The sequence below is a fragment of the Anoplophora glabripennis genome, unplaced genomic scaffold (assembly GCF_000390285.2).
Source record: "Anoplophora glabripennis isolate ALB-LARVAE unplaced genomic scaffold, Agla_2.0 scaffold215, whole genome shotgun sequence".
Taxonomy (NCBI): Eukaryota; Metazoa; Arthropoda; class Insecta; order Coleoptera; family Cerambycidae; genus Anoplophora; species Anoplophora glabripennis.
The window spans coordinates 321,420-380,475 of NW_019416309.1; the positions used below are offsets into that span (position 1 = coordinate 321,420).

Sequence of the window (59,056 nt, forward strand, 5' to 3'; positions counted from 1 at the left end):
TGTTAGCGATATATACGAAGCAAAACGTATCTGAAAGATGTAAGTAATGCAACAGGCTGGAAAATTTACCCCAGTTTAGGATTTCTTTTGCATACGTTACACGTCTTTTAAAAAATGACACACAAACGTCTCGACTGGTAGGTACACTTTGAAATTATTGCATTTTACCTTTATTTAGTTTGATAAAAAATGTTGTCAATAAAAAATGTAACTGACTAACTAAAACAACTTCACCGTTTAGTAGATATTTCTACATATTAGACATGGTGTATCTGGCAATACTAATAATAAGAAACATATAACTAATATGATATAATTGGTTGATATTTTACGTTTCTCTACAGAATTGAAGCGAGGGTTTCCTAGCGCAGCGATTCTTTTATTTAGGAAAGAGGTTCAAACAAAACAAATGGTTTATGTAAACTTAACATCATATTTAGACTTTCCGCAACGAAAAACTCCACAATTTTAGGTTTTAGTCATTGAAATAGTATTTTCTAAAACAATTTTCTACGTTCCTACATTACTTTAGTGAAGTTTACTGATATCCACAATTTCATAAATAAAATTTCGTAGCGAATCTCTTCTATACAAAAGTAAATACGTATAAACAACTTTTTTACGAAAACAAAGCACTTTGTTCTATTTTACGATTATATTACGTTCTCCATTTCGTATTACATGTCCTTGCGAGATATTTCTGTGCGTACCTACTCCTATAATAATTATAAACAATGCACGTCAGATTACTTGTAATCCTTTTTTTTTATAAAGATGTGATAATGGAATTAAAACTACCGCAAATAAAATTCCCCAGCTTTCCGTTTTGGGCATTATTCCAGTGGAGATATTTTTAACCATAAAACCTACAGTATTTTATTTCACTAAAAACGTATCCAGTCTTCTGTGAAACAGTTTTAAAGTTGCTTTAGAACTGAGCGGCAAAATTTTCATTTTTCCGCCTTCTGTTTGTGATAAAGTTAACTGCATCCGACTGGCCAGTTCAAACTTTCATCAATTATTCAGCAATCTCGTCGGATAGTCGCCTACATCCTTCCTTTCGTTTCCCGTGGGTTCTTATAGTTAGCAATATTTAGATTTCAAATTTTAGCTTGTATATCCCGCAGAATGTAATAACCTTTTTCAATGCAGTATCTTTATAACATTATTAACTCATTTTAAAAAAGAACCTTTTAAGATGTATATTTCTCCTATTGCACGTCTCCAAAATATTCTCTTACAATTTTGTAAAAAAAATCAAAAAGGGCAGTTCCAAAATGATCTAAAAGAAATAAATAAAATTTTATAACACCCATTTATTCAACTGCTTTTGCCGCTATTGTTATTATTAATTAATAAAATTAATTTGTGTTGTCTTGCTTCACCATAAATTAAAACAATATCCATCAATTGCGAGTTGCTATACACGTAAGCCATTCCTAACACTTGAAAAACTAATGTAAACACTATCGTAAAAACATTAATACTAAGATCGGATTTCAGTATTCGGAATCGTCGCCTGGTGCCACGTGGAAAAAGGGTGTGTTGCGTACAGCGCATTTTTTTGGAAGTTAATGTGCTTATACAAATCCCAATACATACAAAATTTACATTGTAAAAGTTTAATGCAATATCCCCGTAAGCCTCTTAAAATACAATAATGGATTAGCGTCAGGTAAACGTGAAAAGTAAGCGAAAATTAATTTTTCTAAAAGTTTGTTTTGTAACACGCAACGATTAGTGAGACCCGACCTCTTTTCTTCTTTGCAGCATTGTTTAATCTCTCGAGTTAAGCGCGATAAATTTCTGGTCTGACCGCTGCTCTTTTATTTGGCAGAGCGAAATTGATGCTTCCTCAGTAAACTATACTCATTTTCAATTAATACGCCCATAGTCTGTATTTTTAAATTGGTTTCTAAAATAGGTTCAAGTAAATCAAATTCATTCGAACCATGAGTTATACATAAGTTTATTATGGCTTGCCTATTGCCATCGCATCAGGACTTAAGTGAAATTTGCCGAAATATTTCGAAAAGTGGTAGAGATAATTTACCTAGAAATAATTGTATTTAAGGTAGGACTATTTACCAGTATAAACTGAATTCCCCTACGTCGCATCAGGCGCTGAATAATATTCAATTTAATACAGCCAGATTAAATTTTGGGTTTAACTTAATAAAGCAGAACCTGAACATGAGAAAATATTGATTAAGGATGTGGCTAAACTTATCGGTTATCCCACCTGAACATCTAAATTAAAATTTGTTTTCCCCTTATACTTAACCTGTAGAAAATTATTCCAGGATTATTATACATTAACATTACATTATTAATCAGCAGCAGGAAAATTCTAAACAAGAAACTCAATTACAAATTTATCGTGATGTAACATACTTTTGAGAAAAACTCATAAGACGAACAGTATTTTTCATTGTACTGCACAAAATTTATTCAAAAGTAGTAGTTAAATCGGAGAATACCGAAAGCTTTTAACGCTAATATCGGACATAAATTGAAGTTGATAACCCTAAGATATTAATAACGAGCGATTTATTCCGTATTATGCTTATCCCTGTCGGTTAACGCAGCCGAACAAGTTTCTGTGAAATGCAAATATAATATCATTACCGTTACATATCAAACACAAAAAAAATGTAGTGCAGTAGTTCGAATCAAATTAATAAAAATGGAAACTTAAACCTTTCTCTGTGAGATTACTAAAATTGTCAGCTTTGATGACAATTTCTATTTGCTGGACGGGGCTATAGTCCGCAGAGTAGTGGTTTCCCACAATATCAATAGTTTCATATTTTTTTTTATTTCGATCACTTGAAACAATTGTACACGAAGTTGCGAAAGTGATAGAAACCAATCAGTGCAATGTATATTACAGTGGCGTAAGATTAACAGTTTTCAAAATACAGCGAGTATTAATATTGGGGACTTTCATCACAACGTGACAACAGCGCTTAACATAAACGCCACACAGCTGGTGCATACCACGTGTGCACGCGGCAATCTTGTCCTATGGAAAAAATGTAAACAACTATTATTGTAAAACATTTAGTAAATTCTCGCAAATGGTTTAGGACCCATGTCATATAAGTTTTTTTTTTATTTTAATGTATTCTATGGTCTGTTAAAATTAAGGCAGTCAAACTTCTAACATCCTGTATAGTATTTCGTATGGTATTTCGTGTATTTTCTGCATTTTATATTTCAAGACAATTTGAATACGACTCAAGTATTTATAATGAGCGACAGCATTGTCGGCAAAACTTATACATCATTTTTCTTAATACCCGTCCAGTAGCCGCCATTATAGAGAGCAATCGAGTGCGACAGGGGCCCCAGAAAAAAAATCGTGATCAATGCTGACACGCTGTCATGTAATTTCGGCCCTGATGAAGTCGATTTACCACACATTGGACGGTGTTAAAGCGCGTCGGACTGTTTTTGGCACGGAGGGGTTATTGTCTTCTATTAATTCATTTTTCACTCCCTCGACATGAAAGCCTAGTCGTTCTATTTATCTAATCGGTCTTTTTATTTCGATAATCATAGAAATAGAACATTACGACGGGTAAGTGTATGTGATAAGTATGGATAAAAAAACTCGTTCACTTCGACAACACATTATAACAATCATTAAATGATTTTTGCTTTATTGTAAAAGTTTATTAAGATAAGTCATTTTTTGATCCTTAAAATTAATAAAATATAACTCTTTACGATGAAAATAAACCGTTACTGTAGGACGATCCGCTGAGAAGCCAATTTTCGAGAGCACCTTTTTTCAGATATACTCGAAAAATAATTAATATTTTTAAATTTTTCAAAAATGTACTCTTTTGGTTTACCGCGGACTATGCTTACAGTAAATAGCAAGTATGAGAACGTAAATGTAAATGAGTTATAGAAGACGAGGAAAGAAGATTTTTAACGTTTTTTTCGATATATCTCGAAAAGTAACAAAGCAATCGATACTTACAAAAAATCAGTCTATAAATCTTTTTAAAACCTACAACTTTCTCATTTAAAAATTTTCGATGGGAGGTATCTATACAGGGTGTCTCACGTTGACGGCCCATTAGAATTATTTCAGAAACTACTACAGTAGTAATAATTCTAGTGGGCCGTCACCGTGAAACACCCTGTAGTTTTTTAGTTATTTTAGAAAACCCGTTTTTTGCAACTTTGAGAATTTTTTTGGCCATGTTCGCCATTTTGGATCAAGTTTAAAGAACAAGGAACTCAATTTAAAATTTAATTTCCTATACGGTCATATGTTTTTTCCAGGTAATAATTTCTGTAAGTTACTTCTCTATAATGCTTTGACTAATAGGTCCATCCATATGAGTAACTAAATAAGAGGGTTTTATTCTGTGTATTCTGTCGGCAGCAGCGGCAGAGTACCGCCATCTGTAGCTGGTGCAGCAGACGACACACTCGGAAACCACAGACCATAAAATAATTAAGGAAACTACATTGGAAAACACAATTAGAGTAACCATTAATTCTACTATCTAATAGATGTCGCTGCACCATAATGGCGGTAAATTTAAATGCAACAAAATACACAAAGAATAAAAAGTGTTTCATAAGTAATAGATCACAAAACAGCTATTAATAATTTAAGTTAATAATTGAAATTAACGTGAACCATCTATACCTGTTCCATGACCCATTACTTATGAAATACTTTAATTATCACTTGGTTAAATGAAAAAGTTAAAGCAGTGATACTTAAATGTGTGACAAAATTCATTTTGTTATGAATTCGAAAATATTTAAATATCAAAAAAATTTACAGGGAGACTCTTGTAATTATTATTTTTTAAAGAAACCATTAAAAACTGCAAATTTTAAAGAATTTGAAATAATTATTTACCTGACTATGTAAAATGCATTGCACAGTGACTTGACAAAAATTATAGTTAGATACATTTGTTTCGAAGTAATTGGTTTTCATCAGTACGATGTAATATACTACACTTATAGCAAATAACAATTTTAAACATATACATTTCGGTTTTTTAAAAGGTGGAGGTGAAAAATCATCCTAAATTGATGTTTGGCAGCTCGTACTATGAAAATTCTGTAATGTTACGTTAACAAATTGTTTGGTGAATGTTGGATACTATCTGAGGATTCCGAGGTGATATTATTACAATTAATAGGTGAACTTGTAGTTGAACCTAAAAATAATGTTGGCACATCACTTCCTATTACTGTTTTTTAAACATTTTTTACTCAAAATGGTCTTCACAAAAATAATGATCTGTTTGTGGAAGTAAATTGCGATTTACATAATTTTCGAACTGATTCTATCCACAGTAATTGTCTGTCTTTTGTAATTCTGAAAAAACTTTTATTTCTATAGAACATATTACAGATATTCATATAGTAAGAAATGTTTTTGCAATTTGGAGCACAACATTGACGTTTAGTTTCACCAGGTAAACTCATTTTAGATTAAAAAACGAATAAAAAACAGTAAGGCAAATCAGACGATTGATTTGATAAATCCCTTAATATGTTAATCTAAATCATAACAAAATTAATGTATAAAACGCGGCAACCTACCTGAAGTCCCGAAGATAAAATATAACCTCAAACATTATATTCTACTCTACCTACATTGATTGAAATATTTCAGTCAACGCATTATATTTCTGTTGATTGAAAGCTTGGAAATACAGATTCGATGTGGTTGCAGATTTCTGTTTAAAAATTTCCATAAAGGACAATGTTTTGCTGCAACAACGTGAGATGGCCTCAGTGAATGCATGTTCGATCCACCCTATCCAATAAAAGCCTCTTATTTAGTTATTAGTTAGTCTTATGGGTCTATCTAAATGTGCGCACTTATATGGCATTCAACATAAACTCCAAAGTCTCCCATACTCCCAGATTCTCCGGCGCTTTAAAGTAATTCCGGGTACCTGCAACGCCGTCCACATTTTAAATTTTTCTCCCACATCTCTATGTCTAATCTAATCGGATTATTATTCTGGGCGCGTCCCGGAAGAATCGCACCTAATGAACTTTAATTTTATTTCGTCCCGAGGCTTCCGAGGCCAGGAGAGAAAAATTGTGTACCAAATATGAAGTCATTGGGAATTCAATGCTAACCATTAAATATTTTATTATATCACCGGCTCGGCTCGCATTCCTCAGATATTTGCTCCGGCGGATCGGAAGCCGTTCCTCGCGTTCGCAGATGGGGGCGCGACACAAAACTGGGACAGAAGTTCGCACTTAGTTCGCTAAATAATTCCCCTCGAATTTCAGCGAGGACAATTAAGGAGCATGTGGGATGGGGCATTGATGAAGGTGGATGTCGTCAAGAACGTTCAATATAACTCCGAAGAGTTTGGCGCAAAGAACTCTCTCTCAAAAACAAAAGTAAAATCAAATAAATTAAATCCTAAATGTATTATGTACGAAATGTAATAGACATGACACCGGATCTGACTGACATCAATTTTCCATGTTGCACGTCTTCTCCGATATTCAAAGCTCCCAATAACACGATCCAGATAAATAGGAATAAGTTGCAACAAGAATTTTAATGCAAAGTTGCAAAACATATTCGATCAATGCGAATCCATGCATATTTTCGCTTATAGCTGGATTGGAAAAGTTGGAATGTGATTATTTGTTGACATAATCATTCGTGTTTGTTTTCTGATGCGCTTGTACACATACGTTGGTGTATATCTCTGAAAATATGCCGTTATTGTTGAAGTAAAATATTTTTAATCGAAATATAACCCATTTTTAATAATACCATCACTAACTTATGCTAGGGGGCTTGTAAGAATTCAACCGATGCGTAAATTTACATGCTACTTGATTAGAGTACATCCGTGTAAAGTACATTCATAGATTTAAGAGAACCTGTGTCGACCTAACTTCATCATAAAATTCAATTTTCAAACAAGCTTGCTGACCGGGTAGATTAGATTATAGCGTACCAATTTACAAGTAAAAAAGGTTTCTAATGGGATAATAAATAAATGAAATTCTTACAAAAACAGTTATTTCAATAGTTAATATGAACCAAGAACATAGTTTTAGGCACGATGCATAAAGTATATCGTGGTCTATTCAAAACGTCCACTCAGTGTATTTTATGGCCTAAGTAATACAACAAATCCAGATGTATACAATACATCCATGGATTACTACATTTTTAATATTCACTCATGTCATAAACAAAAATCAATAACCCATTTAGTATTTTCATAAACTATAATATCAGTTTCGTCTAAAAATGGAATGATAAAACAAATAACTGATTAAACTTTTATTAATATATATCGATACCTACTCTTTTATATGGAAAACGTTTTCATTTTTTTAATTACATCATAGTCAACACACCGAATTTCATGTTGTTTTTATTTGATTTTCACTAACAGAAATTATATAGCAATATATAGTTAAAAAGTTTAACCAGCGTTCCAAACAATTATTTTTTAATTGTTTTCCCCCAGTTTGCAATATTGAATTTTTAGTCAGTTACTCGTAAAATATAATACCTAAATTTTAAAATCATGATCCTTCCAAAGCAGCAAATTGTAAAAACGCATACTAGGTATAGCATATTGAAATTTGAAAATAGCAGACAAGGCTTCGTCGTCAAAAGAATGGAGGTTGTGTTTAAAAAAAAGTATATAACGTTATCAGTGTATTTCTTTCGCTCTAATTATGTTATATTGAAGTAAGATTTGTTAACAGGATGACTAGTTTTTCGATGGCTTAAAAAAGATAGGTATACTTTTTTGTCTGTTTATAATTACAACTAAAAATGCCCAGAACTAATGCGTCGTGTTTTTACACTAGTTCTATTGAACTAAATAAATGAATCAATCAAATAGCAACAAAAAATTACTTTTTACTTAATCTGGCGATTCTAAGTATACCCTAAATATCCCAAAAGGCAAGTTCGGTATTGACATCTAGATGCTCTAGATGTATCTCTTTGTCTTTTCATCTCATACATTTAGGAAAGAACAAAAAACATCTGGAGCGTCTACACGTTAATACCGAACTTGCCTTAAAATAATTTTAAGAGAATATCAATTTTTGTTTGAACCCGTTTAGAGACTCCATCATTTTTGAAAATGCTTGGAAAATGTGTGGATAGTATATAGAGTGGTCTATGCTGTGGAATATACCTATATGTACTTTTGCTAACGTTGGGCCTAGTAATAGGTATTTCTTAATCCTTGTAATTGTATTTAAACATGAAATATTAACTACGTACTCTAAAATATTTTAACAAAACACTTACCACAAACAATGACTTGATCAAAAAGTTCAGTTTATAGAAAAGTAAAAACTTTTGAGTTTTATTTGGTGTTTTCTTCACATTGCACTTATGATGAATTTTATATTTAGTTTGTTCACTTTAACACATAACACAATAATTAATAACACTTAAGTACTCATTTTATAACGCCACCGCACGCAACACTATCGCGAGTAGTACTGGAACTTATACCTAACCTATAATAATTTAGAATACGCCTTAAAACAACGGAATAACTAAAAAAAATCTGTCACATATCGCATAGATCGTCAAGATAAAATATTGAGAAAACGTACTTCGTACTTGATTCAGAATTATAAAATTGAATTATTATATTTATTAATTTTGTTTGAGAGATTTTCAAAGAGAATTCCCGTCATAAATACCTCATTCCATTGTCAATGAACGTTTTCTTTCGCTCTGTTTTGAATCATGATCACTGAACCTGGATCAGACAAACACGAACTAGATCCTTGAACCCAATTTCGAAGGGAACAGGAATTTGTTTACTGTTGACATTTGATTTGATTTTAAATGTCGTTTAGGTATACCCATTCTTCTGTGCACAATTAAAATAAAAATAGTAACTGCCTTCTTAGAGAAAAAAGAAACCACCACAATTTTAAGGTTATATTAAATATGTGATCCTGATCAAAAGTTCGAATCACAGAAAAAGTTTGAATCATAGGGGAAAGTGGATTACCGATCCTGGATCATATAATCTGGCATGATCCGGAAACAAGAAAACAACTACGAACATAATTTTGGGATCATCACCTTTGGTGTTAGTTGTCTATGTCTATGCTATTAGTAGTGCGTTAATTCTGACTAGAGGTGCTTTCGTTTTGGCAACAATGGTACCCAATAGCAACTAATATCAGTTCAGAGTAACTCTAAGTCTCTATTAGCTGCTGATAGCTACTATTCTTGCCAAATCGAAAGACCCTATGAAGTGCATTCATCAGATTTTTTAAATTTTGGGCAATTCCATTTTAAAATTTAATCATCACTATTTCACAAACTTCGTCCATGTTAAAAAAAGTATTTTTGAGAAGATGTACGGTGTCCTGAGTTAAATACAACATATGAAAATCTAAATCATATCATCACTACAGAGAAAATCTTTTGGTTTATCGTGTTTACTGTTTGTTCAAGAAAAACAGTGTATGTTAGAAATATATTTATTTTCGGAAAAAATGTATATCAAATTATTAAAAAATTAACAGTTTTTTCATAACAAATACACTACCAAATGCACATTCTACCTGAAATTCGAGATTCTTTTTTTTAAATCGACAGATAAAACAGACACAAAACATTTCTAAACTAATATCACTAAAACAGAGAGCACCATGTAAAAAAGGCTTATATCAACTGAAAATTCAAATATCCAACCAGGTGCCTATTAACTGTTCTATTTGGACTCTGGCGGCTTTAAGCTGAGGTAAATCCTGATCCGATTTAGGATACATATTCGCACAATGTGCAGTTCCTAAAAATAACAATTAACTGTACACACTACCGCTTAAATTTGAGAAAGAAGTCTATAAACTGAACAACCTAATAAGCTAACATTGCGCCCACAGAAAACCAAAAATTACCTTTAATATAGATCGCTGGTGCTCCTTGCTCGATAGTTTTAACGATCCCCAAGGCATGCCAGGGGTCAACAGAGCCATGAACGAATACGACGTTCGATACTTCAATGTCCAAAGCACCGTACAAGGTGTTCGTCCTTTCTACAGCTCTGTTTAAAAACGACATGTTATATTTCGGACCAAAAATATCCATACATTGCTGGACGAAAAAGTCAATAGGAAACTTATCGCCGAACACTTGGGGTTTATAGTTGGACGTTTGGTAGAAACCGAATTCTGTGCACGTTTGGTAGGTCCATTGCCTGCCTAAAGCAAAAGAAATACCTTGCGAATCAATGTACAGATCCCAGTAAATATATCAGGTCAAAATTTTCAACCCAACAACGCAGTATAATTTCGCAAACTTATCGTAAATGAACTATAACAACTTTTATTAAATGGGTAAAATATAGAAATTATGGATGAAACACCCGAGTTGTCTCCGGAATTAACGGAAAAAAAAATGTTTACTATTGTTAACTTGTGTGAATTAAGTGTTTAAAATAAAAATAGTCCGACTTACCCCCCTCCGCTATTTCACTATCCCAGCTAACGTTTTTCATTTCAGTAATCATCGTGTCGTACTTGTAATCCAAACATTTCTGCTCGTAAGTATTTAACAACAAATCATTAACAGCTGCAAGCCGTTTGATTTGGGCTCCAATAGTCTGATTCGTCATTATATCGCACAGCGTATCGATGGTTATATTCGCCCCTCTTGAACTTTTTCCAATTCTATTGTCCTTATTGTACTGGGCAATGCCGGCAAAATTGCCTGCCAATGTTTCAAATAGATTGGAAATATCCAATTTGTTTTCTATGCTGTTTTCAATAGGGTCGCACAATCTGAAGATCTTATCAAGATTCCTCTGACCCACCATGTGACTCAATAAAATTTCGATTTGCGCCGTACCTTGCTTAACGGCTTGCAGACATTCATCACTGTGCGAACGGAGATCGTCGTTTACAATTTTGAAATATTCTAAAATCAAAAATCTGCTTTAGACGTTTTCATATGCCTAATGTAGAATTAAAAACTACTTGCCATCAAAATCTAGTTTTGCCAATAAAGGTCCACTGGCCGACATTGAACCGTGAACTAAATGAGGATATTTTTGTCTTAACCAAGCAGCTAGTGATCCAGGATATGATCCTCCAAATGCGATCCATTTTACATCTGGTGATAACTCATAGAGGGAATTCATAGCTTCGATAAAAGTAGCTAAGTCGGCTAAAGCCTGCTGACTGCTGAGGTATTGTAAATTAGGGGTACTTAAATCACTAAAATTAATATTTTTTAAAACTTTAGCATATTAGCTAGTCATCTATTGTTTGAAAATTATTTATATTGACAACGTTACATCTCATATTTCATAATAATTTTACTTACTCAGTGGGGTGACTTTTGCCATAATATCTATGCTCCAATTGAAAGCAAATAGCTTCATACTTTTTGGCATAGTCAATCCAAGCACCTTGAGTCATCCATTTATCGGTGGCCTCTCCTTCACCCCCGATCATTAAGAAGGCTACATTTCTGGCTTCTTTGTTAAAAAATTCTTCGTTTACATAATACCGCTACAAATTACACTGAATTAAATAATCATAGCTATTTTAGCAATTTTTACCTGTTGCCATGTTCTCTCATCACCAGGATTGAAATGGTCCAAACTTTGTACAAACCATTTCTCATAATTGTTCAAATCCGCCTTTAAAAGCTCTCCTCGTGGTTTACCCAAATTTCCTCCAACTATTCGTCCATTATGAAAGATTCTCCAATTATAAACCTCTTGTATAAAACACAGACATACAATTATAAAAAATTTCATTTCTATTTCCTTGTTTGCAACTAAGGAAGTAAACAGTGAACACTATTTACTAAAGTATTTGAAACTGTTCAACGATACAACGATAAATGTTTTCCAAATACAGATAATCTCTTTAACCTTTCAACTCAACTTATCAGACTTATCTTCGAAATGCAAACAATCAAATAAACAAAAGGTTCCCACACAAAACATATAATGTTCCCCAAATCTTCAAAATACTAAATAAAAAATAAACCATCCCAACAAATTACGATACAAAAAAAAAATAGTGTTCTGTTTTCTGTTATTCGTGGCATCATCTTTGTTTACATGCCCAAGCTGTGCTGATTTATGCTATTCAGCAGTAGATGGCAGCATATAGGAAAAGTTGGTAAAGAAGAAAACAATTTTAATTTTGTAAGAACTAAGAAATGTATGCAAAAAATACAAATCTATAAATTCAAGTCGACACAAAATTCTGGAAACGATCACTGCCATAGAAATTGTTAATTTATTTGAAAAAATAAAATGAAAAACCCTATAAAGAAAGATCACACACTATACTATATTTATTATTCTCTATATTACATTTTTCAAAAAGAGCAGGTAAAAAAGTACTTTGAAATAAAAAAAATTATAAAATGCAAATTCATAATGGTTTATTTATTATTTTGATACCTCCAAAAACTTTTGACTCGCATCATAGTGTTACATTACTAAAATAGATAAGCACTTAGCCACCTGTTTTGCTCAGAAAAATTAACATAAATAATGCACATGTATATAAAAAAAGTTTACTTGTAAAATTTAACATTTTTTATCCTCCATGTAATGTAGATATAAAAGTAATTCTATCATTTGACTGTATGACATAATTAACGGTATCCTAAAAAAAAAGAAAATTAGTGATAATTAAATGTTAATTAAGTAGTTACCATTAATTCCCAATCGGTATCATTTACAAGAACCAATATACCTGGACGCCTAAAAATATACACAGAAACAAATAAAAATTATAATTTATTCGTAGATAGGTCATATCGTAAATGTATGTAGCTTCTTAAGAATACTTACACAGAATTGTCCTGTAAAAACAATTCTGGCCTTTGTTTTAACATGTTATTTTTCATCCATGTAAGTAGGTCGCCCAAAATCCCTGCAAATAAATTTAAAGTACATATTATATACCCGTAAACTAATCTTACCAATAGGATTTTAAATTTAAACGTACATTCTTTTTCTTTCGCAGGAAGTGTCACATTGTGAGCCTTTTTATTATCGAATAAGAGTTCAGCACCACCTCTAAAACGACACAAATATATAATATATATGAAAACATGGTCAATACTTACTTACCCAAATTCGATAAGTACTGGTGTATTATGCATAACCAAAATTAATTTTAAAAGTATATTAATTTTGTTTTACAAAAGCCGATAATGTTCTGCACTGTGTTAATATAGCTGCACATACATTTAAAATTATGAATATATAAATTAAATATTAACAATTATTATAAAATTAATAGGTCAAACAAAAAATAACCTCAATCGCTCATCATAACATAAGGTACATAACCTCATAAACCACAAACCCTTAGAGGATATATTATATAGAGGAAGCACCGAGTGTTAAAAAGTGTAGGCGCTACAGAGAGAAAGGGCGATAGTTTGCCAGTCGTAGCTAATGAACACCGGAACGCAGTCTACTGAATGCGTTTGTGTCAGAGACATAGAAATTCGGTGCACTTCTGGTCTGGTCCATTTTAGGCGTTTTCGATAATTCACTTCGAGTGCTCAGATCACTTTCTTCATCTTTGTCATTCTTATGGTTTTAGACAGAGAGAGCGATGTATCTACATCACTCCGAGTTAATTTTCGTAAACCCCTTTTGTGTCTGGTTCTGTGTTGTTGTTGTTCCGTGGTAGTTTCCATAACCATACGTCAGAAATGGCTTGTTAAGTTGTTAATAATTTTTACTTTGCTGTTTTTATATTGTGCCGGCTTTGTATGGGATAAATTTTATTAGAATTTCGTACCTCTACATAACTCATTAAATATGTTGGTTCTGTTTGAAACCCCAGCGGGGTATGCTATATTTAAGGTAATAAAATTTGGGAATTTACATGATGAATGCCATAACTTAACCTTATTTTTTCCATGCTTTCAGCTCTTGGACGATAAGAAACTGAGGGAAACTGACAATTTGTACCATTCATTTGAAACTCCTGAGTCTGCAGGAAAAATGTAAGTTTTTTTAACACTTTTCTTTTTTAATAATACGTTTTTATTTATAATTCGTTGCTATATTGTTATAGTTATTAGTACTGTTTGTGTTTATTACGCGGACATAACTTCTATAATTGTTAGAATACATGATTCCCATTTAATTGAAAATGTTTATATGATGTATAAAATTTACTTTTCAGAGTAAAATTGAAACACTTTGAAAAGTTTACCGATACTACTGAGGCTCTAGCTGCTACAACAGCTGTTGTAGAGGGTAAAATATCCAAAAGTTTAAAGAAAGTATTAAAGAAGTACGTGGACAAGGATTTACAAGAGCAGCTTCTGGTAGCCGATGCCAAATTGGGGTCTGCCATTAAGGAAAAATTTAATTTGCCATGTGTGTCAAATACGGCTGTTCAGGAATTGATGAGATGCATCCGTTCACAACTGGACAGTCTATTATCGGGACTGCCAAAAAAAGAAATGACTGCGATGGCATTAGGTTTGGCACATTCTTTATCGAGATATAAGTTAAAATTTTCCCCTGACAAGGTGGACACGATGATAGTGCAAGCCGTTTCCTTACTAGACGATCTGGATAAAGAATTAAACAACTACATCATGAGATGTAGGGAGTGGTACGGCTGGCATTTTCCTGAATTGGGAAAGATAATAACAGACAACGTAGCATTCGCAAAAACTGTTAAAATCATTGGTACACGAGAAAACGCAGCTGTGTCAGACTTATCAGACATATTACCTGAAGAAATAGAAGAAAAAGTTAAAGAAGCTGCTGAAATCTCAATGGGTACGGAAATCTCCGAAGAAGACATTATGAACATTCAGAATTTGTGCGACCAAGTTATAGAAATTACGAATTACCGTAGTCAACTCTACGATTATCTTAAGGCAAGAATGATGGCGATGGCTCCCAATTTAACGGTACTAGTTGGGGACTTGGTAGGAGCCAGACTGATTTCCCATGCCGGTTCGTTGATAAATCTAGCAAAACACCCCGCTTCCACAGTTCAAATTCTCGGGGCCGAAAAGGCCCTATTTAGGGCTTTGAAAACTAAAAAAGATACACCCAAATATGGTCTTATTTACCACTCTCAGTTAGTAGGCCAAAGCAGCACTAAAAACAAAGGAAAGATGTCTAGGATGCTCGCGGCCAAGGCCTCTTTAGCGACACGCGTCGACGCTTTAGGTGAAGACGGGAACTTCACTTTAGGCGCTGAACACAGAGCCAAGTTAGAAGCGCGCCTTCGAGTACTAGAAGAAGGCAACATAAAAAGGATAAGCGGTACAGGCAAGGCCAAGGCTAAGTTCGAAAAGTACCAGGGAAAAAGTGAAATTAAACAGTATGCGGATGCTGCGGATTCTACCCTACCGTCAGTAAGTAAAAGAAAGAGGACAGAATCCGGAATGGTCAAGGAAGAAAGTGGGGATCAAGTTGGTGAGACGCCGAAGCAAAAGAAGAAGAAGGTGAAGAACGAATTAGAGGAATCCGTAGAAGTCAATATTGCAGGTAAACGATTGTAACTTGTGTGCTGTCCCCTGATTATTATTCCTTTTTCGTTTCAGAAACAGAAGAAACCCCTAAAAAGAAAAAGAAGAAAGTAAAACAAGAGCAGTTAGACGAATCGGAAATTAAAGAGGAAGTAATTGAGGACGAATCTGAAACTCCAACTGTTACGAAGAAAAAGAAGAAGAAGAGCAAACAAAATTTGGAACAACAAACTGAGTTTGAAGAAGTTAAGGAAGAACCGGAGGAGCCAACTTCGGAAAAGAAAAAGAAGAAGAAAAAGAAGCAAGTAGAAAACGAATAAATCAATACTTTGCAGTTTATAAGGTACATCTAGTACAGTACAGTTTTAAAAGTTTATACTGTTAAAAGAACTATCGAATGTCGGTAATTTTAGAAAGTGTGAAATATTTTTTACTATTTTGGAGCTAACATTTTTGGAAATACGTATTTTAATTCTACCAAAAACAAATCTTTTTTAAAGTGAAATAATTAAAAAAAAAACAGCGGCATTTGTGAAAATTGTGTTTTATCATTCAGGGAAAAAAGAAGTAATTGATTTAATCATTTCTCTGTGCTCTTAAATAATAATTTCATAATTCAATTAGGTTTTTTTTTAGGGAAAATTAAAAACCCTTAGTAATTGTTACTTATTTTTTCATATTTCATATATATTACAATAAATGTATAACCTTAACTGTTAGCGTTTCCTTCATATCACTGTTGTGTAGTTAGCCTTACAGTGAACTAAAACAAAACCGATTGATCAACTAATATATTAATACAATAAAATTAAAAATACAGTAGAACCTGGATTATCCGTGCCTCACAGAACGAGACCGTTCTGGAATAAGTACTAATTTATTTTAAATACTTCTAACACAAATGTTGTCTTGCTTCACCATAAATTAAAACGATATCCATGAACTTCGAGTTTCGACACCAACTACTAAAAAACTATTGTAAATGCTATAGCATTGACGAGCATAAAATCCGATTTCAGTATTCGGAGTCGCTGAGGCCACGTGGCTCTCACGTATTGCGAATGATGCTAGAGACTACAGTTGTCCAGCTACGTAATAGTTGAAAGTACTACAACTTCAATAATTTTTTTCTCGGAAGCTGTAAGGATTTTACAATTTTTTTTACGATAGAGGCTCCTTTCTCATGCCGCATCTATTCCCAAATTTTTTTTGGATAAGTGAATCACCCTGTATGAGTAATAACTAGTTCTACTTTAGTTTTCATTACAAAAACGTGAAACGTGAATAAATGTTTCAATAAAATCGATTTTCTAGGTTCTTTCTTTTAGCCAGTGACGGTTTCTATATAAAATTATTTAAATTAAAATTAATGGGCAAAAAAACAAAAATAAATTACATCTCTACATGTAATACACGTAAAATAAAGTTATAAAAACACCTGAGAATTCTTAGCCACCACACAAATAATTCACATATCGAAGGTTCTACTGTACTTTATGGAAAAAATAAATTTAATTTTTCAAGATAAATAGCAATTGTCACGTAAACAATTCCTATACGCACGTCTGGAATGTTTTCGAGGTACAGAGTGTCCAGAGTTGAAGAAAATATACAATTAATTCCAACTAAGCAAAAAATAACTGAGGAAAGCAAATTTAATGTTTTGAAGATTATAGCAATAACTACCTCGATAATGATGCGTTCTAGTAGTACACGATTAAGAACACATTATAAAGCGTTTAAAATAGTCAAACTTGAAATAGCTTGGACAAAAAAAAATTCAGCGCAAAATTACGTCTAACACTGAAATTACGCCTTAGTGTATAACAAAACAGATGAAAATGATTTTTAATTTTTTCTGTTGAAAGTGAAACATTTCCGAACACGTGTATAGGAACTTTTTATGTAATTTGTGACGTAAAATAACCTATTATAGACTTGACGTTTTGGTACTTACCGATAAATTCCGATACAGGATCATTTTCCCCGTCTCCTCTCATGGTGCCGGTGATTTCATCATTCTCTACCATCGGCATAAACAAATGTACAAATTCCGAACTATACGGAGGTCCTATAGTTTCCAACACCTAAAAAATTCACAATAATGACAATTCGCAATCTAAAAATCCAAATCAGCGTCTAGTACTCACCTCTGTGACGAAATATCTAATTAGCGAAATATCCGTATCGCCCCGTTGCCAACACTGCTTAATATACTTAACTACCGGCACCACACATCCGGAACACAACAAGTTAACCATCCTGTCCAGCACCATTTTCCTCATTTCCAGCTGCAAAATACATCCTTGTAATACTGCTTCAAGTAAAATTCGTGCCGTATTTTTACCTGCACTAAAATCTCCAGCTCGTCTTGTTTCGACTCGAACAACCTAATTAGAAGATCTAGTACTTGATTATGCAACAGTGGATGTAACGTAACGACTTCATCGAGTAAAGCCAAGTGTATGGGTGTATGCTCCGTGCACAACTTGAAATAACTCGGTTCCGTGACGGTACATTCCACCCACCTGATAATGCCCACAGATACAACGGGGAATCTAAAAAAATTATTATTTATGAAAATTATATCGAGATCTCCGACAAGAGCATGAAATTTCTATAGTTTCACAGTGTAGAAGTGGCGTTAATAGAAAAAATTACTGAAATTGTTAACAAGTATCTGAATATATCAAAAAGTTTACTTACTTTAAAGATTGATAAATCGTGGACAATTCCGCGATCAACTCCGAGGATCCTTTGTTTCCGTTACAAATATTATGGACCGTTTCAATAGCGCGAACAGTAGGCTGCAGTTCGTCTTTATTAGAAACCCTCTTTTGTCCCTTTTTCGGTTGAATTTCCGAAACACTTGCCGCGTAAGCTAGCAGGTGTATATATTTCGGTTTATAATCCGGATTCAACTTCACACCTGGCTTGAATAAGGAATCCACGAGTAATTCTTAAAAAAAAAAGATAAACAGATTGAAACATCCCTTTCTCTCGGTGTAAGAACTAAACAAAAAAAATTTTCAGATTGAAACATCCCTTTCTCTCAGTGTAAGAACTAAGCAAAAAAAATTTTCAGAAACAAAACACTGATCTTTTATAGAATACTCGAAATTCTATAGACAGGGTGTTTTAACAGTTAAGGCTGCTGATAAATATGATTTTCCAGAAATGATACAAGAGGTTAAGGAAAAGTCAAGTATAATTACTCTTACCCAAGAATTGAGGAGTTCTGATAAGATCGATAGGTGGAGGATCTGGTGCGTTAAAATTTCTGTACAGAACGGTAATATCTGCAGGGTTTAACGTATTCTTCGACAACATAGCAGTTAACGCTTGACAAGCAGTTGGATATGCAGAAGCACCGTTTAATGCCATCGTTATGGGAGTGACATCATTCCCGCTAAAAATAAAAGATTTTGTACTGAAGATTTTTGATTTTTTAGAAATTCAATAAATCATAAAATTCTGATAGTTTAATTTATTGCTGAAATTTAAACACTTACTTTTTCTGTGCACATTTCGTTATCTCCTGAGATAATCTTTTCATGCTACTGCCTCCTTTAGATTCCCTTGCCAAAATGTGTATTATAACCTGACTATAAACATATGTATGTTGTCCGTGACACACCATTTTCTACAAATCTCACTTGAAGAGAAATAAAAACTGGGTATTTATTCTACTTACGGCACACTCTTTGCTGGTATTCTGCCACTCCTCGGGGTTAGTAAGGAAACTGGAGATAGACGTTTTCAACACTCTAGAAAATACTTCAAGTTGTTGAGCTGCTGTTGAAATACTAGTGATTTCTCCTTGAAAGCCGGCATCGGATATAAGCTAAAAGACGTAAGCTTAGAAGTAACAATTTCGATACAAAATCGAATACCTACCTTAATGGTAAAATTTAACATGAGACAGTCAGGGTACTCTTCAGCTAATCTATAAATTAAGGATCTCCAAGTAGGATGTTCGATAAGTTGCGTTAACCAAGCCGGAGTTTCTCCTTCCTCAGTAAAAATAGTATCGGCTTTTTTTGGATCAAATGTTTTTAAAATCATTTCCTTCAAATGATTTTCAACCATAGCTTGCACATCTGTGACTTTAACTCCTAGATAAATTTTAGAGGTCATATAATGGAAAAAAAATTCATTTAAATACAATCTAAAAATCACATCCACGAAACTGGTTTAGATTATTTACATAATACAGTAGGTATTTGTAACGACAATTTCTAAGGAATTATATAAAAATTAAACTAAATGAATAAAACGTACCGCCAATTATAAGCCATTCAGCTATTAAATTTGCCATCTGTGCCACAGCTGTATAGTTTTGGGACAACTCTTCAATGACTTGTAGAGGATTTCCTCCAGATTGAAAATAACGCTTAAGTTGTGAAAATATGCCAGGTTCCATAATATAATCTGATGTGGAAAATTTCTCGGCACATTCTGCCAGTACCTGCTCTGGATTTTCAGCGTCCTCTCCACCTTCAGACTGAAACTTATATTTCTTAAAAATATAAAAATCAAAAGTACTATTAGATGTACCTCGTTATCCAGTCTATCGCCACCATCCCACGGCCTTTCATCAAAATCTTCATCCATTATTTCTTATTTTAATTATATTAAAAATGTAACAAAACTTTACTTAAGCATTTTTTTATTTTGTTGCATGATAATAAATACTCCTGTTTTTGCGATAACAACAAATAATAAAGTTTATTTATCTCTTTTTGATTATCATTTCTGGACTAATACTGGTTGTGAAGAAAATTACAGATTAATGATTTTCAAGAAGATTGTAAATCTTTGTCATGACCACACAGAACCATAAATAAAAATAAACAATAATCTGAGAGTTGTGAAGTGAGCTTCAGTTAGACATTGAACACCGATTTGTGTTTTGTGATGTATATTAGTGTACACTGTAAACACTATGGAGTATAAAGTGTAGACAGAAGTGTATAGAATTGATGGGAATGAAATCCCCTGATTCTATGTTAAATGATGTGTTTTGTGGCTGGGAGGTGTGGTTGGAAATGAAAATTGACATAAGTAAATTTGTCAATTTTTATCAGTTATCAGTTACTTTAGGTGCGGTCTTTTAAATTGTAATTTAATCATACACTTTAAAATTACTGTATTGTAAAAACTGATTTTTGTAAATAGTAGCAGAATGGATGGAAAATTGCCAGCTTGTGTTATAGATGTTGGAACAGGGTGAGTAATGGCTCTAACCAAACTTCCTGGTTATGTTGACTAATATATTATTATCTTTATAGCTATACAAAATTGGGTTTTGCTGCAAATAAAGAACCTCAATTTATAATACCTTCTGCTATTGCAATAAAGGAAACAGCTAAAGTAGGGGATACAACATCTCGCAGATTAAATAAAGGTGTTGAGGACTTGGATTTTTTTATTGGAGACGAGGCATTCGAGGCAACTGGTTATGCTGTGAAGGTAACACAAAAATTGTACTATGTGAATATTATCAGTAAATTTTAACATTACATTTTTTTATATGTACAGTTAAAATATTGACAGTGTTTTCTTTATTTAGTATCCTGTGAGGCATGGACTTGTCGAAGATTGGGATTTAATGGAGAAGTTCTTAGAACAGTGCATATTTAAATATCTTCGAGCTGAGCCAGAAGATCACTATTTTCTTCTTACAGAACCTCCATTAAATACCCCTGAGAATCGAGAGTATATAGCAGAAATTATGTTTGAATCATTTAACGTACCTGGGTTGTACATAGCTGTTCAAGCCGTGTTGGCTCTTGCTGCCAGTTGGGCAAGTCGAAATATAGAAGAAAGGACACTAACAGGGATAGTCATAGATAGCGGTGACGGAGTAACGCACGTAATTCCAGTAGTAAGTAACCTATTTCTTGAAATCAAATTACTGAAAAGGATAAATTTTATTTAATGTAAGTGTTTATTTGTGCACTCAATAATTTTAGGCAGAAGGCTATGTTATTGGAAGCTGTATAAAGCACATTCCAATTGCCGGTCGCAACATAACTTATTTTATCCAGTCCCTTTTGAGGGAGAGAGAAATAGGCATTCCTCCTGAACAGTCATTAGAAACGGCTAAAGCAATAAAGGAAAAATACTGTTACATCTGCCCGGACATAGCAAAGGAATTTGCAAAATACGACTCTGATCCTGGGAAATGGATGAAAAAATATGAAGGAATTAATTCTGTCACGAAACATCCGTTCATGGTCGACGTCGGCTACGAGAGATTCCTGGGACCCGAAATATTTTTCCACCCGGAGTTTTCTAACCCCGACTTTACAATTCCTTTATCGCAAATCGTGGATGATGTGATACAGAACTGTCCTATTGACGTTAGGAGGCCTCTGTATGATAATATAGTTTTGTCCGGAGGATCGACTATGTTTAAGGATTTCAGCAGAAGGTTGCAGAGAGACATCAAGAGGACCGTAGATGCGAGACTGAAACTTAGCGAAACACTCGGAGGGGGACGGTTAATAGTAAGAATTGTTTTCTTATAAATTTTTGTCGGCTGTATTAATTTCTTCAATTTTTCAGCCTAAACCGATAGACGTTCAAGTGGTCTCACATCACATGCAACGATATGCTGTATGGTTCGGTGGAAGCATGCTAGCTTCAACGGTAATACTATTTGTAATAATTATGACGTTTCATAAAATAGTAAAAACGTAAATAAAATTGAACACATTTTTGAAGATCTAGTGCATTAATAAATTAAAACATTTCAGCCTGAATTTTACACTGTCTGCCATACAAAAGAGGATTATGAAGAATATGGACCCAGTATTTGTAGGCACAACCCTGTGTTTGGAACAATGACATAATGATAAATACCTAATAAATTACAATTTTTTAATTGTGCAGTTTATATCTTTTTACAATAATTTCGTATTTCAATAATTCTTTTTTTTTTATTTTATATTGTGATAGTTACTTAAATACCTACCTTAGAATAAAATTCACCAATTGAAATGCATTCTTGCAGTGTTTTAATATCAAGTTTTCCCCAGCATTTCATTATATAAATATCTTTCCCACGATTTGGCAGAGATCTAGTGCATGTTTTGTAGAATTTTCAGTACCAGTGATTGAACGTCAACCCTAGTCAAGTGCCGTCAATAGAGATGAGACATCCGGCTCATTTTACTGGCCCGGATCCTCGTAGGGAGTCGGCTCAATTGAGTCTAATTTGTTATAACACCCTTCCTTTCTTATTAGTAGCCTTAGTGACTCGTGCACCAGCCGAGTGTAAGTATTGCATAACTCACTTAATAAAATGTATTTAGAAGACACATGTCTTCATAAATAATAAGTCAAATCTAAACTTTAGTGGTTTTTTAATGAACCTGAATGTAACTTTCAGTTCAGATCATTTTGAACCTAGGAACAAAACACAGCTGATGATAACTGAACCGAAATTATTTTATGACAAGTTGTTGACATCAGACATCAGAGAGAGAAAGATTATGTTTTGTGGAAAGAACTGTTTCTTACATTTTCCCGTTTAGTATTTTATATGTACGATTATTTACAAAAGAGAAATTTGGATAAACCGATTTGACGTTATTATGGCCGGATCAGCACTTAGGAGACTTATGGCAGAATACAAACGTAAGTTGCAGATTTTCGTTCATCTAGTCGTTAATTTCGTTTCTCTTTTAGAATTAACTTTGAATCCCCCAGAAGGTATTATAGCAGGTCCTATAAACGAAGAAAATTTTTTTGAATGGGAAGCACTAATAACGTAAATAGGCCATTTAAGGCAAACGTGTGTAACACCTAATTATAATAAATTTTTAGGGGACCAGAGGGTACATGTTTCGAAGGTGGCGTTTTTCCTGCTAAACTAATTTTCCCTCCGGATTATCCGCTTAGCCCCCCAAAAATGCAATTTACCTGCGAGATGTTCCACCCAAATAGTGAGTATTTTATGTTACCATACCGAATGCTGTTCTAGCAACAACTATGTCGTAAATTTTAGTTTATTCAGATGGTAGAGTATGTATATCAATTCTTCACGCTCCTGGAGACGATCCGATGGGTTATGAATCTAGTGCTGAGAGATGGTCTCCTGTGCAGAGCGTTGAGAAAATATTATTGTCCGTTGTCAGCATGCTCGCCGGTAAATAATATCGAGAGATAATATTTCAGTGACTTTTAATTTCCCATTCTTTTAACAATGTAATTTTTCCAGAACCAAACGATGAAAGTGGTGCTAATGTCGACGCAGCAAAGATGTGGAGAGAAAATAGAGATGAATTTAATAAAATTGCAGAGCGAATAGTAAGGAGAACTTTAGGCATTCCTACGTAATTTCATACATTTTTTTTATTTTGATATGTACTGATTTCCACGGTATAAATTTGGGATCGTTTTATAATTTGTTTATAAATTTGCAAGGGCAATTGCATTACATATTTTTAAGTATATGTGTTATCAGAAACTGTTATTTGTTAAATATATTTATTTATTAGAAGTTATTTTTATCTTGTTTGGTACATGCTAAAAAGGAAAAACAGCCTTTAACCATTGTAATTTATTTCCAATATAATCGACAGGAACATAATGAATTAATCAATGGAAACAAGTACATGCAAGAAAGGCTAAACCAGAAAAATAATAAATTATATTAGGGTCTAACTATTTACTGCAAATAAACCCATAATTCATCCTCTAATATACGCTGTTCACAACCTATGAAATATTTCCATTTTTTTTTACTACTACAAACTATTGTGCGTTTTTTTACATTATACAAAACCTTAGGACTACCTTAAAAACCTACCGCTACATTAAAAAGCATAAACTCACTAAAATCACATTACAACTTTGGTCTGAAAGGTAATTGCACAAAAAAAATCGTTCCAGATCAATGATAATTGTTACTACAAAACCCACAATAATATAACATGACTGGATAAATGCAGCATTATTAGGCAGGGCCTATCGTGAGGCAAGGGGCTATAGAGGCCCTTTTTCTGAAATAAAACAAAAAAAAACTTAAAATTTAAAAGCCTAAACACGTTTTGGTCTGTTCCTAAAAAAAAGGTCACACAATCAGCGACTTGCCGATAACACTTTTTGGTTTGATTCTAAAAAAAAAGCAAAATCTAAACACTGGTTTAATTTCGACAGATCTTGCCGAGGCCCCCTGATCTCTTGAAGCCCAGGGCTATAGCCTCCGTAGCCCTCTCCTAATGCCGGGTCTGTTATTAGGGTTGCCAGATCGTTACTACAGCAAAAAAATTATACGAGTCACAAGTACAACAGTTTATTTAAAAAAAAAAACACCCTCCAATCTATGTTTTATAAAAGTTCCTTACTTGCACTCTCGGCCGGAGAACGGACATTTTCTCTAAAAACTAGAGACTCCGGCTGAAAACTGGGGATCTGACAACACTAAGTGTTACTAAATAACTATTTAAAAATATATTTGATTCAAATAAAACATGTAAATGTAACTGGCATGGAGGAATAAGCCAACTGAAAAGTAGCATTAAGGAAAATTTGGAGCCGTTAAACTCATTCATCCTTATTCGAATGTAAAGCATCTAAAATTCGTGTGACAAAGCTAAGAATTAACTGCAACGGGATGAGTTTCGTAGCACATAAATTGTTAGTACATCACTGGAAAAGAATTCACAAAACGTTTTCTTGAAATGCATCCATATTCACCTTATCTGATTAGAGAACTCAAAAAGATACACCACAGACATGAAATATTATACAGTGCCACCGCAAGAATGTTAGATTAAACCGTAACATTGTTGTCTTTAAGGATATCGAAAAAATATCGAGTGTCGAAAAAAATTACAGCGATACAGATCCTCACTATGTTTTTGTTAATTTTTAAACATTGTTACAATGATTTCTTCAGATATAGGGTTTGGTGGGTCTATACGTAACAGAATGGGCGATATATAGAATATAACATAAATGTAACATTTATTTACTTTCTACGTTACAGGCAAATTTAACATTTTTGCGTTTTGACGCCAAACACATAGTCATGTTTTAAATTTATTTTCCAAATCGATTACTAAGATATACCATTTCAGAGGTGTAGTTTGTTGAGGCTTTCACAGATTAGAATAAAAATATAGAATTGTTAAAGAGTAGACATTTTACTGCATTGGCGACTGGTGAAAATTAAAGTGGTATATTTTGTAAACAAATCGTGGCATCCGCACCATTTTTATACGATGATTTCCAACCCCACATAGAGAACTTTCATGATAAAATTTTTTGTTTTCGATAAAGTTGTCAACACCGCATTCAAGGCCAAGGTCCGTAAGTTGAGAACTGTTGTTGTAGGGGCGTGTTGAGTGATGCTATTCCCAATCCCGCCAGCCACGAGATGAGAAAGATAATCCGATTTCATCTTGCAAAGGGAAAGGCACCGTTCCAGATTTTTAACAAAATTGACTTTAGACGAGATGAGTGCAGTGTTTCCACAAATCTCCAGAACTTTTCTCTGCACGAAATCATTACTGAAACGCTTGGTTATCACAAAATTGTGTGCGATGGGTACCAAAACAGCTCGCGGATCAACACAAAGCCCAACAGAATCGTATCTTCACGGGCTCTTTGAACGAAAGTGAACAATTCCCCGACTGTATGGTGACTGGCGACAAAAAATGAATGGCCCACTACACCTCTGAGACGAAAAGTCAATCAATGCAGCAGCAACATCTGCTTCACCATCAGCGAAACAATTCAAAATCATTGTTTTGGCCTGAAAAGTCATAGCAACAGCATTTTAGGACTGTAAAGCGATTCTCTTTAACGATTTTTTGCCTCAGGGGGAAACAATGCTGTGCGGTACTGTCAAACCCTGAAAACACTACGGAAGGCGATACAGGGCGTAAAAAGGGGAATATTAACGAAGAGAGTGTGCTTGTTAGATTCTTTCGGTTGGAACCACCCCGTTCACAGCTGTGACCTTCTGATTTTCATCTTTTCTCTTCTCCGGAGTTGTTCATGGGTGGAGAATGATTTTCTATCGACAATGAGGGCCACAATGCCTTGAAACAATGGGCCCGAGAGGCAGAAGGACAAAGAACACAAAGCTATCCTTCAGCTCGTGAAGTGCAGTGAGACTGAAAGCGATTACGTTGAAAAATAGTGTTTGAATATGTAAATTTTTCATACATATACTGCCGTTTCCATTTTAAAAAAATTAAGTACTCTTACTTTGTGAATATGCCTCGTAGTTTTTGTTGTTAAAAAATGATATTTAATTTTCATTCAAAATTTTTTTGTCGTGAGACTTGCTTTCATCATTATGCCTTAAAAAAACAGTAAGGTTCCCCCGCCTCGTTTTTAAAGTATGACCACCTTATCTTTCGCCAGCCGCAACTAATCCACTCCAGCAATTTAAATCAGTCAAAGAAATGACTAGAAGAACAGAGGAAACTAAATTATTGGCGAAGCTTTAAAGACTGATCGTAAATTCCTTACATCTATAACGTCAAACACATTTCAAGAAAAAAAAAATAAATACAAATAAGTTACTATAATATACACAACACAATAAATGTCCAAAAAAAATATCATCCAGCGGCCAAACGAACAACTCAGGATTGTCTTGAGCCGGACGAATTCCTACTGTTTATTACAATGTAATTGTTAACAGGTACATCGGGATTAGAAACCAGCTGGACGTCGTCCCCTTCATTATCTAACGGCCTCGGAGTTACCGGAGTGGCGGGCCTGCTATGGTTAAGGATCGACTCTTCGCCGCTTTCTTCCAGGTCGACCAAATGTTCGGAATAGTAGTGGGGGGTATTAATGTAATCTATCATCCGGCGCGGTAGCGGAAGGCTCGGAATTAAGTCCCTCCTCACGTTCTTGTGTATTATGAATCTGCCACAAATATCCAATATTTAATTTCTAGTTTATTTCGCTTATTAATAATAATGAATTTGTTCCGTATTAACAATTTTCGCACATGAAATAAATACGGTAGAACTAACATAATTTAACTCGTCAGCAATAACGAACAAGATCAAGGAATAAAGCTTAGTTCCTTAGATCTTGTACCGTACCTGATCAAAAATTTTTTTTCTGTATATTCAGTATCTTCATATCAATAAGTAAAAATCAATACAGAAAAATTCGACATCGACAGCATCTGTTAAGATTTCACACCTACCTGCACATGTGTTGCAGACTTTGAACCTGTTTAAATCGGGACACAGGATGGAGTAACTGCACACGAACTGGTCCAATGACTGGCCTTCGATGAAGAAAGAATAAATATCTACCACTACGGGAGTGCTCTACGGCATTTTCAATAAATTCTACTATGGTTTGGGACTTAAATTTGGCGCAACTTCCAAAGCTAAAATTACCTGCAATAATAAACATTCAGATTGGCCTAAAAAATGCTAAACTCGCACTAAAATAACTCACCCTGATCATGTTCTATCCTTACATGTCTAACACAGTTATTAAGCTTAAACGTTAAGGAAAATATGTAGTGATCATCGCTACTATCACGAACTATAAAAGATCCGTCCGGTTCGTTGGACAAAACCTTCTCCGCCGCTTCACTTGATATTGGACCCCAGTACCAGCCATACTAAAACAACGCAATTTCGTAAAAGTGAAGTTTAAAATATAAAATGACCACTCACATCTTTAACTCGTTGGATATTAGTGGCGAAATCTAAAGTTTGTTCTTCGTCAATTCCTTCCTCCGCTTCCTCTTTCAGAGGTAGTGGGGGCAATGCCCTACTACTTATATTATTGTGTATATCATCTAACAGACCGCTATTGGCATTACAATTTTTATCGTGCGCTTCGTCCTCGCTATTTTTAATATGTTCGTGCGAGAGGAACCGCCTGAAGCGAAACATATTGCACAAGGTCTGTTTAAACGAGAACAGCTTCGCCGGCGTCTTCTTCCTCTTTTCCTCTTTCCTTGTCGGCGAGGAATTTATCTGTTTCCCAATGTTAATATCACAGGAATCTTTCACTTTCTTATTTTTAATATTAATAAGGAATGTGTTCTTCTTAGTTCTACTGTTACCGTTCGAGACACAGCTCATCTCTCTATTTACAACTACGCTATTCGCGTTAAGCGGATATTTGTTATTGTTATTCGTTACTATTATAGTAGTTTTGGGTTTATAAAATTTTTCGTGAGGTTCGGAAGAGTCCGAGGAACTTGAATATAAAGTTTGCAAATACTGCCTAACTTCCTGCAGAGTCATATGTATCGGTTCGCCCTGTGTAGGAGCCGAGGTACCGGCGACGCTGTGCCTTTTAGTGTCATGTAACTGAAAAGTTATACAAGGCATTACGAAAAAAAAGGTCAAACCGTTGGAAAATAGTAGCACTTTTGCTTGCCACCACACTTCACATTTAAATAAAAAATTCTAGTTAAATGTTTAAATTAAATTAGATTATTTTGGTCACCATCTTATGATTACTGTTTTTTTGATACTAGAATGAGTACAACAAAAATTCTAGCCAACAATTTTAATAATTACTTTATAAATCATTTGCCCTTATATGTTTTTTATTTGAATAATATTTAAAAAGCCTTAAAACTTTTGTATACATTTTTTTTATTCTTATACAAATATACAAAATATTTCTATGAAAAATATTGAAAAAAGGAGAATTATTTTTTAAATAAATAATAAAAAGGTCAAAGATACATAGAAAAAAATTGTGCCATTAAGAAACCATGGAAATAAGATAAAACATAAATTTTTCAGTTTAAAAAAAAAGACTCGATTCTTAATTTCATTTTTTCTGATATCAAAGCCAAAGAAAGGAAAGTACCATTATTTACCCCGAGCATTAGGCGCTTGTAAATATAAAATCGTTGATCAAAAATAAAGTTTAACGATCACCTACCTTTTCCGGCTTGAATATATTCTTCTTATTCGAAATGGACCTGCACTGTCTGACCTCTAACTCCTTACAGCTGCAAGCAGTGTTCCGCCGCCTCTTCTTATGTTGCTGAGAACGTTTCGGTTTCATAGGAGGTTTCACAACGTCAATGGGAACAGCGTACATATCACTATCAAACGGCACATTATACAAATCACTTATCTGGTTCAAAGACAGAGTGTCGTGGGAAACAGCTTGCGTTATGAACGTAGAATCGTCTACTCTTTGAGTTGTAGGGACGGATAGGGAGTTGTGTGAACTGGAGAGGCGAGATGATCCCAAGGAACTTCTAGAACTGGGCCTTCCTATGTGACAAGGACTGAATGGGATAAATTCTGGCGTAAAGTAAGTCCTTCCCAACAGGTGATGCAAAGGTCGTTGATGTTGACTTAAAATCGTTATCCTTTTTAATTCACTTTCCGTATATTCGAACAGGGCCCTTCTTAAAATCTGAGAAGTGAGTTTTTTACAAAACACGTCTACCACGGGATATGTTGGTTTGTCCTGGAATTCTGGAGGAGGTTCTATTGGAGATGAAGAACGTTTAGAAGAAAAATCGATCCAATGCGGTCCTTTTTTCAGGGTATTAAAATTCTCTCCACACATTATATCTGACATTCCATCAAGCGAATCATCCTGTGATAGTGATTTTTCTTCACAATCACTGTCCTGCAACTTACAAATAATAAGATTCCTTTATAGTTAGGTATGTTACATATAATGACAATAATCTCCAATACAAGTAAAAAGAAACAGTCAATAAAAAGCAATGGCAAAACACAAGTATGTTGTTCCTTGTTTTTTCCTAATTTGCAATATTTCTCTCTTTTTTAGCGTTATGCTAAGCTGTTAAGTGTATTTAAACAAAAATTTTACATAATACATAAAACATGCCAATCTGTTTCACTCACATCACAACTAATCATGGCATAGATATTGCAAGTCCCCTCTTTTCCTGTCTAATATTCACAGACTTTGTATCAAACTTTGAATTTTATTTTTGACTTTGGATATGAAACATGTCAATAAAAAATTTATTATATTATCCCTCGTTTTATAATAGGTGCATGAAACATTAGTGACATTATATTTACTTACCCACAAACCTTAAGTCTCTTTATTACAAAAAGTTTTAATTATGACTCGTACAGTTTTAAAACATGTACACAATATTATTTTTTATGAAATGCATAACATCAAGAGGATTAACAATTTTATTTCTATGACAAGCAAAGATTATAGTTTAGTTCAGAGATTAATGTAAGGTTTAAGATATTCTGACAATTGATAAAGGTACTTATTAAAATATTTGTATTTGGTGTCATTTACTGTGAACATTTTTTATTTTATTTGAATCTCCAAACATTTTGTTTACAATACCTTCATGCATTTTTTTAATCTAGCTATTCGTTTTTTTTTCGAACAGATGGCACTTATATAATCGGTTACATTATAACATTAATTAATTAACATCTGACAAAGTAGTTTCAATTTAAGCATCAAAAAGAGCATACCAAATTATCTATGACAAATACACAATTACATAGTGTTATTTAAACAGTTGGGAAGGAGATGCCTTGTTTTCTATTTCAGAATCCTTTGTAAATAATTGAAATTATTTATCTTTGAATTTACTTTTTGAATTTAAAAACAATTTAGAGGAATTTTCGTACCTCAAAATGAAAGTTCTTTCGTTCATTTCGACTTTCATAACTCATACTTCCACTGGAAGCAGATCCATTTGTTAACAGAAGACCACTATCATCACTTAAAATAAAAGCTTCTGACCAAGTCGAACTTGAAGGGGGAGACTCCATGATTTGTTTATTTACTTCATTTTAGTAACATTAGTTGAAGTGTTAAGACATTTCTCTACATAAATTTGTTATACTAAAAAAATAGTTACAAGTGAAATACCTCATAGTTTATATGGGACAAGAGTAATATGTTTTACAAAAATAAACTTCTACAATATATTATTTTCTTATCATCACTATCCACAAATTTCAGATAATTGTTAACTCTTGACATCTGACTCATCGCTCATGCTCATGCGATGTGCAAATTACGCCATAGTTGCTTTCGTTTTACAAGAAGTTAATTAAGTGATCAAAAGCTTCAGATCAATTCAGTTCCAGTTTTTTGATGATTTCGTTTTGACCACATTTATGTGATCTGGCTAAAGGCTGCCGTGTTCTACGAATTGCTGCCACAGGTGGGAAAATTATTGTTTTAAAGCAGGCTAAATTTATAGTTACAAGTTAGTTATAACAAAATTTGTTTATATAATTAACCGCGCAGTCAGAAGCTGCCTGAATAAAAGAAATTTACCTTTTCAAGCAATGATAACCTCCTATCCCTCTCTTATACCACAGAATAGCCAAACAATTTTATTATTATTCCTTGGTCGACATTTGTACAATCCATGAATGTGTAAAAATTTTTAGTAGTCTAAATTCTGGTAGAGGTCAGTAATTTCGATAGAGCGGGAATAGTACAATTCGTAAAATTACACAATGACGGAAATCTATATTTATTAGAAAAACTATTGGGATAAGAATTTACCACATGTACATATATTTGCCGCATGTCTTTCTGTATCTTTGCCATAGTACGTAATGTTCTAATTATTAATTACTTTCATATCAAATGTTAATTTAAAATGCACGTATTTCTTGTTTTACCAAATTTTCGTCAAAATTACTTACAATTATGTACTTCAAATAAAAAATTGTGATAAAATCGAGTTAACGTAAGCTCAATTGCAAAGCCATTAATATATAAGAAATTTGTGCAGGGAATAGTTCAATATTAATTTTCGAATGAAACTAATAATTACTGTTACACGATTTAAAAATTCAATTTTTGAAGAATTATGTACCATGCAAGACATTTTTCATTGCAGTGATGTGCTGAATATTTTGACGAATACGAATATTTTGTTACACTAGTGGGTATTAAGGAATCAAAAATGTTGTAAATCTTAAGAGCAAGATTTTATTATAAAACTACAATGAGATATTTGCCACTAAACATGGAAAGTACAACAAACATTTAATTGGTACATTTACCACAGCCGTGCAACCTAAATCATTTTAAAAAACTACCTACGTGGAGACTGCTCAACTGAAATTGATTTTTCATAGGTATTTTGCTAAAAAAAATTAAATCAAATTAAAAAACATAAAAACAGCACAGAAAGATAAAAAGGTGTTATGTGCTTATTGAAGTTATACTTACAATTACTAGTAGCGAAGTGTATTTTACTCCAAATTATGTATTCTAATTTTGGGGAAATTTTTTTTCACAATAATCTACTTACTCCTAATTAAATTTTTACCCTGTTTTCTAGATCATTGAAAAAAGAATTCCCCACTTCTTATTTTTAACAGATTTAATATCCCTAAGAATTATCAGAATCAAAATACATCATAAGCTATTTTTAGATCTTGTTCAAGTCATAAGCAATTTTCGTACAATAGATTTCATAGTTCAGCAGTTCAGTAACTTTTAATTCCTGAAATTTTTGAAAAAAAAACTGTAATAGGAAAGAAATTAAATAGATCCTACGAAATAAATATTGTTGCTTCCACGAATAGTGGCAAGGTTATTTACTCACTACATATGGATTAACGACAGGTATTTTTTGTTGTGCACAATAAAAAAATAAAAATTATGTGGATTAAACTGTTTGGGCTAATGTGGGTAACAGATATCAACTGAAAAACGAAGATAAAAGCCAGATTTATACTGCCTGTATTGCCACGTTATGTCCCGTAATCCTGTTTACATGGAGCTAATTACGGACATCATATTCACGAGTATATCGTAAAAATTTAAGAGTTATTCAATAGGTACGTTTTATTTTGTTACATAGATACACTTATGGAGAAAACACGGCAATTCAGATTCAAACACTGTTTACATATATTTTTCTTTATCGAATTACATCAAGATATTCTTCGGTTAAATGTGAACCATCTGACAATAAAATTTATAGGGGACATATCAGTAAACTCTTTCCGAGTCTTTAAAAATAGCTCCGGGTGACCTTACGGACTAATTCTGACAAACAGAGTATTTGTTTTTAATGTAATTGTACTGCACATTTTTTTGTCGCACAGTATTCATTCAGAACTCTGACTGAAATATTTTAAGTTTTAAACGGACATCCGTTTAAATCGCTACTTTTTAATCAATTGAAAAGATCTAATAATTTTAAGGATATTTATTACATATAAAAAAAAACAAATAAATATATACCATTCATCTGTACATACGATTTAAACAAACAGAAGAATTTCCCTTCAAAAATGGAAACGAGGGTTTCCAGTTTTGCGGAAAAGCAATTGTAACTTGAGATTGACAAACATCTTTAAGGATAAATAGAAAATTAAAAACTTTATTTGTACTTTACATGTCATAATTTATAAGCAAGAATTACAATAATTTATATACAAATATACACTATGTACATGGAGAACATCACTAATTAATTCTAAATTATGAATCACAGATAGAACGCTTTACAGCACAGAGGTATACTTTTTTTAGTCCTTTCAGAACATTGCACTAAATTTGTGTGACAATCCTACTATATTCTCTAATCTAGTTTAAAAAGGCTTTATCAGTATCCACTGTTTGTTAATGCCTTATAGTCCCTCACTGGCTTTTTCGCTTTGTTGTTTCGCCGATACCGATACTTTTTAGAAAGTTTTCCGAGGTCTCCCTGAAAACACGTGTCGTAATTACATCACCAAAATCATCCTTCGTGGTACTATTTCAATGCTTATAAAATTCGAATAATTTTGATAATACTTTCTCCAATAAAATTTTCTAATACTGATCAGCAAAATATTCAGTTAAAAATTAAAAATTCGATTATAAAAATATTTAGTCAGTCGTAGATTAACTTACCTGGTCCTCTCTTTGGAGTTGGAATATTCATTGTGAGGCTATCTGCAAAAAACAGAAAAATAACTGACATTTCTTGTTATTTTGTTAATTTTTAAATAAATGACTGCTACGTTCTTATTTCTTTGATTTTGTGAAATACAAAAGTATCGACAGAAGCACTTAACTTCTTTGTTTATACAGGATGGGTTCAATTTTTTTTAAACCAATTTAAGAACATATAAATTATAAAAAACTGTTAAATTTTTTGTGCCACCTCAGCTTTTTGTAAAATTTCAATTTTTATTACGGATTTGGAAAACATTTGAAGAAACCTTTTTTATTTAAACAAATTGAACACTGTATATAAATAAAAATACGTTCCTTGAAAACGGTGTATAAACGTAACAGGAAATTAAGAGTAAAACTTTAAAGAATGATTCTACTCATAAAATGATGGTATAAGTTCCTATTACACTAGTTTGAAAACTTACAAAGATACTAGGCCTTCTAATAAACCGTTTTAATCAATTTTGTTTCTATATTTTTTTTCAGTTATGTGATTTTTTGCAAATTTAATACTTATTACTGGAAACAAACTATACCTACAAAGATTCTTCAAAATTATAATGCTCGAAAGGGAATTTTTGAAACAGTGTGAAGAGAACTAAACAAGAAGTTTATAAATGGCATCAATTCATCAACGATTCATTTTCTTTTGTATAAAATTCCAATCCAATGACAATTTGGTACAAGGTTCTTTTTCAATAGACTTTAGATTATCAATATATGAATCTTAAGGGCGCATAAAAAATGTAGTAATGGGTATCTCCACCTTATTTACTCCGCTCGTGTTTTGATTTTTTTTTTAATCGATATTACACAAAAAATGTTCTGTCATATAAAAAAATCCTATGAAAATATTCAACTAAAAAATAAGATAAAATTATTTTTTAAATTTAACTTGGACAACCTGTATACAGGGTGTCCTGAAATTAATGCAACAAAATTGGGTTATAGATTCTTAAGACAAATTTAGGGGACCCGTATTTTTTATTTTTGCCAAGTGGACCCCTCTTTCGGAGTTATAGCCCCCTGAAATCCGCCCCTAAGATAGTCTTTTTTTTATATCTTAGAACCTGTGTACCAGAATCACTAAATTTGGTACACAGGAGCTTCATCACATGTGGAATCTGATAGTGCTAGACTTTTTGGCGGGGAATACCCTTAAAACAATTTTTCATAGGTCCTCTTGTCTTTGGAGCCAAAAAAATTTGGTCGCATATTTAAATTTCTTAAAAATTATTAGTCCACTAGAAAGCTATTAAAATTAGAAATTTTTTTTGTACCTTGATACTTTTTTCATAAAACCCAGTGTTTTCGAGAAAAATGCATATCGTGATTCGCCATTTTTCTCAAAAACAGCGTTTTACAAAAAAAAAAACAAAAAAAAAAAAAGTTTCTAAATGCAATGGATTACAAGGGAACTAATAATTTTCAAGAAATTCAAATATGCGACAAAATTTTTTTGGCTCACGAAAAAGTGTCTTAAAGGGGTTCCCCGCCAAAAAGCATAACAACATCAATTCCACATGTCATAAAACCCCTATATACCAAATTTAACGATTCTCGTACAACAGGGTCCCGAGATAAAACGACTACTTTTAGGGGCGAATTTCTCCGAAAGAGGGGGCCACTTGGCAAAAATAAAAAATACAGGTCCCCTGAATTTGTCTTAAGAATCTATGACTAAATTTTGTTGCATTATTTTCGGGACACCCTGTATTGAAAAAAGGGGGTCTGAATGAAACACGGCCTAAACTAAATGTTCAAAATTCTTTTTACAAAGAATCTGTGGTTAATAGTTTGATCTACCTTCTTTACATAAAAAATAAAAAAAATTGTCCGATATATCGATATAGTCATTCATCGATTCTTGCAATGTCTCGTTTTTATGCGCAGTATCACTTGCAATGTATAAAACCGAAGAATCAAATTATTTCTGAGGTTAGTACTCATTTCATGACTGATTTAAAAATTATAACAAAAACATGCTCAAATTAAAATGGAAAATTCATTATTCATTAATATGCAAATATTGCATATTCTCAATGTCACCAGTCGCCACTACTCCGACTGGTTACAATCGCAAAAATAAAGTAATTTGAAACTTACCGCGCCCTTTTCGTTTGCCGGTCTTCTTTTCCGTATAAGGCAGCTCTTGTAAACCTTAAAAAAACAGAAAGGGGTTATTACTATCCATTAACAAGTAACGAGCGGTATGTTGTTTCTTTTGAAGGTAATCGTCCAAAATAAAATTAAATGGGGTAAAATAATTATAAAAACGATAATGAATAAACATGAAGACGGAACATGACCAAGAAAAATAGATGTAGCGCTTGCAAATTATCAATTACAGAAGGAATAAATGCCTCAGTTGATTGGTGATGTCTTCCACGTAGCTAGATTCACATTCATAGTTATATGTACATTACTAACACTCAGAAAAATAAGTTACAGGTAACATCGTTCATTAATGACTACATTTACACCCACAACAATATAAAATTTCAAAACTTTAAATGCAACATTTATATATATTATAGGAAAAAAAGAACAAACAGCAAAATTATGGTGATGCTTCTATTCTTCCTTCTCTTCAGTCCTACTATTGCCTGTCGTCTTCGTTATTCTTCTCTCGAAACGGAAAACGAATGTATATCAACGAAAAAATTTAATAAAAAAAAAAAATTAAACTACTTGAGGAAAATTCACAGCCAGTTAAAAATTACTAGATATTTAAATACTGAGCATTAAAAACAAAACAAAATTAATTAAATGACTAATCTTCTTGTTCTTCTTCGACTTCTCGGACGACGAACTAGTTCTTGTGTCACCGTCAATGGTTGCTGCTGAGCTCCCCGAATCGAGCTGTTGGTATTAAAATGGGAGGGGAAATACAGTAAGTTGGAACGAGGGGAAAACAGACACGGTACGTTACGCAATGAGAGGGTACATCATTAGAATATTATTTTTTATTATTTCTCTTTCTCTTCTCAACAGCACGTTTGTTCGTGTGTTACCATCGACGGTTCCTGCGTATGTTGTTCTTGAGCGTTCACCAACTTCCACGTCAAAAGTAAACTATCACAGTGATAAAACGGGTGCGTGGTACACTGTTCGAGTGTTTACGTATTCCTCTTCCGTCCCCTGGACCGCCTTTCCTTCCTCGGGCGGGGAGTCTGTTCTTGTAGGACTGCCGACGATTGCTGTTGAGTGTTCATCAAGTTCATGTCGAACGTCGTCGTGCTGTTAAGCGGCAACAAGATGGGAGGGAAATACGACAAGCTGGCGCAAGGGAAAAACGGGTACGGTACGTTGTTCATGTGATAGTTTATTGTGGGGTTGTTGTAAGTGTGGTTATTGTACTGCTCGGTTACGATTTTCGGAGCTTCGATGGGACTTGGGTAGGACTGAGGTGGCGGAGGAGGCATTTCCTTACGTTCCGCGGGAGTTTTAAATACGCGCGGAGGCTCGACTAACTTCTCTTGGATTTCGGCGATGCTAATCATGGGCTTCGCCGGGTAGCTTATGTCCTCCTTTTCGACTTCCTCTGCCCTGGCCCTCTTTATTATTTCCTCGACCAAATCGGGACCCATGAAATTATCGTCTTCGACGGTCTCTTCTTTCGTGTTCGCCACGGAATGTTTGCGTTTTTTAAGAGGTAGCCGAATTTCGGCCTCGTTTTCCAGTAAGTTTATGCCCGGTTTCGGCACGTTTTCTGACTTGGCTTCTTCCTTGGCCTCCTTCGCTTCGGTTTCGTCACATTCTCGTATTTTGACGGTATTTTCCATTTCCGGCTTGTCTAGGAGATAGGCGTCGGTAAGGAAGGCGTCGGACTGGGGACTGAAGCAAGGACTTGGGGAGAATTTCTGCAGGCTTAAGTTATGTAGGTCCGCAGGTATTGGCGACATTTTCACGATGTCCTCGAGTTCGAAGGTCTTCTCGAATGCCGACACTTCTGGTACGACGGCGGGTTGCTGGCTCTCGTTCATGTTGTTAATTTGAGACAAATTTAAATCTGATTCGATATTTGAGACGACTTGAGAATCTAATTTTTTTTCGAGACAAGAGTCTACTAGATTTTCAACTACGTCGACATTCAAGGGGCATTCTTCTAGATGTATCTCTCTCTTTGTATCTGTTTGGGGAAGGAACGGGTTAGATTTAGGGGAACTACATTTTACATCGGTGCTCAAAATTTTTAATTTAGTGAAACCTACAATGAGAGATTTATAAGATTTCGTACACTGCGGAGGAATGTTAGCGGAATCATTATCATTAAGGTTAGTTGTTACTGTACCTTCATCGAGCCTGTCAGATTGTGTTTGTGGGACGGTGGCAGTCCTCCACTGCCCGAACGTATCAGGGAGGGGCGTTTTCACTTTTCTACCATTAGCGTTGTACTGCACCATGTCTTTATTATTAATATGAGGCGAGATCTGTTTGTCGTACTCCACTTTAATGGGTTTCCCGGGTCCGTTATGAGTTTTTTGCCGTAACTGCCTAAGTTTGAACGCTATTTCGCTCATTCTCAACCACCTGGCGATTACGTTTTCACCGAGCCTACTCAGTGAAACGCACGGAATGCTCTGAAGAAGGACATCGTCCGGCGCTATGCCGTATTCCTCTAAGGAATTCGGGTTCATCTGCTCTGGCGGAATTCGGCTTTTGGGTACCACCGCTTCCACCTTTAAATTTTCACAGGATTTTTTTAATATACTCCGCAGAACTCCGATTTGGTGAATTTTCACTGGTCTCTCCTTAAATTCTCTGGCTTCCTCGTCAATATGTACCCTTCTAGTGTTTTTACTCTTAGTCCTCTCTACGCTACGAGGACTTAAGACCGAATCATCGGAGGGTACGGCAGAACCAGAAGTTTCACCGACATCCTGTAAACTTTCGAGCGTCCTGGGTATTAATAGACCGGTGACTTTACTGTTGTCGGTAGAATGAGGCGGATCAGGAATTATGGCACTGGTGGTCGCGATATTTTCATCCGCGTAAGCTTTGCTCGATGTGGAGGGGACGTCTTCCCCGTTGTTTTTACTTTCTTCAAAGTAAGTCCTAAAATCCTCAATGGCTTCGTACGGGGGAGATGTTACTTCACTAGTACTCTGTACAGCGGAATTACAGGGCTTCGAGTTAAAGAGATCAAAATTCGCATCAGGATTAACACAGCTACTAGTCTCGTTTATCTTGGAGACAGGTCCGCAGAATATTTCATCTAAATCGTGCGTCTCCCTCAACTTGGTCCATTGCTGCACCCTCTCTTCAAATTTAGAGAATTCGTCGACAGAGCTAATGTCGGCGCGGTCGTGGGGGCCTAACCTGATCTTTTCTACGGACACTTTTAATTCTTTGAGAGAAACAGCAGGCTGGTCGTGTTTCTCCGTTTCAGTCCTAGCACTTTCATGATCTGCGTCAACGACGTGACTATTAGGCGATAATTCTTCGCTGTATATATTTACGTTCGCTCCTACAGGTAGAGTTTCGTGCACAAAGTAAGTGAACTCTTCCCCGCTCGTCATCAAAACGGGTTCTTCGATGTAGATTTCCCCATCCTCCACTATATTACTCTGCGTCACGCTCTCGTTGTTGAACTCCCCACTTCCGCTGCATTCGGCGTATTCCACGTACTCTTCCGAGGAATAATTCTCATTATGCGTCGTATCGACACTTAGGTGGTGATACACCAGTTGGGATTCTTCGATGTGTATTTCTCCGTTACAGAGCGTTTCACCGAAATCTTGCACGTCCATTGAGGTGCTAGTGACGTCCGGCGAGGCGTTTGATATATCTGCGGACTTCCTTTGCTCGTTGAACACGGTACTGTTGGATTCGGCAGAAGTGATGACGACATCGAGCGAAGTGCAAGGGACGTTTGTTGAGGTTTCGTGGATATTACTGTCTCTGTATTTGAGCGGTGAGGGAGAACGTAAATTCGCTCGACTACTCGTATCGGCAGTCTTATGGTAAGCGTTTGTGCTTATGTCGAGTGAGGAAATGTTTTCAAGGTCGGTGTGTGTTTGAGGAAAACTTCTGCCTTCGCCGACCGGCACTGAATCGTTCGACTGAAAATTGTTAGAAACGTGTTGCACCTGATTTTCTTCACAGTTGGGAAGAGTTCTAGGTGAGGTACTTCGGCGACTAGAACAGGGATCATCAAAGCCTGGTGTTTTATTAAACTTTTTACGTTTCGGACTGTTTTCTGGTTGTTTGTGTAATTTTTTACGTTTCTTCTTCATCTCAGGCTCAACGTTTGGTGTAAATGCTGCATATGGATGTTTTGGGTTATTTTCTGGCGTTTTATTCAATTTTTTACGTTTCTTTTTCGTATTTGGCTCAATATCCGGCCTAAATTCTGCGTCTAGAAGATTCGGATTATTTTCTGGTGGTTTGTTAAATTTTTTACGTTTCTTCTTGGTGTTAGGCTCGACGTCTGATATAAACGACGCTTCTAGAAGATTCGGATTATTTTCTGATGGTTTATTCAAATTTTTATGTTTCTTTTTCGCACTAGACTCGACACCTGGTGTAAATAATGTGTTTAAAAGTTGTTGCTTACTTTCTGGTGGTTTACTCAATTTTTTATGTTTCTTTTTCGTATTAGGCTCAACATCTGGCGTAAATATTGTGTCTATTCTAATTTCATTATTTTCTGGAGGTTTTTTAGACCTTTTCCGTTTCTTCTTGGTATTAGACTCAATATCTGTCGAATCTAGACGATTTGTCTTATTTTCCAGAGGTTTTTCCAAATTTTTATGTTTTTTCCTCGTATTAGGTGCAACATTTGGTATAAACTCTGCCTCTATAAAATTCGGGCTATTCTCATTTATGCTTCTCGAGGAACACGGTTCACTTTGCACTACTGAATTTGGTGTAAGATCGGCTGATCTCTTACTGTTATCATCGTTATCATTATCGTCCACTGAAGGTGACAAACGATCAGTCTCAGTTGCTTTGGTAAGACTATCAGCTTCATTCGGACTGTGAGATCTTACGATGTTAGCGTACACCTTGGGATATGTTGCAGATTCTGGAACTGGGGGAATTTGTTCGTCGGGAAGCTGATCAGAAGGAGGCGTGTCGAGGCCATAATAATAATAATTCCTGCATATACCGCTTTGATCGGCATGTTTTTCCGATGAAGACGATTTGTCGTTAGCTTCATCCATGGGCCATTCATCGGTTTGTGTTTCTATACTGACGACACTTTTCTTTACGGTGGGACTAGGGTTAGATTCCGACACGTCCTCAACAGCTCCAACGTCAATCACACTTTTCGCTTTGGATGGATGGTTCGTATCGTCTCTCCTCTCAGTTAGTTCCGATTCCACAGGAGTGACTTCTTGCAATGGCTCTGTTCCAGCTGCTGATGTTACTGTGTCGATATTAGGAATTTCCGGTGATGGTTTTTGTCTGAGGGAATCTGACATGGGGCTATCTGCTATTACAACTTCTGTTTTACTTGACGTTTCTACCAAACTATTTGTCCCAGGAAGAGGAGCGTATCCGTTACTGGTCGACGAGGATACCCTCTCCATAGAAACATCTCTAGATTCCGAGACTTTAATGGATTCTAAGAATGATAATGTTGAACCTTTCCCTTTGTCCTCTTGAGGTGCATTCTAAAAACATAATTAAACGATTTAAATAAAGCACTGGTTTAAGTCATACAACAGTTCTATGATTACTCGACACATTTTACCTGTTTGTCGTCCTTCTTTGTCATGTAAATTATTTCCATATCATCGTCCTCCAAAATTTCGTGAACCATGTCTGCGTCATCTCGATTTTTTCCAAGGGAGCTCACCGCAACAATCTGGCAATCCTCGTCATCGCTCTCATTTTCCTCTTTAATATTCACCGCTTCAAGCGACCCTCTGATATTTTCCAAGTATAGAGATGACATACTTCTTACGTGAATCTTATAAGCTTCCTCGAACTCCTGATCTTCTGCGTCTCCGACCTATAAAAATTGAAAATAAAGTAAATATTTACCAACTCTAATTTATTCAACTCACTAGATCTGAAATAATATCATCGTCTTGTATTTCAATGTCGTCGATTCCCGACGCTATTATATTATCTTCGTGAAGTTTATTGGATTTAATATACTTAAAGTATTCTTCTGAAATAATTAGATGTTTTTCAGAAATGTGAGTCAAAGTGTCGAGGATGGAGTTATTTTGTGGAAGAAGGATCTGCTTCAGAATTGGACTAGATTTTATAGAATCGGGTGTTCTTTCATGTAAATTATACATAACTTCGTCCATTTTCTCCCAGTCGTCTGGTTTCCTGATCGTTTTCCATTTTTGATATAAAATGTACGCCCGACAAAATTCTAAATCCGATTTTTCCTTGGGTCTTTTCATTAAAAAATTCCTGAGGAACGTAACATTAAAAATAAACTGTAATTATCAAACTAATGGAAATCCTTACCCATAAAGAATGTTTAATAAGTCCTTACTCTCGCCTGATTGTAAATTTAATTTCACTTTCATTACAACATGACAAACTCGGTCTTCTCTATTCAAAAGATACAAATTTAACACAGAAATTATTTGGTGGCACAACGAAGAAAGAATTCTCTTATAAGTACGCTTGTTACCACTTTGCTGCTTCGCTGGTAACAATTTTACTTCTACATTCACATAAAATGACAATATTTCCTCCATGTTATCTAAATAATTATCCACAAAACAACAATTTAATTCGACAAAGTAAAGTTTAAGGAACAGCAAATGATTCATTACGAATTTTTTCAGGGTTCGAAAGTCTTCCAAATTTACAGCTTCTTCTTTTATCAACCTAAATAAAAAAATTCTATTTGCAATACATACATTAATTATAGATTTATTTCTCAGTTATGTTGTTAACCCCTCAAGTGTTAAGTTTTATACACAAAACTTTTAATAAGACGATAGAACACGAAAGTTCATAAAAATTTTGAAATAAATGCTTCTATTTCAAAATTTTTATGAACTTTCGTGTTTTAATTCTTTGCAGTGAAATATCACAGAAAATATAGGCACACATGTAAACATGCACTTTTCCTGTTTTGTCGAGAAGTTTGTAAAAAACTGAATAGTTATAATCAATTCTTCATTCTGAATGTATTGCCAACATGAAAAACTGTCTTATACCCTGGAGAAAACTTGTATAACTGATACAGGGAAGAGATATTGTGTAGGATGTGTTTTAAATTTCAGAAAAAAAAATTGTGTCCTATGTAAACTAAAAATTATAGTTTTAATAAAAATTTCTAACTTAGCGTCGTAACTGGAAAACAAACCCTATAATTAGAAAAAAGACCATCAAGGTCAGATTAGCCATTTGCGAGAAAACCATTTTTAATGGTGCGTTAATTTTGAGAAAGTACATAAGATTATTTCCAAGTTAAATTTTATTAATGCTACAGTAAATTAATTTTACATTAATGTTCTGATTATTTGAAATATATGTATAACATTTAAATTAAGATATTCATTTTTGATAGAAATTATCAGGAAATATAGTACCTCTATACATGGCACCAAAATTTCCATTCCATTCATTGTCATTTACGTAAGTTTTAAAATGACCAAAAAAACAAAATATTTTAAAACAGCAGCTGAAACTGCTATGCAAATAATAATACTTTTAAGCAGTGGTGTCGAACTCACTCCAAAGCAACACATCCTATTTTGGTGGTAGTGTTATTTATTTCACCAAAACTGTGTTTTGTCGGATATAACCAGAGATAGATTTCTTGATTTATTAAAATATAATAAATTATAATAAACCCTTGATTTTTTCGTATGAATATTCAAAGGATATTCATAATCGAAGATAACTATGCATTTTTCTTAAAATGTAAACTATTTATGACTATAAATATCACAGATTGTTAGCACAGACTAATCATAATTAAAAATAGTGCATTTTTACAAATTCTATAAGTGATATTTCAGTCTCTACTAATGTTATTAATCTGTAATAAAAAAATTTGTCGAACAATCTTAATGGCATATACTAACANGAGAAGCGTATCCGTTACTGGTCGACGAGGATACCCTCTCCATAGAAACATCTCTAGATTCCGAGACTTTAATGGATTCTAAGAATGATAATGTTGAACCTTTCCCTTTGTCCTCTTGAGGTGCATTCTAAAAACATAATTAAACGATTTAAATAAAACACTGGTTTAAGTCATACAACAGTTCTATGATTACTCGACACATTTTACCTGTTTGTCGTCCTTCTTTGTCATGTAAATTATTTCCATATCATCGTCCTCCAAAATTTCGTGAACCATGTCTGCGTCATCTCGATTTTTTCCAAGGGAGCTCACCGCAACAATCTGGCAATCCTCGTCATCGCTCTCATTTTCCTCTTTAATATTCACCGCTTCAAGCGACCCTCTGATATTTTCCAAGTATAGACATGACATACTTCTTACATGAATCTTATAAGCTTCCTCGAACTCCTGATCTTCTGCGTCTCCGACCTATAAAAATTGAAAATAAAGTAAATATTTACCAACTCTAATTTATTCAACTCACTAGATCTGAAATAATATCATCGTCTTGTATTTCAATGTCGTCGATTCCCGACGCTATTATATTATCTTCGTGAAGTTTATTGGATTTAATATACTTAAAGTATTCTTCTGAAATAATTAGATGTTTTTCAGAAATGTGAGTCAAAGTGTCGAGGATGGAGTTATTTTGTGGAAGAAGGATCTGCTTCAGAATTGGACTAGATTTTATAGAATCGGGTGTTCTTTCATGTAAATTATACATAACTTCGTCCATTTTCTCCCAGTCGTCTGGTTTCCTGATCGTTTTCCATTTTTGATATAAAATGTACGCCCGACAAAATTCTAAATCCGATTTTTCCTTGGGTCTTTTCATTAAAAAATTCCTGAGGAACGTAACATTAAAAATAAACTGTAATTATCAAACTAATGGAAATCCTTACCCATAAAGAATGTTTAATAAGTCCTTACTCTCGCCCGATTGTAAATTTAATTTCACTTTCATTACAACATGACAAACTCGGTCTTCTCTATTCAAAAGATACAAATTTAACACAGAAATTATTTGGTGGCACAACGAAGAAAGAATTCTCTTATAAGTACGCTTGTTACCACTTTGCTGCTTCGCTGGTAACAATTTTACTTCTACATTCACATAAAATGACAATATTTCCTCCATGTTATCTAAATAATTATCCACAAAACAACAATTTAATTCGACAAAGTAAAGTTTAAGGAACAGCAAATGATTCATTACGAATTTTTTCAGGGTTCGAAAGTCTTCCAAATTTACAGCTTCTTCTTTTATCAACCTAAATAAAAAAATTCTATTTGCAATACATACATTAATTATAGATTTATTTCTCAGTTATGTTGTTAACCCCTCAAGTGTTAAGTTTTATACACAAAACTTTTAATAAGACGATAGAACACGAAAGTTCATAAAAATTTTGAAATAAATGCTTCTATTTCAAAATTTTTATGAACTTTCGTGTTTTAATTCTTTGCAGTGAAATATCACAGAAAATATAGGCACACATGTAAACATGCACTTTTCCTGTTTTGTCGAGAAGTTTGTAAAAAACTGAATAGTTATAATCAATTCTTCATTCTGAATGTATTGCCAACATGAAAAACTGTCTTATACCCTGGAGAAAACTTGTATAACTGATACAGGGAAGAGATATTGTGTAGGATGTGTTTTAAATTTCAGAAAAAAAAATTGTGTCCTATGTAAACTAAAAATTATAGTTTTAATAAAAATTTCTAACTTAGCGTCGTAACTGGAAAACAAACCCTATAATTAGAAAAAAGACCATCAAGGTCAGATTAGCCATTTGCGAGAAAACCATTTTTAATGGTGCGTTAATTTTGAGAAAGTACATAAGATTATTTCCAAGTTAAATTTTATTAATGCTACAGTAAATTAATTTTACATTAATGTTCTGATTATTTGAAATATATGTATAACATTTAAATTAAGATATTCATTTTTGATAGAAATTATCAGGAAATATAGTACCTCTATACATGGCACCAAAATTTCCATTCCATTCATTGTCATTTACGTAAGTTTTAAAATGACCAAAAAAACAAAATATTTTAAAACAGCAGCTGAAACTGCTATGCAAATAATAATACTTTTAAGCAGTGGTGTCGAACTCACTCCAAAGCAACACATCCTATTTTGGTGGTAGTGTTATTTATTTCACCAAAACTGTGTTTTGTCGGATATAACCAGAGATAGATTTCTTGATTTATTAAAATATAATAAATTATAATAAACCCTTGATTTTTTCGTATGAATATTCAAAGGATATTCATAATCGAAGATAACTATGCATTTTTCTTAAAATGTAAACTATTTATGACTATAAATATCACAGATTGTTAGCACAGACTAATCATAATTAAAAATAGTGCATTTTTACAAATTCTATAAGTGATATTTCAGTCTCTACTAATGTTATTAATCTGTAATAAATAAAAAAATTTGTCGAACAATCTTAATAGCATATACTAACAAAAATAATCTGCCTCTGGTGTATTTACTACTGCGCTTACAGATGTATGAAAAATTGTTTCCTTATTTTCCCTATACACTCAACATCTGCAAAACCTAAGTGTAAAGCAATAATGCAATTGGATGACGAAATGAATTTTCAAATTTTGTAAATTCTATTCGTTCATTTCTAAGAAACTACTCAATTAAAAGTAGCAATATTTGATTCACATTTATATATGTAACCTATTTCCGATTTACATAAGCTGACTTGAAAGAAGTTACAGAAAGACTTTTCAAAAAGTGTAATCATCTTAATCCAATTTGTAGGAAAAATGTTTGGATAAACATTGTTAATAAACCTTTAATATGTTAATCTTTAAATGTTATGCCTGAGCCTCGATTGCTTGGACTATTCAATTAAAAACAGTGGCCAGGTATCAAATATTCGATTTCCAAAATGCAAGACATCTTTTGATTTCAAATTCTCGGTATCCGAAAAAACCTATAAATATCTATTAAACATAATTTTTATTTATTGTTTTAAGTATTTCATACAGATGTTGTATTTATTTTATTATTGCTTACATTAGGTTTATGGTTGATAACTAGGTAACATTCTAAATGATAATAATAACCACTGATAGATGAGGTAAGCAAAAAAATATGCAATTTATATATAAACAGGAGGGTTAATATGTTAAGTAGTAATACACAATTTTATTAAGTTATACACCAAGCGTAGATAAAGAATGTCTTACATAATTCCAGATTTTGTTAAATTCTTGAAATTTCTTATCAGATAAGATACATCACTCACTGCTAAACACACTAGCAGGTCAATTTACGTCACAATTAAAAATTAGTGTTAATTACTTTTATATAAGGTAGCATTGAGTATTCTTAAGAATAAGAAACTAAATTTTAATGAATGTTAATAAAACCCAACAAAAATAAATACAAACAAAACTCGGGAAAACTTAATAAAATAAATCAATAAATAAACATATATTTTGACAATGTAATAATGATAAAACTGACTTTGTTGCAACATTAAAATTTACTGTGCCATTTTGAGATTTTAAACAATATCACACAAATAATTTTACTCGGTTATTTGCAATGACGGTTCATCAGGATAAAATCAAACAACCATCTGTGAAAAAATGTGGACCTTAATTTAATACACTTATTTCACTCTTCTTGAAATAAATACATAGTCGGATTTCATTATGTCAGTTTTTCACACTTCATATTTGTTTTGGCAATTTGTTTGCTTTAAATATTATTTTGCAAGTAATAATTCTGTAGGCAGAAAGATAAATGACTTATCCACTTCTTCCACTTGGAGTAAATTTAAAAATAAAACAACACATTCACAAATCCCATTTTTGCACCATATACAAATATTTATAGGAATATTATCTCTATTGATATGAATGTTATGCCTATTTAGCCAAATAGTATAACAAAAAATATTGGCTTAAAAAACATATATTGTTACTTATCGCCTTCTTGCACCAGTCTTCAATTCCGAGAGTAGAAAACATATATTTCCAATGACATTATTTTGCTATATTATGAAAAAACTTTAGATGATGGCTATTGGTCTATATTGATTTTATTTCATCAATAAAGTATCGTTTTGAGCCATATTTTTATTTTCATCCTTATATTACCAAAATCTAGCAATTGATTTTTACCATTTTATGCTATTATAAAATTTACAGAAATTTTGTCATAAAGCTGTGCCAGAAAAATGTAGTAAAATTATTCTTAGAAGTTTTACAAAATAAAACAATTTACAATAGGAAGTAAAAACAATAAATGGCATAATAGCTCCCAACTATTATTTTATAATAGTTAACTCACTTTGAATAAACATGCGTCTCTTATATTTAATAAAATATATTGGGTGGCTCCGCCTGTCTTCAGCCTTTGCTGGTTCTCGGGCACTAGAGAATATTAAATTCAATAACTTCGGCCACATAGCGACCAATTACTTATATAAAGAAAAATATCACCTAAAAGTAGCATCGCATTACTAGAATAAACTGACCGACAACTAGCATAGTTTGCAGAATTTTTTTCATAAAACATTGAAGTAGATTAATATTATTAAAGAACTAGATTAAGATCCAGTAATACAAATTCTGACACGTATCAAATATATAATTTTTGTAAGTAAACTAAATGAAAAATTCTATTTTATAGTATGTAAAACACGTGATTTCACTCTACTGACAACCTACCAGAATGTTATAACATGAAGTCTTATCATTACGAATAGCCACATTAATATTCACTATTGTAATATCAAGAATGTCATTAAGAAATAATAATAATTTATTTCATTATCATAAAATCATAGAACAGGCACTTTTGAAAAGCTTCAAATATAACAATGTGAATATAAAATATGTACTTACTTAATGTACCACTTCATAAGTATGTCCAGACTGTGTTCACTCTCAACGATAGCACATTCTTTAAATTTCACTCGCACCTTTGATTCCCATTCATGCACTAAATCTTCTGGTGTTTTATCTAGATCTGTTGAAACATGTAGACGTATTAATCTCAAAAAAAAATATAACGTTTTGCAACTTACCTAAATCTATAATATTGGATGCATCCTCCTCCTCCTTAATTTTAGTATGTAAGGGTAAAGATGGTTCAGAATTCATCTTTACTGTAATAATTTATCCACAATTACTTCTATTAAGATTAATCATTTACAAATGATATCTGGAATTAAAGTTTATTTCTATAATGTTTACAAACTATCTACTATCCCTTTAAGCTTTTAGAACATCTCAAAAAACATAAAAGTTAAGATATTTCTGAATCGTATAAGTATAATAATAACACAGCGAATAAGTAATAGTAATATTTAATATAGTCGGAAAAAAAAATAATACGAATTAATGAACACCGTTAAATAATGAAAATAACAAATATGGCGACCGGTGGGAGCAATTTCAGCTGAACTTTTAGACCATCTTGTCCTTGCGTACAAAAAGCAATCACTTACACAATAAGTTCCAAAATTTCCAAATATCATTGGATATATGAAGAAACACTAGTTACACTTAATTACCTACTTAACACACAACTTTTTACACAAAAATATGTCGATATCATTAGTACAACGACGTTCGACTTCAGCATACTTCACCTTCTGTACAATGTTGCCAATGCAATAAATATCAAAAATTATCACTGTTGTCAACAGTTGTTAGAAGTTAGATATGCGAGTACATCAATTCATAAATTTTTAAATTCGGTGCTGAATTTTCATGTTACTTATTTTTTTTATAAATATTTTGTTAAAAACATAGTAGTATGAAGCTTATAAAACCAATTGTAGGGTTGTCTCGGGTTATAAACGTTTCAAAACGGAAATTAAAAATATGGTTGGCTCAAGGGAGGAATCGACATGATGGAACACAATTTAGTGACTAAAGTCATGGACCTTATGGTTGACCATGGAACTATGTACTTCGGTAAGTAGGTTTCCCACAAAACAGAACTAGAAACAAAATTACTAGTTTGTGGATAATGACACGTGACATATGACATCTGTCATTTGTCTAATCTGTCAGTTTATATTTTTCTGTTTCCTCAGATAAGTGTATATAAACTAGAATGAATCACCAATTTACGTCAAAAAAATATTGATTGGTGGAGGGATTAAACTTGAAATTATTTTATCATTTTCTAATTTTAATATCTGAATGATTTACTGAGGTAGGTTTATTTCCTTGTACATAAGTAGTATTGTAACAATGGTGTAATTGTTGATTTTAGAACTGTGTTATAAACGCTTAAATATGGATAGCAATTACTCCTCCTATCAAAATGGTGTGCAGGTTAGAGAGCAAGACTTCCAGAAGCTCTCCCAAACTATTGGAACAAGTATTCAGAAAATATCACAAAATGGTTAGTAAAAGGCTTTTTTGTTCCGTGTTATGCTAACTTCCTAAATATTTTAGTTTCTTCTATGCAGCGAATGGTAAATCAAATTGGAACTCATCAGGATTCTCCAGAATTAAGGAAACAATTGTAAGTAATATTGCATTTATTTGAGAAAGAACTGTTTACATTTGTTGTCATTTTTGATAGTGATCATTAAAAACAAAATGGTGCGCTTTGTAATTTTTTAACTGCATTCTTTATATATTTTGATAGAACCATGTAACCATATTGAATTGCTAGTTAATGGTTATCTTCTTTTGATAAATTTTTTATTTACAATTTGGAAGCAGTATGTCTAATCCGAAACGTCTAAACTTGTCATAAATGTATGGTCTAATTTGTTCATTATGTGTATGTTAATTTGATTATTTATTATTATTTGAAATATTTTTAGACATTCCATCCAGCATTACACTCAACAACTCGTTAAAGATACTAATGGATACATCAAGGATCTTAGTGCGATACAACCTGCACTATCACAATCAGAGCAGCGGCAAAGGAAAATGCAGAGGGAAAGGTTACAAGATGAATTTACAAGTACACTGAACATGTTTCAGCAAGTACAGCGAAGTACAGCTTCAAAGGAAAAAGAGCAGGTTAACAAAGCTAAAGCTCAGGCCTACAGTGAACCACATCTTCGTAAGTCAAATAGATACAAAAATGTTTAACATTTAAAAGAATGAATGTTTTTGCAGCTGGTTATAAAAGTAAGGATCAACAACTTATCGAGTTACAAGATAGTGGTGCAAGACAACAGTTGCAGTTACAGGAAGAGGCTGATTTAAGATCTTTACAGGAGCAGGAGCAGTCTATTAGACAGTTGGAGGTAAATATATTTTATCGCGGATGTAACTGATTATTATTAGTATTACAGTTTTGACGAGTAAGTAATTTTTTTTATTTGCATAAACTGAACACATTTACAACTGCTATGTTTTACAGAGTGATATAAACGACGTGAATCAGATATTCAAAGAATTAGGAACGCTGGTCCACGAGCAAGGTGAAACCATAGACAGCATCGAGGCTAGCGTAGAGAGGACTGACGATTTTGTGAGACAGGGAGCTCAACAGCTACGCGAAGCCAGCACTTACAAAAACAAAGTAAGAAGGAAGAAGTTAATTTTGGCCATAATCGGTGCTGTAATATTAACTGTGATCATTATTATAATCGTTTGGCAGACTTCTAACTAAGGTAAAAATTTTAATTGTCTGTAAGCTATATCTACATTCACTATAACTTTAAGATTATTTAAAATTTGTTGGCAATATCAAATATATTTAATACGAGCTGTATATTTTAAACCTTCTGTAAATCTGTACATACCCGAAACGTTATTTTGTATTTCTGATGTATTGGGAACGTCTGCTTGATTTAGTGCCAAAACGTTTTGTTATGCTGTTACACAAATACCTTTTTGTTGCTAGCATGTTTCTTCTGTACTAAGTGCGCGTACACTGGGGTTAAGATTTAATTAAAAAGGTAACTTGACGAAAACAAACCTCAAAAACTGGAATTCTTAGATTAAAATCCTTGAATTATGTCAATAAGTATTTTCTGAATGGAATTACTAAATTTCACAAATGTTAAGATTATTTAAGTTTTTTTAACTTTGAAATATAGTGATGGGTCTTATACAGGATGTTTTATAGTTTTCATTTTAATCTTTTAATTTAAATAAGTTTAGGTATGCCTAAAGATGTTCCAAATTGGATTAGTTCGTATAAATAATTGCTCCACTTATCCAGAACCGCTTTTAGAAAAGGTTTTCTTCGATTTACAGCATTGCCGAAACGTTCATGTAATTCTTTTATTATGTTCACTTCAGTTTTATGCCTGAAACTTTTTTTATAACCACAAGGAGAAAAAATAACGCAGAGATTATGATATTGAACCAAGGAAAATCCAACTTAAAAAAATTTTTTTCCTTGGGTATTAAAGATATAGAAAAAATAGTTTAAATTCGAGCAGCATACACAAATAACGAGCGTTCTAATAAAAACATGGTCAAGTTGGTTCTGAAAATTTGGACGTAGGGCGTAGCGTATAGCAAATGAACTTAAACGTCATCTGTCAAAGCGCTGTATCGCCGCTATCAATTTGAATATTTTCGTTTTAAAAGCCNTAACGACCATAAAAGTGGCTCCCTCTATCCTCCCCGCATCGTAATCGAGAAATGACCAGCACTGTATATAGCATACTATATATGACAAAAACAGAAAACGAAACAGTCACATATTCCAATACATGTACTTTAAAGCAAATGAATTCATATAAATAAAATGTAAATTACATGGCACGAGAATATATAGCTAAAAGAATTAAAACTAGAGTTAACAGCAACTACGCCTCTATTTCGTTAGCGGAACATAGTGTTTTCTTTACTTTGACTTTTGTTAAAACAAAGAGGAACAACAAAGAAATTAACATCGATGTTAATCAAGGTCTGATAAATTAATAATTTTGTGTTAAAAAAGTAATATTTATCGTATTCCAAGTAGTGATATAATAATTTATGTCCCACAAAATGTTGTCTCTGAATAGCGAAGGAACTTTGAGGAGCGATATCAGCCCTGATGAAGAATGTAACTAACCGTACTTCTTCATGATTTTAATTTAATACTAGCGCACATTTAAGAGTGCCGCAATATGCGAATATTGTCAGTAAAATAATGTTTACTTAGTTGTTACAGAGTTATACTCTTATGTATGTTACTAATAAATGATATTTATTTGAACATATTGCAGCATTACAAGTGATGTAAATGTCTAGTTCTAAAAGATCAGCTTTCTATATTTCTTCCACATTAAATAAAAAAAAAAATAACTTCAATGAAAAATTCTGTACAAAGTATTTAGTCACACCTGCGAGTTGAAAGAAGTAAAACATATTTAGAAGACAAATCTACTAGAAGTAATGATTTTATTTTTACTTAATTACTCAGCCGCACAAAAAAAAGTTATACTTTTCATGCGACATATGTTATCCGGAGTATTTTTACCTCCCGATTACGAATCCGGTGTCAAAATTGAGCTATCACATCACAGAAATTTCCTAACCTCAAAAAACAGGTCAAAAATTCACGAAGTGCTAGGAAAAATACAAAAAAAATCACGTCATCAAAAAATCGCCAAATTTGGGACACGGGGATTTTAGGGGTCGCTGATCACGGATCCGAGGTCTCTTTTCGCAAAATTCAAGATGGCGGATCCAATATGGCCGACCAAATTATAAAAAAATAACACATTCGCGCCAAATTTTGTATACGGAGGTTTTCAGGGTCATCCGCCATCTTGAGTTTTGCAAAATTGACCTCGGATCCGTGATCAACGACCCCGAAAATCCCCGCATACCAAATTTGGCGCGAATGTTTTGAAAAATTGTTCGGCCATCTTGGATCCGCCATCTTCAATTTTGCAAAATTGAACTCGGATCCATTTTTTTGAGGTTAGAAAAAGAATCATCAAATCTGACCGCGGATTCACTTTCGGCGGGGTCTCAACCAAATAAATTAACATGAATATAGAAAAAAAATTTTTTGTATTTTTCCTAACATTTTTTCATGAATATTTGCTATTTTCGACCTGTTTTTTGAGGTTAGAAAATTCCTGTAATTTGATAGCTCAATTCCGACACTGGATTTGTGATCAGGAGGAAAAAATACTACGGATAACATGTCACATGAAAAGTACAACTTTTTTTTGTGTGGCTGTGTCAGTCATGAAAAATCGTTTAAAATGTTCGTGAAATAATTTTTAGAACAAAAAAAGTAGGAACGGTTAAGTTTAAAAAGTTAAATAGTTAAAAAAAAGTCTCATTCCTGTAAATTCTCAACGATTTGGTTTTTGGAACTTTGGCTCACAATTTGTTAAAAGTGAGATCAGTAAAGGCAGAAAATCAGAAGTTTCATGTATATCCAATCCTATAGTATAATTGGGACCACTTGAAGTGAATTTTGTAAATAACAATCAATAAATAAATTTATAAAAAAATAAGACTACTTTGATAAAAGCATACAAACAAAATATTAGAAAACATCCCATACTAAAGAACATTCTTTAACACTGTAGTGGTTATGTTACATTTAATATTCGTTTGATTATTTTTATTTTGCAATATTCCTTAACTGGCTCGAAAAAAGTGTAAGTGGCAGTTTATTTTTTCTATGGAGAAGACAGACTTACATTGTATCTCCGTAGCCTTAACTGGGAATCTTTGACCTACCTTTGTTGTTCTTAGACTAGGTTCTGTGGGGTCAGACCCGCTATTAGAACTCCTAGGCCTTCATTCTAGTTCTGCTACAGACGGAACAGTTCAGGGGTCAACTGTTACTCAAATCGTGATGAAGCCGTTGAAGATGGCAACAATGAAGCATTGGATGCGGCGTTAGAATTGACAATAAGAACCAGAGCAGACCAAGGGGTTCTGATACCACAGAGCCTAGCCCGAGAACAAAAAGGGCAAGTCGATGATTCCTAGCTAAGGTTAAGGAAGTGCAATATATGTATAAAGGCCATGGCATAACAACCAGAAAAACCATGGTACATTAAATTAAAGACTCATAAACTGGTAAGTAAATATAGCAATAATATCACCCTAGTAAGGGGGTTAACAAAAATAGGAGAAGCCTCAATTGGTCCATAAATGAGGCCAATTATTAGAGCATTATGAGACATGATATTTAGCACACGTAGTTTCCAAACGTAACATACCAACCCTGCAGGCATGAGGTACCTACTTTACAAAAAATAAAAATAAAATAAAATAACGGGCTACTAACAGTACAGCATCACCTGAAGTGGTCCACATTGAAGCTCCTACTCTCGCCCCCACCTAAATCTTGTATAACCACTTCCTGTTATGCATGTGAAGTATGTGAGTTTTCAGATAACTCTTATGTTTAGTCTTAAATCTACACCTCTTACATTTGTACATGGTAATCTCGTCGGGGCTCCTGTGGAGCAACATGTGGGTTTTCAGGTAACCCTTCGATTTGGTCTGAAAGTCGCACTGGGTGCACGAGTGCATGGTTACTTCGTCCTTGCTCTTGTGAACGTATAATATGTGAGTGTCCAAATAGTTCTTGTGTTTGGTCTCGAAGGAACACTCTTGGCATTTATACATGACGCATTCGTCAGGTGCCTTATGGATGAGCATGTGCCTCTTGAGGTAATGTTTGAATTTCGTTTGAAAGTCGCATTCCGCGCAGGTGTGCATGGTTATCTCGTCAGGGCTCTTGTGTGTCAGCATGTGCGTCTCCAGGTAGCTCTTGTGTCTAGTTTTGAAGGCACACAATTCACACTTGAAGAGGATCAACTCGTCTGGACTTTTATGGATTTGCATGTGAGTTTTGAAGAGGTAAGCTTTTGACTTGGTCTGAAACTCGCATAACGTGCACGAGTACATAATCAACTCGTCGGGGCTTTTGTGGATGGTGTTGTGAGTCTCCAGGTATTTCTTGTGCTTGGTTTGGAAGGAACATTGCTCGCATTTGTACATAGTAATTTCGTCCGGATTTTTGTGTATTATCATGTGCCTATTCAAATAGTATTTAAACTTGGTCTGAAAACTGCACTCGTTACACTGGTACATAGGAACTTCCCCCGGTTGCTTATGGGTGAGCATGTGGGTTTTAAGATAAGGTTTCGATTTCGTTTGGAAATCACACTTGACGCAACGGTGCATAGGGATCATATCTGGACTCATATGGATCAAAACGTGGGTCTCCAGGTATTTCTTATGTTTAGTTTGAAAGGGACAAAACTGGCATTTATGCATAGTGATCTCATTCGGATTTTTATGGATTAGCATATGCGTCTTCATGTAGCTTTTGAATTTTGTTTTGAAAGAGCATATTTTACATTTGTGCATCGTACATTGTTCCGGATCTTTGTGGACGAGCATATGGGTTTCCAAGTATCGTTTGTGTTTTGTTTGGAAAGAACAAAGAGAACAAGAGTACATGATAATCTCGTCCGGATTTGTATGCATCATGGTCATGTGAATTTTAATGCTGTACTTATATTTTGTTTTAAAACTGCACATCGTGCAATTATAATAAGTTATACCGTCTGAATTAGCACGCACTTGAAGTTTCCTGAAAAAAAATTTATATAAAAAATCAAGAAATTGAAATGGTCTTGCCTCATACAGATGGACCAATGTGCCAGTATACTTTACTCCTAAAAAAATAAAACTTACGGTCTTGGTTTGATGTCTTCATCAACTTTAGAGGCTTCTTCATCGTCCTTTGATTGTTTAACTTCCAAGATGTCAGTTGGAACAAAATCACCGTTATCGTCATACTGTGAGTCATTCCCATTAATAATACTGCTATCCATTTCAATTTTAGGAAAAGCAAATTCTAACACATTAAATAAATCGATTTCCTCCTCAGTTTTAGCTGCATTGTAGTAATTCTTAATTTTTTGTTCTACATTTAAACTATTTATCATAAAATTAGATGCCTTTTCAAGAAATTCACAACACAATTGACAAACCACAGGTTTCTTAGTAATTTTCGGATCCTATGGGGAAAAATTATTTCATGTTAATATATAATGCCTATCTACATACTCATATAAGTAAATTATCATTAGCTGTAATTTAAACGAAAACAATTCAAGCTTGTCTCGACTATTAAACAATTGATATAAATAAATCTATGACCTACATGTATTGTGTTAAACTAAGATACTAACCACTTCTGGTAAAACTATCTGAAGCATTGCAAGAATATTTTCCAGTGGTACAAAGTTATCATCAATAAAAACGAGACATAATCTACAAATGTTCACCGAATTTTTTTCCACTTCGACTGGGTCAGTTTTCTCAGTACTCTCAGTCAAAGGGACGGTTACTTCTTCGTTATTAACTGATTCCTTTTCTTCCGTTTCATCCTCCTTTTCTTCCGTTTCATCCTTCACTGGAGGATCTGAATTTTCAATCTTCATCATTTTTCGTTTCTTTCTTCTAACTTTCATATTTATAATTTGTCCAAATTATACGACAGTTGTGCTAAATGTAAATTCCTCAACATTTAGCTAATTAATACATGGCGACTGTTAAGTTTTATTATCTAAATACATTTTATTATTGTGTAAAACTGTAAACAATTTCTTAAGTAAGGTTATGTCAGCTGTCTGTCAAGATCAAATTGTCAAATGTCAAGCTATATTTGTATTGCCAACTGTTAACCACGGGTTACTAACTAACCCAACGATTTTTACCCTAATTCGTTGCTCGTAGACCCTAATTTAAATTTAGGTTAAAGCTTTAAGATTGCAAGCTATGCTTATATACGCTAGTTACGTATAGTAATAGTAGACTACCCAATGATTTTGCTGTGATTTAAAGCTACAAATTTTTTAAAAAGAGTGAAAGATATTTGATATTTTTATCTGTTTCGTTATTTAGATCATTGGTTATTTAAGCTACTCAATATTTAGAGAACGCTTAAATATTCCTCTTGATTTATTTACCTGAGATCTCACTAAGTGTCACTTAATTGTCCAATCAGCATTCAGAATAACTGAGATTAGCTGAGATTTCAGGTAAAAAAAACACGGTTATTTTGTTATCTACGTCTACGGTCAGTTTATAATCAGCTCGATCACGTCGACTTAAAATAGTTCTGGGTGCTGCGACAATGGTCCATCTTATAGTAAATAAGTAACAGAAGTGAAGAAGAAGAAAACAGAAGTGTCACTTGAAAACGTCGTCTTGTCATACGTCAAAACAAAATTAATACTGCTATAAGTTATTTAATAATTACTTACTCCCACATTTTATTAAATTATTTCATTACAAAGTAATCATGTCCTCACGAGTTTTAAGAAAATTGCAAGGTGATAAAGACAAAGAATTAGCAGATGAAGTATCTGATACAGAGACAGATACTCCTGTATCTGGAGGAGCAAGAAGAAAACAGTTAAATATAAATCGTTATGACTTGGTATGTCACTTAAAATATAATAATTTTTAATAACATTGTACAAGTTTTCATTTCTTCCACTCTTTTCTAAGTTGAATCAACACTCCCATTCTGAAAGCGAAGTGAAAGAAGATGATAATGAAACAGAGGCTGCTAAATCATGTGAAGGAGGAGATTCCCATGACATAAAAAGGAAAAAGAAAAAGAAGAAGAAAAAATCTGG

General features: G+C 33.5%; 11 protein-coding genes across 12 annotated transcripts; 5 read left to right on the forward strand and 6 right to left on the reverse strand.

Annotated features, from left to right (window-relative positions):
* Positions 1 to 9,488: 9,488 nt before the first annotated feature.
* LOC108913741 (putative serine protease F56F10.1) lies at positions 9,489 to 12,027 on the reverse strand. Its single transcript, XM_018719354.2, has 6 exons — positions 11,586 to 12,027; positions 11,348 to 11,535; positions 11,003 to 11,238; positions 10,481 to 10,939; positions 9,922 to 10,224; positions 9,489 to 9,812 (listed from the first exon to the last, which is right to left on the reverse strand). Exons 1-6 carry the CDS (start codon positions 11,784 to 11,786, stop codon positions 9,703 to 9,705), a joined length of 1,497 nt encoding a protein of 498 aa, XP_018574870.1. The 5' UTR covers positions 11,787 to 12,027; the 3' UTR covers positions 9,489 to 9,702.
* A 372-nt stretch (positions 12,028 to 12,399) lies between these two features.
* Positions 12,400 to 13,363, reverse strand: LOC108913735 (ubiquitin-related modifier 1). The gene is made up of 5 exons (XM_018719347.1): positions 13,122 to 13,363; positions 12,997 to 13,067; positions 12,840 to 12,921; positions 12,701 to 12,749; positions 12,400 to 12,651 (listed from the first exon to the last, which is right to left on the reverse strand). The coding sequence occupies exons 1-5, from the start codon at positions 13,151 to 13,153 to the stop codon at positions 12,583 to 12,585; spliced, it is 303 nt and encodes a 100-aa protein (XP_018574863.1). The 5' UTR covers positions 13,154 to 13,363; the 3' UTR covers positions 12,400 to 12,582.
* Positions 13,364 to 13,702: 339 nt separating this feature from the next.
* On the forward strand, positions 13,703 to 16,139 carry LOC108913738 (nucleolar protein 58). Its single transcript, XM_018719350.2, has 4 exons — positions 13,703 to 13,868; positions 13,935 to 14,011; positions 14,194 to 15,521; positions 15,578 to 16,139. The coding sequence occupies exons 1-4, from the start codon at positions 13,824 to 13,826 to the stop codon at positions 15,820 to 15,822; spliced, it is 1,695 nt and encodes a 564-aa protein (XP_018574866.1). The 5' UTR covers positions 13,703 to 13,823; the 3' UTR covers positions 15,823 to 16,139.
* A 19-nt stretch (positions 16,140 to 16,158) lies between these two features.
* Positions 16,159 to 20,336, reverse strand: LOC108913737 (negative elongation factor D). Of its 2 annotated transcripts, none has more exons than XM_018719348.1 (11): positions 20,060 to 20,336; positions 19,784 to 20,012; positions 19,400 to 19,617; positions 19,197 to 19,346; positions 19,015 to 19,145; positions 18,724 to 18,911; positions 18,209 to 18,461; positions 17,850 to 18,060; positions 17,653 to 17,793; positions 17,460 to 17,589; positions 16,159 to 16,265 (listed from the first exon to the last, which is right to left on the reverse strand). In XM_018719348.1, exons 1-11 carry the CDS (start codon positions 20,114 to 20,116, stop codon positions 16,231 to 16,233), a joined length of 1,743 nt encoding a protein of 580 aa, XP_018574864.1. In that variant the 5' UTR covers positions 20,117 to 20,336; the 3' UTR covers positions 16,159 to 16,230. The 2 variants fall into 2 exon arrangements, with proteins under 2 accessions (XP_018574864.1, XP_018574865.1); XM_018719349.1 differs by having other exon boundaries at positions 16,175 to 16,265; positions 19,784 to 20,006.
* A 213-nt stretch (positions 20,337 to 20,549) lies between these two features.
* LOC108913739 (actin-related protein 3) lies at positions 20,550 to 22,513 on the forward strand. Its single transcript, XM_018719351.1, has 6 exons — positions 20,550 to 20,731; positions 20,794 to 20,974; positions 21,075 to 21,389; positions 21,478 to 22,014; positions 22,073 to 22,156; positions 22,264 to 22,513. The coding sequence occupies exons 1-6, from the start codon at positions 20,688 to 20,690 to the stop codon at positions 22,357 to 22,359; spliced, it is 1,257 nt and encodes a 418-aa protein (XP_018574867.1). The 5' UTR covers positions 20,550 to 20,687; the 3' UTR covers positions 22,360 to 22,513.
* Positions 22,514 to 22,985: 472 nt separating this feature from the next.
* On the forward strand, positions 22,986 to 24,789 carry LOC108913731 (ubiquitin-conjugating enzyme E2 G2). The gene is made up of 5 exons (XM_018719343.1): positions 22,986 to 23,146; positions 23,198 to 23,279; positions 23,336 to 23,454; positions 23,517 to 23,657; positions 23,730 to 24,789. Exons 1-5 carry the CDS (start codon positions 23,104 to 23,106, stop codon positions 23,846 to 23,848), a joined length of 504 nt encoding a protein of 167 aa, XP_018574859.1. The 5' UTR covers positions 22,986 to 23,103; the 3' UTR covers positions 23,849 to 24,789.
* A 2,244-nt stretch (positions 24,790 to 27,033) lies between these two features.
* LOC108913734 lies at positions 27,034 to 31,476 on the reverse strand. The gene is made up of 6 exons (XM_018719346.1): positions 31,114 to 31,476; positions 29,405 to 30,109; positions 28,174 to 28,818; positions 27,950 to 28,118; positions 27,690 to 27,888; positions 27,034 to 27,400 (listed from the first exon to the last, which is right to left on the reverse strand). Exons 1-6 carry the CDS (start codon positions 31,255 to 31,257, stop codon positions 27,112 to 27,114), a joined length of 2,151 nt encoding a protein of 716 aa, XP_018574862.1. The 5' UTR covers positions 31,258 to 31,476; the 3' UTR covers positions 27,034 to 27,111.
* A 2,880-nt stretch (positions 31,477 to 34,356) lies between these two features.
* On the reverse strand, positions 34,357 to 50,079 carry LOC108913730. The gene is made up of 13 exons (XM_023454016.1): positions 49,952 to 50,079; positions 49,529 to 49,665; positions 49,347 to 49,470; positions 45,359 to 45,727; positions 44,941 to 45,301; positions 44,625 to 44,885; positions 44,416 to 44,544; positions 43,667 to 43,692; positions 42,839 to 43,207; positions 42,421 to 42,781; positions 42,105 to 42,365; positions 36,509 to 42,024; positions 34,357 to 34,399 (listed from the first exon to the last, which is right to left on the reverse strand). Exons 2-12 carry the CDS (start codon positions 49,602 to 49,604, stop codon positions 37,522 to 37,524), a joined length of 6,840 nt encoding a protein of 2,279 aa, XP_023309784.1. The 5' UTR covers positions 49,605 to 49,665; positions 49,952 to 50,079; the 3' UTR covers positions 34,357 to 34,399; positions 36,509 to 37,521.
* A 430-nt stretch (positions 50,080 to 50,509) lies between these two features.
* Positions 50,510 to 52,881, forward strand: LOC108916825 (syntaxin-7). The gene is made up of 6 exons (XM_018723130.1): positions 50,510 to 50,667; positions 50,728 to 50,859; positions 50,913 to 50,982; positions 51,290 to 51,537; positions 51,594 to 51,724; positions 51,841 to 52,881. The coding sequence occupies exons 2-6, from the start codon at positions 50,751 to 50,753 to the stop codon at positions 52,090 to 52,092; spliced, it is 810 nt and encodes a 269-aa protein (XP_018578646.1). The 5' UTR covers positions 50,510 to 50,667; positions 50,728 to 50,750; the 3' UTR covers positions 52,093 to 52,881.
* Positions 52,882 to 54,444: 1,563 nt separating this feature from the next.
* LOC108912187 (zinc finger Y-chromosomal protein 2-like) lies at positions 54,445 to 58,042 on the reverse strand. Its single transcript, XM_023454018.1, has 3 exons — positions 57,602 to 58,042; positions 57,102 to 57,427; positions 54,445 to 56,997 (listed from the first exon to the last, which is right to left on the reverse strand). Exons 1-3 carry the CDS (start codon positions 57,881 to 57,883, stop codon positions 55,734 to 55,736), a joined length of 1,872 nt encoding a protein of 623 aa, XP_023309786.1. The 5' UTR covers positions 57,884 to 58,042; the 3' UTR covers positions 54,445 to 55,733.
* A 533-nt stretch (positions 58,043 to 58,575) lies between these two features.
* LOC111691296 (ribosome quality control complex subunit 1-like) lies at positions 58,576 to 59,051 on the forward strand (the record flags this gene model as incomplete). The annotated part of the gene is given in 2 exon segments (XM_023454025.1): positions 58,576 to 58,854; positions 58,926 to 59,051. Coding segments are annotated over 2 exon segments (264 nt in total), but the record flags the coding sequence as incomplete, so codon positions are not given.
* Positions 59,052 to 59,056: the final 5 nt, after the last annotated feature.

Excerpts from the sequence above, each read along its gene's own strand:
- LOC108913741 (XM_018719354.2), bottom strand. The coding sequence starts at position 11,786 with ATGAAATTTTTTATAATTGTATGTCTGTGTTTTATACAAGAGGTTTAT. Across the intron at positions 11,536-11,585 it reads ATGAGAGAACATGGCAACAG|CGGTATTATGTAAACGAAGA; the intron begins GTAAAAATTGCT and ends TGTAATTTGTAG. Across the intron at positions 9,813-9,921 it reads ACCAGCGATCTATATTAAAG|GAACTGCACATTGTGCGAAT; the intron begins GTAATTTTTGGT and ends TGTTATTTTTAG.
- LOC108913735 (XM_018719347.1), bottom strand. The coding sequence starts at position 13,153 with ATGCATAATACACCAGTACTTATCGAATTTGG. Across the intron at positions 12,922-12,996 it reads TCCTGCGAAAGAAAAAGAAT|GGATTTTGGGCGACCTACTT; the intron begins GTACGTTTAAAT and ends ATTTATTTGCAG. Across the intron at positions 12,750-12,839 it reads TTTTTACAGGACAATTCTGT|GCGTCCAGGTATATTGGTTC; the intron begins GTAAGTATTCTT and ends GTATATTTTTAG.
- LOC108913738 (XM_018719350.2), top strand. The coding sequence starts at position 13,824 with ATGTTGGTTCTGTTTGAAACCCCAGCGGGGTATGCTATATTTAAG. Across the intron at positions 13,869-13,934 it reads CGGGGTATGCTATATTTAAG|CTCTTGGACGATAAGAAACT; the intron begins GTAATAAAATTT and ends CCATGCTTTCAG. Across the intron at positions 15,522-15,577 it reads CGTAGAAGTCAATATTGCAG|AAACAGAAGAAACCCCTAAA; the intron begins GTAAACGATTGT and ends TTTTCGTTTCAG.
- LOC108913737 (XM_018719348.1), bottom strand. The coding sequence starts at position 20,116 with ATGGATGAAGATTTTGATGAAAGGCCGTGGGATGGTGGCGATAGACTG. Across the intron at positions 18,912-19,014 it reads ACGAAATGTGCACAGAAAAA|CGGGAATGATGTCACTCCCA; the intron begins GTAAGTGTTTAA and ends TTTTATTTTTAG. Across the intron at positions 18,462-18,723 it reads CAGAACTCCTCAATTCTTGG|AATTACTCGTGGATTCCTTA; the intron begins GTAAGAGTAATT and ends TTTTTTTTTAAG.
- LOC108913739 (XM_018719351.1), top strand. The coding sequence starts at position 20,688 with ATGGATGGAAAATTGCCAGCTTGTGTTATAGATGTTGGAACAGG. Across the intron at positions 20,732-20,793 it reads GTTATAGATGTTGGAACAGG|CTATACAAAATTGGGTTTTG; the intron begins GTGAGTAATGGC and ends TTATCTTTATAG. Across the intron at positions 21,390-21,477 it reads TAACGCACGTAATTCCAGTA|GCAGAAGGCTATGTTATTGG; the intron begins GTAAGTAACCTA and ends CAATAATTTTAG.
- LOC108913731 (XM_018719343.1), top strand. The coding sequence starts at position 23,104 with ATGGCCGGATCAGCACTTAGGAGACTTATGGCAGAATACAAAC. Across the intron at positions 23,280-23,335 it reads GAATGGGAAGCACTAATAAC|GGGACCAGAGGGTACATGTT; the intron begins GTAAATAGGCCA and ends ATAAATTTTTAG. Across the intron at positions 23,658-23,729 it reads CGTTGTCAGCATGCTCGCCG|AACCAAACGATGAAAGTGGT; the intron begins GTAAATAATATC and ends TAATTTTTCCAG.
- LOC108913734 (XM_018719346.1), bottom strand. The coding sequence starts at position 31,257 with ATGGAGTCTCCCCCTTCAAGTTCGACTTGGTCAGAAGCTTTTATTTTA. Across the intron at positions 28,819-29,404 it reads ATATATTCAAGCCGGAAAAG|TTACATGACACTAAAAGGCA; the intron begins GTAGGTGATCGT and ends ATAACTTTTCAG. Across the intron at positions 27,889-27,949 it reads AAGGATAGAACATGATCAGG|GTAATTTTAGCTTTGGAAGT; the intron begins GTGAGTTATTTT and ends TTATTATTGCAG.
- LOC108916825 (XM_018723130.1), top strand. The coding sequence starts at position 50,751 with ATGGATAGCAATTACTCCTCCTATCAAAATGGTGTGCAGGTTAGAGAG. Across the intron at positions 50,983-51,289 it reads CCAGAATTAAGGAAACAATT|ACATTCCATCCAGCATTACA; the intron begins GTAAGTAATATT and ends AAATATTTTTAG. Across the intron at positions 51,725-51,840 it reads AGTCTATTAGACAGTTGGAG|AGTGATATAAACGACGTGAA; the intron begins GTAAATATATTT and ends TATGTTTTACAG.
- LOC108912187 (XM_023454018.1), bottom strand. The coding sequence starts at position 57,883 with ATGAAAGTTAGAAGAAAGAAACGAAAAATGATGAAGATTGAAAATTCA. Across the intron at positions 57,428-57,601 it reads AGATAGTTTTACCAGAAGTG|GATCCGAAAATTACTAAGAA; the intron begins GTTAGTATCTTA and ends TTTTCCCCATAG. Across the intron at positions 56,998-57,101 it reads GAAGACATCAAACCAAGACC|GAAACTTCAAGTGCGTGCTA; the intron begins GTAAGTTTTATT and ends ATTTTTTTTCAG.